Source organism: Panicum virgatum, chromosome 9N, assembly GCF_016808335.1.
Source record: "Panicum virgatum strain AP13 chromosome 9N, P.virgatum_v5, whole genome shotgun sequence".
NCBI classification, from domain to species: Eukaryota; Viridiplantae; Streptophyta; class Magnoliopsida; order Poales; family Poaceae; genus Panicum; species Panicum virgatum.
In genome coordinates, this window is record NC_053153.1 from 28285526 (window position 1) to 28356672 (window position 71147).

Consider the following 71147-nt stretch of genomic DNA (forward strand, 5'->3'; position numbering starts at 1 on the left):
GTAAAAAAAAATTCAAGTTCTAGAGCTCCTAAATTCAACGTTTAAACGATGCACACTAATCAGCCATATCAGTTTAATCAGACTTTTAACTCGTTTAATCATCCATTTAGCCTGTTTAAGTTGCCGTTGAGCCTGATAATTGTCTGAACGATAGGTAATCATTTCTCTACCATTCAGCATTTAGGTGAAAATCTGCAGAGGACTATATCATCATATCCATATATGTATTCACCTTTGTTGTACGGAACCTATGTGACTACTGACTACTTGAGCGTTGTGTAGCGTATTGATTTGCTTTTCTCGTAGGTAACCAGTAAACTTCAGTCGATTATCTACTGGTTCAGAACATCCATTTAGCGGAATTTATACCAATAACCTAGGTCCAGCATATTGTATTTTTACCAAATCCTAGTTTATAACACCGTCAATTTCTGTTCATCATTTGTTCTGTTTGTTTATGGAAGGAAGAAAAGTCACATTGCAAAGTGCCGTGTACTAAGTCATCTGAATTGCCCTTTTCACTGTTTAAGCGATGGACTGATGAAGTGGTGAAGACATGTGAATTGTTACTATTTTGATGCATGTTCTTCCATCTCCTTGTCTTTCTCTGTCAGATGTCTTTACATGTTCTGCTCACAATGGCATCAGATACAGAAAAGGGATAGGCATCCTGTTTAGACTGAACATTGGCCCGTTACCTCTGTTACCATACAAAATTAGTACTAGCGTGTTACTTGTGCCTCTTTGGCTTTCTCCTAATTACGTGCCGTGCAAACGCCCCACCACCACCCTTTGCTGTCCACATCTCTAACACAGTGATCATGCTTTATTCTTACCTCAACTAGTAGCCTCTGATGGGCTCCGGATTCAGAGCTTTCAACATCACTGAACTACCTCAATCCACTACCGAGTCATTGCGGGACAACGCCAGAGTAACAGTGAACGTGCACATGCAGCGGCTGTTTGCAAATGACAGAAAGAAACCGCACAATGTGTGGCAAGCTGCAGAAGCCAGTCAACAACTCTAGTCTAGTAAGCATGAGACGAGTTGTGTTGTTACCAAATGCAAACTGCAGACTGTACCCAGGATTCCAGGAAAGGCTCCAGAAAAAATATGATGGCAATAGGAAGAATATATGCTAAATCGTTCAGATTTGATCCTATTTGGCAACCTGACGCACAGTGAACAGAACATCACGCTTGATAGCTAAACAGCAAGCTAAGGATGTTTTCAGGTTACACCAATCACAGAGTGACTCAAGTACTCAACCTAAAGGCTACAACCCAATGCAGAACCTGAAGAAAGTCTACCAATGGCACGAGCACGAGCATTTACAGTAGAACAGCTTCTGGATGTAAGAGCTACTGGATAAGGGCTGATAACAGCTGTATATCTTGTCGATCTGGTCTGGTGTCTATAGGACCTCTTTGCCAGTCACCTTCGTAAGGATCACTTTGCCAGTCAGCATGGAGAGGTTAGCCAACACCTCACGTATCCCTCGCCTGCATCCATCAAAGAATAAAAACATCAGTACACATGGAAGTGTCACAATGCGATAGCATTAAGATACTTATTCAAAACAGACTTCTGATTACTAGCACGGAGCCTTCAGCATACTGGTGTCCACACAGTCTGGGCCTCCCACACGAACCCCTCAGAACAGCTACAAATCTCCACCGTTTAACTGAATAAGGAGCAATTAAGGATACTTCCGTCAGCATTAAGCAGGAAAGACAAGGAGCAAGGGGAAAATCCTAATCCTAAGATGCAATTGCAAAAATCATAAATGGGAACAGCTAAAAGGGGAAATATTTGTCATCAGCCATGACGGCAAGGTGCGTCACTACCCTAATCTTAACTTATGAATATAACAAAATGTCACTACTCTCCATCATACATTCTAACAGGTTTGTGTCATTGAATTCGAAATATACCAGGTTGTTCAAGATGATCTGCAATAGTACGGAAAGCACCAGCAACTGTCGGGTGAACTGTTACAAACACAACTCTACTTTGGGCTAGAAGAACTCAGATACCCCAGTTGTTGAGCAAGATCCTCCACATCTTCAGGCCTTCCTTCCAACTCTGACTGCCCTGCCTTGTCTCCAAAATCTTCGATCAATAGGTCTGCCCAAAAGTCATCATTCAGCTCTGAATGGCCATTAGCTTGATCCATTTTTGCACCATCTGTACTACCCTTTCCAAGCTCCTGAATGTTCACAGCTAAATTCTCCAGCTCAGGCATTCCAGGTTCACTGAGCCCATCAAGCACGCCAGAATCAAACTTGAACTGTGAATCAAGCTGTTCGCTCTGACTTGTTTCCCCAGGGCTGTAGAACGGAGTGTTGTCAATCGGTCGCCTTCTTTTCTTTGAGATGGCTTCCTCAAGTTCCTTCCTCTTATCTTGCTGCTGGACCAACTGCTGGAAGAACTCTGGATTCCGCATTGCTCTTGCCAAGAACCCCATCATCTGTACCTGCTTCTGCTCAGCCATGCGTAGCCTCTCTTCCATGGCTCTCACATGATCTTTAGTACTTTGCTGCTCCTGCCTTAGCTTTACTACTTCTGTGATTAAGATGTTCTTGTCGCGCTTCAGCCTGTCAATCTCTTCCTCAAATCCAAACTCACCAACCTCCAGGCAAGAAGCGGAAGCCTGCTGTTGATGTGATTGTGGCACAGCTGATGGTGGCTTCCTTCTCTTTATTGTCTTCAGTAGGTGCCTTTGACCCCTGAGGAAACCTTCATTTGCAAACTCCCATCTATCAGGATCGACCTTTCTGAAGCCCTGCATAATGCAACAAACAAGATGACCATCGTCAGGTCACAGTCACTAGCCAATATGTTAGCTTGGCAAAAACTCTTCTGCAAATTTCATAGATTTCTATAATTTGCAATGAGGGTAGCTGGAATAATGACAATGAGCAGCAGTATACTATAGCATCTGAAGGTGATCAGTAGAGTCTTCTAGAACAAAACAATCTGGTTCTTGTACTTCATCCACAGTATCTTGTTCCATTTAGCTACACAAGAAAGTTCAAGAAACCAAGTCAGGATTATGCTTTTGTTGGGGAGAGTTTATCTCTCCTCTCCTTGCCTCACCTTAAGATGAGGCTCACTGGAGGATGTATTGTTTCAATCATAAACACATTCAAGGAAGTATATTGATTCACACATATGCATCAGTCAACATCAGGGTAAAAACACTGAAGCCCGACTAGTACTGAATACCACACAACACGAAATGCTGTTGGATACGCCCAAAATCTTAGTTTATCTTTGCGGGTGGCTATCTTATTTTTGTTCAGAAATTTAGTATAAATCATCAACAATGGGTTGTGTTGGCTCGTGAATCATGATATGATCTCCTCAAAACTAAACTGCACACGAGCAATGCAGTAGTAGGTGTCATCAGAAATCAGTATCAAACATGCTGAAAAAAGTCTTTTCCATAACACGGAAACACTTTCTAAATCAACACCTAGCTCAACGCCCTACTCTCTATATAACAATGTAGAGGGAACAATGGAAGATTTGCAAGTAACTCAAAGGACGTTTGCTTTATCTAAGTTTATGTAAACATCGCCAATTGCGTGCATTACTGGCTCATTGCTCCTCTGAAACGTTCTAGATTTAGAACCCCTAAAGAAGATTCTGCTGACATTGCAACACTAGCTCAAGCATTCCGGGAAGATAAAGAAACAATTTGGATGTAGACGCCTCTACCTGACGACCTAAGTTTAGAAAATAGTTTGCAACCAACAAATGCCGACAATCAAACGCAGATTACCAAACTAGTACATCAGCATTAGCAGGCCGTGAGCAAGAACAAGAAGCGACCATTCCATAGTGAGGAAAGAAAGGGGGCTTTGGGCTTTGCGGACTCACATAGGTGTTGAGCTGTCGGACGAAGCTGGAGAAGTTGCTGTGCTTGAAGAGGCGCGGGAGCAGCGCGTCGGCGAAGACGTGCGGGTCCCAGACGACGAAGCTGTTGCCGGCGCGGCTCCAGGAGACGACCGCGTCGGTGGCCGGGTCCTCCACCAGGTCGAACGTCTTGGTCAGGAACGGCGGGGGGCCGACCTCGTGCAGCCCCTCCATCGGGCGCGGCGCGTCCCCGCCGCGCACGCCGTCCTGCAGCGGCTGCTGCTCCAGGAGCTCCTCCTTCACAATGCCCGCGGCCGCCGCCGACGGCTCCATGGCCGCAGCCGCCGCCCGAGGACTCGGCCCGCGGAAACCAAGAACCCCCGATTGAGCTGCCTCCCCTCCGGTCGAGAACGAACCACCCGATTGCGGCCAGAACCCGGCTCCTGCGGCCAAGAACGAACTCGATTCGCGCGATCGGGAGCTGGAATCGCCCGGACAAGTGGCGGATCGCGGAGGGAATCTGTTGGGATACTTGCTGCTGTGGCTGCTGGGTGGAAATGGAAGCGAAGGCGAGGAGAGGAGATATTTCTGCGCTGTGAAAAGGTCGCGGGAGAAGAGCGGCGGGCGGGCAGTGGCCGGACCACTAAATATCCCCGCCGCACGGGCGCGTCGAGACACGTCGCGAGCCTTGTGGAAGGTTCTAGACCACGCGTCCGGCGACCGCCCGGCCGCGGAGGGCTCGGAAGCTTCTGGAGACGATGCGGGGCAGCCGGGGGCGGTTGGGGCCGTGGGCGTGGGGGGCGACCGGGCGAGGAGAGCCGGCACGGGGACGCGGGTCGCGCGTGACCGGAGGGCCCAATGGCCAGACCACAGCACGATCTGACCCTTGGCCGTGTTTGGTCAGCGGTAAAAAAGTTTTCATGAAAACTTTTCGCCTTTTGATCATTAATTAGAGGTATTAAATGAGGTCTAATTGCAAAACCACGTACACAAATATGGTAATGTAGCACGTACTGTAACTAACGAGGTCTTTGACCGTATGATTAGAGGATGATTAGGTTCGGTTACTGTAGCATCACTGTAGCAATTATGGTGAAACTTAGCTCAATAGATTCATTTCGAAAAGTTACTCACATCTGTGAAAAAATTTCACAAATAAATTTCGTTTAATATTTCATACATGCATTCGTCTTTTTGCGAAAAAAAATTTGCAAGGAAAACCAAACACGGCCAAGAGCACATTCTGATGGCCCAAGTCACCAAGATTCCTCCAGGGCCCGGCAGATATTTCTGATCTTACGATTTCTTTTCACCGCGTTCGGCAGGCTGGAGCTGGAGTGGTGTGAGAGAAAAATACTGTTACCTGGCTGGTGGCTGGAGCTGGAGTGGTGTGAGAGAGAATTACTGTAGCACTGGAGGCCTACCCACCAGCCGAACACGGTGTTTATTTATTGCAGGTTTGCAGGGAGTGGGACATTTGGGACGCAAATAAACTTGAGCAGCGTTTAGTTTGCAAATTTTTTTATAGTATTCGTCACGTCAAATTTTCGAACACATGCATAGAACATTAAATACAGTTAAAAAATAATTAATTACACAGTCTAACTAATTTCTACGAGATAAATCTAATAATGTTAATTAGATTGGACATTAATTGTCAAGTAACAACGAAACGTGCTATGGTATCCAAACCTAAATTTTTTCACCAACAACACCCCCGATTGATTCCCACGCCGTCACGCCTCGGTGGACGGTGGTTGCTTTCGCCACTGTAGTAAAGAAGCAAATGCTTTTGGGCGTGGCAGTAAAAAAATATTGTAAATTATATATTAGGAGTACTTAGTACTGAAGCTTATCATTGACCAAATTTATTGTCTGCTTGAACAAATCTACAGTACAGTTTGAGGGAAAGTTTGTACTGTGTAATAAGGCCAATCTCAATAGAAATTTTATGAGCATTAAATTTATTAATATAGCAGAATTATTATAAAGAGAGAAGAATCAGTGTCATGAATATGAGAGAAGTGTTATCACCATAGCACTGATAACATAGACAATAATATTTCCACTAAGACTGGCCACGTATCTTTGTGCGGGCGAGTCCAAAACACCTAATAACATGACAAAGGTCGAGTGAATTGATTCGAAGTTGATGGCTGTAGCAGGTCAGGAAGTAGGCTGCACAAAAATTGACGGGGTTTGACCACGTTGCCGACATATATTGCTGTATTCGTTTGGCTGTGGCTGGTGCTGATTTTTTATGAAAGAGTAGTACTACTGACTGATAGCTGGTGGCTGATGCTGATTTAGTACGAGAGAACAGTATTGTTGGTTAGCTAACAAGCCAAACATAAGACAAAAGCGATAGGTGTGCCCCACTGCCCCAGGCCGATCCACCTAGAATGAGCCCCGGAACCGCCCAATCCCAATTCGCACCTAACTTCGAACCGGGCCAGACCAATCCACCTAGAATGAGCCCCGAAACGGCCCAATCCAGCGGAAACGAACGAGACCTAAACCAACTCTCACATTATACAGGTTCAGCGAAATCAGAACACAGGAATTTCAGAAGTTAACAGGGACGAGGAAAAGTTTACACAATCCAAACAGAAGGCATTTCCCAGAGGAAGCTTTTGATCTTCCAGCATCACGCACCTTCATCTATAGCGGCACCCGTTTCTATTTATTCAAGATATGGACAGCAATATAATGTAGGGGTCAGGCCAGCTGAACCGATACACACAGTTGACAGGAACCATGTTCACAGATTCACTTAAAACTGACCAGAACACACTACATAAGTAAGGACATGCAACATCTTATTCAGATTGTACATAGTACGCATCGGAACAGCCCAACAGGTAGGTTCAAAGTGGCCTCAGCGAGCTTCAATAGCTTGATCTCCACCTTCTGCCTTGACAAGCTTGTCCAGATACTCCTTCCTGCAATTGTTACGACGACTCCATAAAGAACAGGTCAATGGGAAAGATCCGAGATAGAGCCATGATGATAATCAAACTCGGATTTACCTCTCTGGCAGATGATCATGGGGACGGTTGTACGGCGTCCAAATAGGATCACCAACGAAGAGCCGCATTGCCTGCAAAAACATGCTTGTGATCAACAGAACAGAGTAGCATGGTTCCTGGTAACAGGATTCTGAAGCTAATCATCCAACATGCGAAATATATTGTAACTCTTACAAAATTTTACAGAAGATCATCGAAAGGTTTGTAGACTCAGCTAAATAGTGAACACTTGTACTGAACAACAACAACAACAAAAACAACATAGACTTTTGTCCCAAGCGAGTTGGGGTAGGCTAGAGATGAAACCCAAAAGACACAAAGGTCACAGTTCAGGCACGTTGATAGCTAGTCTCCAAGCGCTCCTATCCAAAGCTATCTCCTCAGAGATATCCCAATCTTTAAGGTCTCTCTTAACCGACTCGTCCCAAGATATGCACTTGTACTGAGCAACAGCACAAATATGCACAAACTACTTGGTATGGTAACTTCTCAGGAAGACAGGAACATATATGAACTATTGAACTCATTAATAGGAACCTAAGTCGAAGAACCCTGCGTCACTCCCTTTCTGTGGCTGCTAGGACATAGACCATTGAGTTATCTAGTTCGACCATTATCTTATTTAGCATCAAACACTAAAACCCACACCAGTTATTCCTAGATTCATATGTTGGGCATCATCATTTGTTCAAAGAGAATTATCTCCAGATAAATCAAGCAAGTTATCTAAAAACTCCTGTCTTCTCCTTCACTTCCCCACAGACCACGTTCTATCCCTGTGCATCACTTCTCAGTTCTCCAGCAACACCACTTCCATCATGACTCCTGGCCACCCTTGCATACCAGACCGAGACTCACCCACCAATCACAACTAAAGATGTTAAGTGAACAAAAACAGGGCACTAACACAAGTGTCATCAGAACTACCTTGATGTAGTTGTCAGTGTCCAATGTGAAGCGGTGATACATCCCTGCAGGCAGAACAATCATGCCTCCCTTCTTCACTGCTACACGGATCCACTGATCATTTTCATCCCTCACATCAAAGTATCCTAGAAAACATAAGAATACAACACGTAACTATATAGATAAGGATGTCCTTTCATTTCTGTGCACGTACCGAAGATATCTGGTTTCTTAAATGCTCACATGGTGACACAAACAAACACAACAAGATACGTACCACTCCCTTCAAGGCAATAGCGTATTTCTTCATCAGTATGCAGGTGCTCTTCAAAGAAATTCTTAATCTTAGTCTCATAATTTGGCAGCTTCTCCGGGCATACATCACAAATGTCCTGCAAATAGTAAAGCAATATATGCCTTCCTTATATTTCACTTTACTAAACACTAGATAGTACTAGGCTAAAACATAAGACAATGAATCTTAATTGCAGGTCCAAGGGTACAAACAGACCATGTAAGAGTAACCTCTGGCTTCACGAATTTTCTTGAGGTTCTCATCATTCTCCCAGTTATCAGGGTTTAGGCGCCAGCTGACGATTCCTAGTTCTAGATATAAAACATGCAAATGTTTTAGCTTCTACAAAAAGGAAATTCAATGTTTGCCACTTGTACAGTATACTAGAGTTCAAGCACAAGCAACAAATGTGCAAACCTGAAAGCTTCTCCAGAGGAATGAATTCTTTGGGTTCACGGTGATGAGGAAGTCTCTGGTCTTCTTGACTGTCATCCATGTACCATGCTTCAATAACCTCCTGCTTGCCATCCTATTGAAAGAAATAAAAGGATTAAACCTACTACAAGTGCAATTATCAAAGACAAGTATGAGTACAGATAATAAATAAAGGGGATAAGAATGTGTAACATGATATAAGGGTAGTTACAGTTTTAATTTAATAAACACATAGCAGCATAATCTTTGAAAATGCAACGAAATACTCCCTCCTGTCTATGTAAGGTGTGTCTTAAATAGGGTGAAACCAAAGTTTTATAAATTTTGATCAACAATTAGTAAAACCATATGCATGTTTACTGAATAAAAATTGCACCAATTGACCTGCATTCAAAGTACTTCCAATATGGTGTTAATTTTGTAGCAATTCATAGTATCTTTTAAGAGAAAGTAATGGTCGAAATTTAATTTGGAAGACATTTTCCTTACCAAAATATGCCTTCCATTGATGAATACCAAAGCAGGTTTCATAGGAGCAACAGTATAACAGAAACTGTTTTCTCCGTATTGCAAATTCCTATTTTGCTTGAAGTATAGTAATATATATGCATTATCTAAATTGATCTACTTTGGAAAATAAAAAATGCGGTGTGAAGTAACAGATCTCTAAACCAATGTCTTCTGTATGTGTGCAGTTGTATAAGCTCTTTTTGGTGTACATTAGGAGAAAGAAAGGCAGAGCCTTTTCATTCCAACTTATAAAAATGAAAGAACCTAAAATGCCAGCTTTCTAAAATGTACTAAATCTGATGGTCCTTCCATTATAAGTATATTGCAGAGTGCAGACTTGCAGTCAATTACAGTAAGTTTACAAGGAACTGCACATACAAATTTTATTGTTAGTATTCAGATAAATTCAAAAGGATATTATAGGACTTCCCAGTTGTCATTGCTGATCTTTCTTTACACAGTTTCAACAACTGTTCACTGATTTAAATGGACATCAGATAATTTTCTCTTCCGAGGGACAGAATAACAGATAGTAAGTTATCTTAGCCCTGCATATTTGTGTCTGGAAAGAAATCCAAGATTTCAGGCTATGTAGTTTTGCATTAAACAGTTAAATGGGCACACGGGCTTCTTTTCCCTCCTAAGGGCTGCAGAACAGAAGGAATAACAACAGGTGGGTAGTAAGACAAAAGAAAAAAAAAAACCTCCTGTTCGCTTAATCAGTTGTTTAAGACTAAACCAAAGAGGTCAATTGATAGCATTCTTGAGGAGTCCTCGAAGCCTCCAACCATTAAGGCCACAGTGGACAAAACAAATGCTAGCGAAACAGCTACAGAAAGACCAAACCCACGAGCGATTGTGATAGTTAGAAATCTCTCTGATAAACAAAGACTAATCCATTCACAGTTTCGATGTTTCAGACAACTAGAAGAATAACCTAGCACTTGACCAGAAATCAACCGAATTGACTGCAAACCCCTTAAAATTCTACTTGGGGCTAGAAGCCTAGAACTCCCACAGGATGAAGCATCTAGCCCATCGATTTGCTGTTCATCACAACATGGAGAGCTATTTCTGAACAGTGAACACTAACCCCGGCAAGGTCTCCACCAAATCCGTTGATCTCGTACAGATTGCAACCTCCCACTCGCATCACACAACCTACCGGCGGCCGTCACCCCAGATGTATCGAAGGGATCTCTCTTCAAACCTCGTCGCCCGGGTCCCTGGAAAGTCTCGTCCTTCGCTTGAGTACGCTGAGCCTCCCTCAAGGAAAATCAAATCAGACAAAAGAAAACCATTTCGCAGCAGACAAGCGATCCTCCATCCGATTGTCGCGGCCAGAACAACGAAACATACGGAACACATCCAACCGGGACAGGGAAAATGAAATCGAACTTTCTAGATTATTAGACTGAGCATCCATCCTCCTCCCGTAACCGCGTGGGACGAAGAACAAGGGGACGGGAAGGGATTGCGCCGTCTGAATACCTGGAACTCGGTCTCCATGCTGGGTAGATAGAAGAACTCCTTGATGCGCGCGCGCTCCCGCTTTGGGTTTCCTCGTCGAATCTACTTCCTCGAGTAGAAGCGCAGCGAGATTTTTTGTACGGTGGCTTGGGCCCTTGGGGTAGACGTCTGACGGCAGCAGAGCGTTCCGTTTCAACTCACGCCGCCACCGTGGAACTGGAATGGAAGCGAAGCGACGGACGGAACCGGAACGGGAGAAGAGAACCGAGGTGCTAGGCCGTGTTTAGATGCTGACAAAACGCAAAATTTCTGTAAATCACTTGTATAGTGTATTAAATATAATTAAAAAATAAATCGTATTAAATAAATAGATTATAAATCGCGAGACGAAATGAGTCTAATTAAAACGTGATTAGATACTAAATTGTTACAGTAAAATATGCTTTAATGATGAATTAATTAGGTTCATTAGATTCGTCTCATAGTTTACAGACGAAATCTGTAGTTAATTTTGTAATTAGTTTATATTTAATATTTCAAATGTTGAAGATTTTTTTATAAAAATGCAAAATGTAAAGTAATAAACACACTCCAGTGGGCCCCTGTCTTGCCTTGGTGGGACCGTGGGAGGCACGATGCACGCGGTCCGCGCGCCAGGCAAAGATCCGCGCCGCGCTCGGTGCACTGAACCTGGACGCCCCTCTTGGCCTTGTCTGCAGCGATGAGAACGGACCGGAACGGACGAAAAAATTCTTCAACCGTTTTCGTATCCATATTTTATTATGAGAAATGAGAGCGGAGTAACTAAGAACGGGAGTGAAAACGAAATATACCGATTACGAAAATAAACGAGAACTGAAAAATTTACCGTAATACATTATTATTTAATCTCTGTTCACCTTATATGAATATAACACTATAAACTCCTCTATGCACGCTATTTTTCAAAAAAATATAATTAAGACTTTATGTTTCCTATATTTAAACGTGAAGTGCACCGATTGATGTTGTGGAACAAGAGAAGATATATGGTGTGCCTAATAAATCTTTCTGGATTTTAAAATTAATTAATACGGAATCATCCCGATTAAAACAAAATCTCCCAAATACGGACGGAATATATTTCTTTCTGCTTCTCGTCCCATTTTCGTATTTGTCCGTAAATATAGAAATAGACCAAAAAAAATGAAAATACGGACGGGGCGTACATTTTGCCCATCCGTTTTCACAATTTCCTTGGCCTTGTTTGGTTTGGCGCTAGAATCCTAGCGTTAGAAGAGAATCTTTTCCGCATGAAGAACTGAATGAAGTCTATTTGCAAAACCTTTTCAGGGATGGGTGCAATTTTTCGCGACGAATCTAATGACGGTAATTAATCGATGATTTGTTATAGTGATGCTACAGTAATCATCCTTTAAACGCGCGTTTCAAAGGCCTCATTAGATTCTTCAAGGTCACTAACGCGGGGTTCTGAAGTTGATTTTGTAAAGTGTTTTTATTTGATACGGTAATTAGTGGTCAAACTGTCACTGTTTACTAACACGCTGCAAACCAAACGGGCCCTTGTCTGACTTGTGCCGGTTCCGCGGTCGGTGCACTGAACCTGGACGCCCCTCTTCTCTTGCCTATGTCTTGTTTTCTTTAATTTCTTGCAGGTTCGCCAACTAGGCAAGTTGTTCTTGATTCAATTTGCTTTTTATTATGGAAACAATGCTAGTGTCGGATCTTTGGAACATATCTAGTGGAAACCACACATTCGTAAAAAACTCATGCAAATCATGATAAAAAGGTTGTCTAAGTTTATCAAAAAAATCACACATATAGATGATATAATGATACATAATCTTGTAAAATATTTTGTCCAAACTCGACTTCGTTTGTGAGATACAAAAATAACAATTTTCAAGCCAGAAAGCTGTCCAGATAATTTGTTTTTGTTATTTTTATATCACGCAAACAGAGTCGAGTTTGGACAAGATATTTTACAAGATTGTGTATATCATATCATCCACATGTGTGATTTTTTGATGAATTTAGATGAATTTTTTGTCGTGGTTTGCACGGGTTTTCATCAAAGTTATGGTTTCCATCGTATACGTTCCCTCGGATCTTGGGATTAACTGAAGGCTAGACTAGATAGTTTTTTTTTCTCGAACACGCAGAAGAGTTGTGTATCAATATATTAAGACTAAAGAAGGGTAAAGCATCCGGAAGACAGGTCTTTTTAAGGAGAAAAAACCTTTACAAAAATCGCTCACACAATATAACTAATTACCCTTTTACAAGACCGAAAAGAACTTGAGCAGGCAAAAACCTCCTTCCACCTAACAATCAGTAGGTATTAGGGCGAGCAGGTAAGTAATTCCTTTAGCCCCAGCCATATCCTACATGTGCAGCTCATCTCTAATACCAGACAGAAGTCCATTCAGGTTAGGTTGAAACCCATCAAAGACAAAACGATTTCAATGATTCCAGAGCAACCAAGCCATTAAGATTATGATTGAATTGAGCCCTTGCTTAACTTGACCATTCACCATGCTGCTCATCTTGTGCCACCAATCATCAAAATTAGACATCCTCAATATGTGGCACAAGCACTTGCAGATCAAGTCTGGCGCTAAAAAACACAAGATAGTAACAGATGATCTATTGTCTCCTCCTCTTGATCACACAAAGCACATTGCTCCGGATGTGGCAATCTCTCCTAGCAAGCCGATCGGCCGTCCAGCACTTGTTATGAGTCTAGATAGTTCCCTCCCGTGCGAACATATTCGAGGAAGCACTTTCCTGTTCTTCTAGAAAGCTCGTTTGCAAGAAGGAAGTTGCTGCTTAGTTATGCAAGAATGGGCAGTTTTGATGGATCTCATGTACAAAATCACCCCTGGTACCCTGCTCGGAATAGTAGTTACATCCTGTCTGGATCCATTAGTTGATAGTAGTTACTTCCTCCGTCCTGTAAAATTTGCAATTGTAGGACCGGAGAGGATACCAACGAAACATGAAAATTTACCACAATACCCCTATAATAAGTTGATTTGACATTTTCATAATCATGATTGCACAAGCACATAATCTTGCAGTAGAAATTGCACCGGTACAATTTGTTGTAGCTTTTTTAGATACATAATTTTTGTTGTGTATCTAGACGTAGTGTACATCTAGGTGTATAGCAAAAAATATATATTTAGAAAAATCAAAATAAAATGTAGTTTGAGACGGAGGTAGTAATTATTACCTGACTTGGTCCAGAGAGTGAGATAGTCATTATCTTGAGGTCTAGTTAACAAATAGCTAGTCTATTATCTACACCTATTTGGACCCAAAAGAGACAATTATTAATAGCTACTATCAATAGGGATGTAAACAGAACAGATCTCATATATTAGTACTAGGCAATTTATGCCCGTGTGTTGCTACAGACAGAGTTGGTATAAGTATCAGATACATATAGTTGTCCATTCGTTAATTTGTAGGGATCTACGTGATCAAGTTATGGACGGAGCGCTGGTTCGACTCGCATACGGAATTGACTAAGACCCACATATCAATGACACATGACGAACAAAACCAAAATATTAGGTGGAACAAACCAAAAATTTAAGTGAAAACCTTACTTGCTTTAGAAATATAGGTATAGATATAGATACTAGTATTAAAAATATTAGGCAATTATGCCCGTGTGTTGCTACAGACAAAGTTGGTATAAATACGTATTGGTGTCCGTGCGTTAATTTATAAGGATCTATGTGATCGAGTCGTGGACGGAGGGGGTTGGTCCGATTTGCATACGGGATGGACTAAACCCCGCCTCTCAATAATATGAGACGGATCAAACCAAAAATTTAGGTGGAAACATTACTCGCTTTAGAAATAGCAAATATGCCCGTGCGTTGCAACGGGAGGAGAAAAAAAATCTTTGCACTCCTCTAGCAACATTAACTGTTGATTTTTGAACTGTAATAACTGTTCCAAAATTACTAGGAGGTTTAATGGTGATTTTCTAGCAACATTGTTATGTCAACATAATATATTCAAGGGCATGGTTGAATTTTAGTGCAATCTATCAAAAAGGAACATATTTTCTCTGAAGGAACACAATTTTATCACACCCTAAATTATCTGGCACAGTATCAGTAGAAAGTATGGTAAATGGTATTAGCCTGTATCAAACGCAAATGGTATTGTTTGATTATGAATAGACCATGACTTAGAAGCCATCACCTCTGAATTATCTGCCATAGTATCACCTCTTTTGTTTGCTAGGGCTCTGTATCCAAGCTAACGGGAATATTTGTGCTACCATTTCAACTTTGCCGTCCAATGAGGATTGCCGAGCAACTTAACTACACAGTGCCATGTGCTTCCATGCTGTGAGGACAGTTTCAGTTTAGTGATGATGTCTATGTTGTTCAATTTCATAAATGTTGACAAGATTTCAGCACGAGAAGCAGTATCATTTTCTTTAACAAGAAATTAAGACTTGATGCTTCCTCCATCACTACGGGAGACAGGAACTTTGCCGTGTGCCTGCACATGGCAAAGCCCGGTTTGCACACGGCAAAGGATTTGCCGTGTGTAGCACACGACAACCAAGCATCGGCAAAGGGACTTTTTGCCGTGGGTTTTTCGTCGGGCACACGGCAAAGCCTTTGCCGTGTGCAAAACTCGACGCTCGGCAAAAAAAAGAGAGCTGACGGCGGCTGGCGGTTGCACGGACTTTGCCGTGTGTCACGACTGTTGACACACGGCAAAGAGAGAACCTTTGCCGTGTGCCAGAGGCCAAAGCACACGGCAAAGAGTCATCCTTTGCCGTGTGCCATGGTTATTGCACACGGCAAATGCCTTTTCTAGGCCGGCCTGGTATGCCTTCTTTGTTGTGTGCTATGGTCTTTGCACACGGCAAAGTTTGGAAATTTTTTCTGTTTTTTTTTGTTTTATCACGTATATGGTACCCAAATTATTTTAGCAATACATATATATCAAAGTGGTCATTTCAAATAGCACAATCAGTATTTCAAAGTGGTCATTTCAAATAGCACAATCAGTATTACAGGCAATGTATATAGTCAAGTAACACGCAAATAAAAATAAAGTCTGCTATCGTCCATCCACAACCATAAGTCAACCACAATAGTGCACACAAGTTTGTGAATTGGTCCATACAAATCAATACAGTAAAGGTAGCATAGAGACACAAATAAGAACTACTCAAGGGGCCGGCGGCGGCGGCGGCACTTGCGGCCACGAGTGCTGCTACGCGTACTGTTGTAGGTAAGCCACCCAATGAGGAGTGGCCACACCGGAGGCTGAGTAATCGGGGGAGGCGATGCTTGCGTCGGTGGAGGTGATATGTCAGGATTGACTGGCTCGTCATTGGATGCCGCCGATTGATTCTGCACATAAGTGAAGATATTGCATTTTGGAGCATGTATTCTATGAGAAATTAAATTGCGAGCATAATCCTAAGTTCAGAGTGGTAGTTGGTTGTATTCTAAGTCATTCAATGTGCTAAGTCACTATGACAAATGAAAAAGCGTTGATTGTTAAGTTTCTCACCGGAGTAAGCTGAACTGGCATAGGTGGCACTGAAGTCGGAATAATTGCTGGCGGCGAAAGACCTAACGCTGAGCCAACAGTTCGCATGTAGCCAAGAGCCGCATCCAACGAAGCCTGCAAGTGGTCATGCTCGGCCTGCCACCTCGCCTCCTGGGCCTCCTGCCGTGCTTTCAAATCTGCTTCCATCTGGGCCTGCAAATTTTGATTCCAGTGTTACAATACAAAATAATGCTTACGTAAAAATCAAGGAACGCAAGATGTAACAGAAATAACCTTGAGTGCCGCCATCCGAACATCTGTATTGTCTGGGCGGGAGCATATCGCCGGGCTGGAGCTGGTGTTTCTGGCTCGAATCTGCGATAGACTGGGAGTGGTGGCCGGATTGATTGAGCTGTCGGCTATGTAGTATCGGGCATGCTTCTTGCCTCCTCCCACCCTCATGACGACTTCTGCATCAATAGGCGCCGTGTACGGATCGAAATCCGGCCCATTGACCTCCCTTGCCATCGATGTGTAGTCACTGAGGCGGCTGTGGACGCTCTGGTTGCTGTATGCTTCAGGCGGGTCCTTCGGGTTGAAGGTGACATCTGACGTCGCCCTCCCCTTGTGGGCCAAAGCGTACGTCTGGAGCTGGGATAAAGGCTGGCCACCATGTGACGCCGACTGCGAAAAAGATCAATGTGATTAGAAATTTAGAAGAATCGAACCCTAGAGTAAAATAATAAATTCACGTACCCATCTAGACGAAAACTCGCCGAGGTGACGGTTGCCCTGATGGTGCGGTGCACCTGGCATCCTCAAACGCCGCTCCCGGGCAGCTTCGTGGGCCTCAATCCAGGCTTGCGAGCACCATTGGTCGACTATCATTTCCCATCACTGATAATAAATTTGTTCGTAACATTTAGTATAAACCTATACGACTACTTCTCAACTCTACGGATCTTCGCTGGAGATGTTTCGATTTATAACTACTGTACGACGAAACTTGTGCAAAACATTTCAATTTTTTACCACAGTATCCACACATGAAATGATGACACCACGACAAATTTCATAATTTTCGGAATGTGTTTGCTTTTATTACAATTTAAATCTAACTTGGCAACACGTTCTGGACCATGATTTGTTACGAAGATATTCAAAATTTACTTACGTTTCTGGGATACAACCACAAAATGAACACGCTAATATGTCTATTAATTTTATATCCTATATACTCCATTAATCAAAAGACTTCCAGTTCAATCATCAGAAATTCGAATACTGAAATTAAATGTCTAAATATAGCAAAAATATCGAGAAATTTACCAAAATTTAACATGGAGCAGCATGTACTGTATGCTTATACAAGAAAATGTGTGGAGGCTAAACTCTGTTTTTTTAAAAAATACTTTGCCGTGTGCCTAGGGAAAAACACACGGCGAACTCAAATTTTGCCGTGTGCTGCACCTAGGTACACGGCAAAATGTGACGGGCGGTAAACGGCGGCACTGGAAGCCACATTTGCCGTGTGTCTAACGTTAGGTACACAGCAAAGATGTCCATTTTATCGTGTGCCTTGCGTTTGCCGTGTGATGGTTCTCGGGCCACACGGCAAAACATGGGTAGACCGTGTGCTAGATCTTTGCCGTGTGCCTTTTCTTTTGGCACACGGCAAACCTATTCTTTGCCGTGTACCCGTGGTTTCGCCCACGGCAAAGGTTGTGGCATAGGCAAACTAACGTTTTCCTGTAGTGATGCTCCCCAATTTCTAAAGCAACTTCTCTAGCCTCTTGCATCATATTCATATTACAGAAGCCCCAAATAAAGTGTAGGTATAAAGATCGAGTTGCAAACCATTTTTGATCGTCTTGGCACTGACTGACAATGTATCCTGGAAATTAACTGCCATACATGAAATCCAAGAAGTAACATGCTCAAATCTCACAGAGGCTCAACCAAAATTCAGGTCATTGAAAGGCAAACGAACTCCCACGAGCTGCAAGTTCAGCATAAGCTAGTTGTGCCTGCATCTTGGCACAACGCCGTCACCTTCACCCACAGGGATTGCCGTTAGACCAGAGACGAGCCATGGATGAGCCTCACCCAGGCACCCAGTGCCGTTGGACGAGGTGTTGTCCGCCGACGAGCCCATACGCGCATCAAGAGTGATGCAGGCTGTCGGCTAGGGTTGCCATTGGCGAGACACGGAGCAGCCGATATACAGAGGCCTAGCCTGGACCTGGAGAGAGTTGAGCGTGTGGACGTGTGGTGGCCGGTGAGTGCGTGTGTCGCTATCATGGCACCGGATGCGGAGCATGTCGTAGCCTGGCCGCCGCACGACATCTCGTGGATGACAGAGCCCCTGCGGCCTGCGCGGGTGTTCGGGATCTCAGGGAGGACGGGGAGGAGAGATTTTCCACTTTTCTGAAGCTCGTTTTTTTGAGAATTAGAATTCTAAGATAAGCTAGCTGCCTGGAGAATCGAATGTCTGAATAAGTTGGGTGTTTGGCAATTCTGATTATTTTGAGTCGATTCTCTAAGTTGAGTAGTAAAATGTCTAAAATGCCCTTGAGGTTGATGACATCTCATTTTTTACTGAATACGAGTAGAATTCAATAATTCTTATATTTTCTGAGTATTTTGACTACATAATTATATTACTGTTAGATCAAATAGATTAACATCACAAATATAACAATACTTGTTCCAGCACAATTTGTTGAACAACAGAAATTTGGTGTCTCCCTCGTCCTCCTGCCGGCCCACTGCTGCAGCTGGACTGGCATGGAGACGTGGAGTGGAGATCCATCCACCCCGCACTTGCCACGATCTCTTCCTTCCCGTGTCGGTAACCGCCCCGCGATTGCTTGGACTGATTGCTCTATGGGGGTCGGCTTTCCTCGCAGTCTAATCCAAATCGGCTGTCAGTCATGAGCCGGCGGTGCTGCTCCTGGATGGCAAACAAGTGCGGCGATTGGTAGGGAGGGCGGCGACTGCTCTGTGGTTCCTCGCAGATCCGGCAGCCAGGGACCACGGGCCGCGCGTTTCCAGGCACCGGCGTGTGGTTCTGGGCGGAGGGAGGAAGGCCGCAGGACCAAGGCCGTCTTCAGGAATTTGGGGCCCGGTGCCAAATATAATTTGGGGCTCTATTTGTAAAAAAATATTTGGTATAATACTACTAATTAAGATTGAGCGGATGATTATATTCCTTATCTCTTCTTATACATTTTAGAACAACTTTCACTAGTGCAAAAATGATTTGTAGGAATATCTTTTTTTTCCTAAAGGCGGTCAAAATGTAACCCGCTCCCACAAAAGGAGCGGGGCTACTATAGCACCTGTCCCGCCCATAGAAAAGTATTTTTAGGGCGGGTGACGCCATTACTCGCTCCTGAAATAGAGCTATTTTTAGGGATGGGTGACGCCTCCACGCACCCCTTAAAGCTTTCGAATTAATCTAACCACTAATTAAACCACTAGGGCGGGTATAATTATTGGATTATAGAACAAATAAAATATTTAAGCTATTGTTGATTAATCTAACCACTAATTAAACCTATGAGATGCTTTCATTTTTAATCTTTGAAAAGGAGCAACGATATAAGTGATTACTTACACCTTGGTTCGAGTATTTTATTATTGACTTATCAACCGATTTTTATCAAAGCACCAATAAGTTGGACGGCTAATCTTCAAAATACCTGAGTATCTGACAGACAGACTGTGCTGAGTGTCATGGACGGACATACAGACCTATACCTGTATCTACACTTGGAGGCCCCACCTATTTAGGGGCCCTGTGAGAGCGCCCACCTTGCACACCCTCTTCAACGGGCATGCAGGACAGACCGCAGAGCGGCGCAGGAGAGGGCCAGGGGCCCTTGGGTCCGTGCAGGAGGGGCGGGTCTCCCCGAGGGCGGCGAGCGGCGCAAGAGGGGGGCAGCCGCGGTAGAGGGCCGCGGCGTCAGGAGGGGGCCGGCGGCGGTAAGGGGCGGTGGCGAGCAGAGGAGCAGAGGGGGGTCGGGGCTCGGAGGACGGGGGAACGAGAGGAGGACGGGGAACGAGAGGTGTATCGGGGGTAGGGGAGAAAATCCGCTCGCTTCTCCCATGCGCGAGTCTCGCGACACATTGGGAAGAATCGGTCTTCACGTTGTATCCGGATTTCCAGAGACAGGCCCATTGAAGAGGGTGTGCAAGGTGGGCGCTCCCACAGGGCCCCTAAATAGGTGGGGCCTCCAAGCGTAGATACTGGTATAGGTCTGTATGTCCGTCCATGACACTCAGCACGGTCTGTCCGTCAGATACTCAGGTATTTTGAAGATTAGCCGTCCAACTTATTGGTGCTTTGATAAAAATCGGTTGATAAGTCAATAATGAAATACTCAAACCAAGGTGTAAGTAATCACTTATATCGTTGCTCCTTTTCAAAGATTAAAAATGAAAACATCTCATAGGTTTAATCAGTGGTTAGAATAATCAATAATAGCTTAAATATTTTATTTGTTCTATAATCCGATAATTATACCCGCCCTAGTGGTTTAATTAGTGGTTAGATTAATTCGAAAGCTTTAAGGGGCGCGTGGAGGCGTCATAGCTCTATTTTAGGAGCAAGTAATGGCGTCACCCGCCCTAAAAATACTTTTCTAGGGGCGGGCCAGGTGCTATAGTAGGCCCGCTCCTTTTGTGGGAGCGGGTTACATTTTGACCGCCTTTAGAAAAAAAAAGATATTCCTACAAATCATTTTTGCAGTAGTGAAAATTGTTCTAAAATATATAAGAAGAGATAAAGAATACAATCATCCGCTCAATCTTAATTAGTAGTATTAGACTAAATATTTTTTACAAATAGGGCCCCAAATTATATTTCGCATTGGGGCCCCAAATTCCTGAAGACGGCCCTGTCCAGAGAAGCAGCGGTTCAGATAAGCGAAAAATAAGCGAGGCATTTGGGTGGGATTTTCGCTTATTTCCATCCGGAATCGGCTTATGATCGGAAACAAACAGGGCTATAGCTGCATCAACAAGAGCCTGAGGTTGGCCGATCCGATAGGGGAAGGAGAAGACGTGGTGGTACACAACAGGGAGAGCTCGAGAGGCATGCGGATTCGATCGCGGACGCGGAAAGGTATTGGAGACGGAGCCTCACGGACGGAAGAGGTGCATGGGTTTGGTCGTGGGTAGGGAGAGAGGACAGCCTGAGCGGAGCTCGCTAGTTTTGGTCCGTATGGTCGATTTCCCGACCGTATTTTTTTTAATAACTTTTTTATCGTTTTGTGATAAAAAAATTTTGAAAAACTTTTCAAGGAAATAAATCGAGAGGCGACAAAAAAATTGACGAGAAAAATTTGGAAGAAAAAATTTAAAAAAACAAACTTAAAAATATAGATGAGAAAACTTTTACATTCAAAACAAAAAAAGCTCTGATAGATTTTTTTTTCATCCAAAACAAAAGAAAGACTTGAGTAAAAAAATTTTGCATTCAAAATTAAAAAAATCGGATGAAAAAAATTTGTAAAGAATTTTTTGCAACAAAAAATAAAAGAAAAATAACAATTACCTGAAGCAGCGGTGCATCCCGGCCGGCGGCGCGGGACGAAAGGAGCCAGCGCACGCACTCCGATGCGAAATCTGAGGCGGAAGCTAGGGCGCGGTCTTTTTTTTTTGAGCATAAGCTAGGGCGCGGTCAAGCCTTCGATTCAGTGCCCCTGTACCCATCAGGCACAGGCAGGCTTCAATTCTCATCCCGCCTGCTGCAGATGCAATCCTGATTTCTGCAGTTCTGCTGCACTCCTTCGTCCGCGCGGAGCATCCCGCCGCCGGCGCGCCTCCCAGCCGCTGCCGGCGAGCCGGCTCCACCCCGCCGCGCCATCCAGGCCCGCTAGATCTGGGAGGAGAGGGAAGAGAGCGAAAAGAGAAGAGAAAGAAAGAAAGAAATGGGAAAGAGGGAGCAGAGAGGGTGAGTGAAACAATCGACCGTGAGTTTACTAAGTTACAGTCAACTGTAAATTTAGCATTGGGCCGCGGAGCCCACCAATGAGAGAAATGTGACGTACAAAGTCAATGGATCGCAAAATCAGTCCATTTTTTATTATATATATATATATAAAGATAAAGATATGGATTAGAAAGATATCATCTCGCCTTGCTAATTAAACCTCGACGCAATTGCCCCGCCCAGCTCCCTCTCGCACGCGTCCGTGGAACTGCCGTGCTCCCAGGTCGCCCCGTTTGGTCCCGCGGCTCGCTCCATCCATCGCTCGATGCATAGTTATGGTGCTTGCCTCCCAACCCTGCCAGTAGAGAGAAGAGGGGGAGGAAAAAATAACTGTGTAGGATCAATTAAACTTATTTAAACGAATTGAACGTAACTCCGTGGTTGCGGCGTTCCTTGTAGTGGAACCTGATTGTCTAAATTAAAATCTTCAACTTAATACGGGTGTTTATGTTTTTTTAAAACTTATTCTAGAATTCCATGATATTGTTATTGAAGTGGTAAGTAATGTACCTGTCACAATAAAGTGTCCGTGCCTCTGTGGTAACTTAACCAATTTCGAAATATACAGATGGTCTATTCTTTCTAAAAGGATGACCGTGGCGGGGTGACGGTCTCGCTGCTATAGAATAGGTCTTTGTTCCAGGCCATTTGTCCCAATTGCTTTTGGGCCCGGGATAATAGATGGCTTTAGTCCCGGGTCCAACGGCTAGCCAGGCCAACGGGGGACAGGGACCTTTTGTCCTGGTTGGAGGCACCAACCGGGACAAAATGACCCCCTTTTGTCTCTGTTGGTGGCTCCAACTGGGACAAAAGACTCTGGACATTTAGTCCCGGGTGGTAACACCAACCGGGACAAAAGGACCCCTTTTGTCCCGGTTGGTGGCTCCAACCCGGACAAAAGGGTTCTTCACGTATTAGTTTAACAGGAATGCATTCATTCTAAAGTCACATTTGGTGTGTAGGTGGGGTGGTAAAGAAATTACACGCGAGGCAAGACATCTCGAGTTCTGGGTTGCACATAATATTTTTTTACGTTACACATAGACTTTAGTCCCGGTTATTTCACCCGGGACTAAAGGGTCCGGGCCTTTTGTCCCGGTTTTATTGTCCCGGTTTCAAAACTAGGATGAAAGGGGGATTTGGAATCGGGACAAAAGCTTATTTCTGTAGGAGTGTCTATTCTTTCTAAAAGGATGAGCGTGGCAGAGTGACGCCAGGGGCAGGGCAGCAGCACGGCCAGGCGCGGTGGCAGACGCGAGGTTGGTGCTCGGCCACCGATAGCCAAAACCGTACAGGGACACAGAGACCATGCATGAGTTTTAAAGCGTACCCAAAACAAGTTTGTGATCGGTAGGCTGTATAAGAGCATACCCAGGCTTGCGTAATGCAGGCTGGGATGTTTGGTAGCCTGAATAGGCCATGTACACTTGCACAACGAAAAACACAAAAGATGTGATTGGTTGCCTGGCTAGTTCTAGCCTGGTTAGAAAACTAAGTCAGGTTATAGATGGCTAAATGGGCTGGGTCAAATGGGCCGCACTAGGCACGACACAAAAAAAACCTTACTCTAACCCAGCCCAGCCCACGACCAATAAGGTCAGGGTCGACCCGACACGATGCATAGGGTAGTGCCTGGGCCTGGACTCCGACCCATAGTGCTGACCTGGACACGACACGACTAACGGGCCTAACCCGATCAGGCAGGACTAATTTTGTGTCTGGAACAATTTGGCCCATTAATAGCCCATATCCCCCCCTCAACCCTAAAACCCCAATCCCTATCTCTCCCTCACTTCCATCCACTCAGCCGCCACACTCAACTCTCTCGATCCCCCTCTCTCTCGTGCACACCAGGGCTTGCAAGCGGCGGCGGCCGGCGCAGGGGAGGGCCGGAGGCGGTCGGCGGGCGCAAAGCCGCGGGCTGCGGACGGCCGGCGAGCAGCGCCCGGCGTGCGCGCGATGGGCCTGTGAGCTGCGGCGGCACGCGCGGGATGGGGCGGCCGGCATGCGCAGGCTGGGGCGAACGCAAGCTGGGACGCCCCGGCGAGCAGCGGCAGCACGCGCAGGTGGCGGCCGGCGAGCAGCGGCAGCACGCGCAGGTGGCGGCAGGCGAGCGGCGGCGACGCGTGCAGGCTGCGGCTGGCGAGCCGTGGCGGAGGCGTGCTGGATGGGCCGGCGGGTTGGCATGTTGATGGGTTAGATGGGCCGGCCCGACATGGTCCAGCGACCTTCAGGTCGTCCCTGGGCCGCTGGCTCGGCCCATGAACCAGCACGACACGACACGGTTAACTTAGCGTGCCTAAGTGGGCCGTGCCTAAAGCGGGTTAGTGTCGTGTTGGGCTGGGCCACCCATTTGGCCATCTATAAGCCAGGCTAGAGTTGGCCAGGCTTAACCAGTACAATTCGTGTGTGTTTGGTTGGGTGGCTAGCAGTAGGCCTGTGTTGTCCGGTTTGTATTTGGTTGGCTGTAGATGTTGGTAGGGTGACCTTGCATTGAATGTTAGTGAAATTACCACCTCTATTTCTCTGCTCTTCTCTCCCACTCCAGTGACTTGGTCGGCGCCGCGCCTCCACCTCCCTCCTCCCAAGCAACATCCACGCCGCGCGGCCCCCTCCTTCCTCCCTCCTCCCTCCGGCGGCGCCGGCGGCTGGATCCGCGCCCTCCCGAGCTCCCTCCCTCGGCACCTCCGCCGCGCGGATCGGAGCTTGCGCGGCGGTGGGATCTGACGTGAGGAGCGGTGGGCGGCACAACGAGCTCGGCGTGATTCGAGCTCGGCGGTGTGGAGGAGGCCCAGAGCTCGGCCGGCGAGGCGACTGGGTGCTTGTAGAGCTCCGCCGCGGCCCTTCCCTCCCTCGATTCGACGCGGTGGCGCCCTCTGGCCGGCCCAGGCACTCGCCACTGTGTGCAAGGGCGCCCGCACGGGAGCGGGGGCGGCGGCGCGTCGATCCGCCGGCCGCGGTGCGAAGCTGCGGGACAGGATCCGCACGGGGCCTCGCCGCGCGTCCTTGCCGTGCCCTTCCTCGTCACGCATTCAGCTCATCGCTCTCCCCTCGCCCTCTGCCGTGCGTCCTCGCCGCGCCCCCTCGCCGGATCCTTCCTCCCGCGGCGGGGATCAGTCCCTCTCTCCCTCCGTCCGGGGCTCTGGCGGGCGGCGCGGCCTCGTCCGGCGAGCTCCGGCGGGCGGTGCGAGACAGAGGGAGGTGGGCAGAACGAGTTGCATGCACTATGCCAGCTTATGCAACCTGCATAAGCTGGAAACACCCAAATTGGGTATTCCCCACAATGCAGGCTGGAGGGGGCTTTTTGCACTAGCTTAGCCAGGCTTAGGAGGTAATGCAGACTTCCAAACATCCATAGACTGCATTGTGGAAGTCTGGCTAAGGGGATAGCCACCCATCCAATCACCCCCAAATGGCTCGTATCCTGTTGTGCAGGCTGCACATCGCTCCAGCTGGTCAAGTTTTAGCTCCATCCTAGCTACAACAGTGCGCTGCACATCGCTCCAGCTGGTCAAGTTTTAGCTCCATCCTAGCTACAACAGTGCATCCCATGGAGCAATGCAGCCATCCAAATAAAATCTTATGCGGGCCAAGACAAGATATATAGCTAAACAAACAAATCTACAAAGTACTCCCTCCGTTTCAAATTATAAGTCATTTCAAAAATCTTGGAGACTCAAATTATCTTAAAGTTTGACCAAAATTATAGAGAAAAACACAAAAATTTATAACACTAAATAGGTATATTGTGAGAATATAACTAATAAAGAATCTAATGATACTTAATTATTATCGTAAATGTTATTATCTTGTTGTATAAATTTTGTCAAATTTGAAATTTTTTAACTCTCCAAGATTCTTAGAATAATCGGATGGAGTATTAGGAACGGAGGGAGTATTACGTAAGCCTAAATTTGGCTGTCCCTTGCATAACTCACCAGAAATAGACCAAATAATCAATCGCACCTATATAGCATCGGTGGAGACTAATCCAACGCCACTGTCCACAAGTTGGTACTAACATCTTCCCAGCTGACACAGACGGCTAGAGAGTGACCAGAGCGAGAGAAACAAGGATGCCAACATGGCAGTGTCAACACTGGACCAGAGCGTGCAGACTGAGGAAAAACACGATTTACCAACTTGTAGTATCTAAACAATTACCAACACAGAGACAAACAAGGCTAACTACTGGCCGAATATCTAAAGCTATGTTTAGACTAAAACCTAGAGCAGAAACATCACACCTTTGTCTAGCAGTTTTCAACAGAAATCAATTGCCAAAATGGCAATGTCAAACAGTTCTTAAGACTTTCAAATTGAGTTGCAAAGGTTGAAAACATGGTTTTTAAGTCTTCGCCTAGGCGTTCAGGCGCTGAAAAAAACCTAGACGTCCTGGACGCCATGACAAAAGTCAGCAAAATGAGAGAACATTGGAGGGAGGAGAGAGAGGAAGAACTGGAGGAGGACCAGGCAAGGCTAACAACCCATTTCTGCTTCCATCCCATTCGGTTCAAGCTCTTGAAGGGCAGCAGTAGGAAATCTCGCATAGGGATCTAGAAGGGGAGTGGCGGCAATAGTGAGAAAGGGGAGAGGATATCTAGAAGGGTGCGGCAGCAGCAGTGAGGCTGGGGAGGGGAGATCTAGAAGGGGCGGCAGCCACAGTGACGAAACAGAGGGAAGATCTGGAAGGAGCGGCTCCAACAGTGGACATGGAGAATAGGGTCGGGAGGGAGATGAGGCACCTGGAGGTTGGAGAGGAGCAGTATTATGAGGAAGGAGCGCATATAGAGGAGCAGGGTCAAACCTAGATAGTTCACCATAGTTAGGGAGGGCTTTTATGGGCCATATGTTGAGTTGGGCCTTTTTTATTCCTTGTCCTTCTTTTATTTTTTCATTTTCCTTTTTATCCCTAAACATGCTCCTGCTTTAAAGTTTTTAATGATCATATGATGTCGCCTTCCCATGCCTTATGGACGCCTAGGTGTCGCCTAGGCAACTTGAATGAGTGGCTCCCCACAGCTCGCCTTGCCGCTTTAAAAACCATGATTGAAAAGAACATCTAATTCACTTTTTTGAGCTTTTAAACACACTAGCAAGCAACACCTATCTGCACTAATCAAAGTTGCATTATGATCTACAAAGTTTGTGCTTTAATTTTTATACAGGCCTTAAATACGAGTTATATATTATTTTTGTTTTTATAAAAATAGATTTTCCACCCTAATCAATATAAAACAAGTCAGAGTGGTAAGAAGAGTGGATGCGGTATCAAGCCTTCTGTGGTCGGATACATCGGGGGAGATTGTTGCTGATCTGTTGGAGCATCTCTCCCAATAAATCTAAAAACCAGTATTGGTTGCCACCAATACCATCCTATAGGGGATGAGTAAGCTGAGATAGATAGATATACCAAAATTATCACCAGTAACTCAGAAAGCACATTTTTTTGTAATGGAAAACACCAGAACACAGTTTAAAGCAACTCCAATAGCTTGGTTTTTAGTAGCCAAATTCCATTGCTTAGCCATTTTGTAAAATAGAAAACTCCTATAAAAAAAGAAGAGGTCCACAACAGCCTTTGCTGTTTTAAGACAGATAACGAGTGCCTATGGCCTCTGAAAATCAAGGGATAGCCACCTTTCTAATTTACAAAGTCAGATAGCACACATTTGTTGAAGCCTACTTTTTTGCTATACAAATTCTAAAATACTGGAACACAACTTCTAAGAGTACATTTCTAAATTGATAGAATGGTATTTAGTGTATATCAGATATGATACTAAGGCTACACATTTCTCCATATGTTTATAAGATGCATTTACACTCCATATATAGGATATTTTCATTTCGATAAAGACAATATGCCAAGAATAGAAACAAAACCATGGCTTATACAGAGGCAACAAATAAGGTGAAACAGAATATTGATTCCCAATCCCATGAAGCAAACACGCTACTAAATCACACTACTACCACTGACACTGAGACAATTGAGTGAAATGCACCCAGAATATCAGACTTACAATCAGATAGTGTTAGACCCAGCAGGTTATTTATGGCCTGTTTGGATGGACTAGAACTAACAAATATCCCTATTATGTATGCGGAGTAATGGATTAACAACTAGTGCATGACTAGTGGACTAATGTTTGGATCATTAGAGACAAAATTTGTCAACTAGTTGTTAGTCCTAGGGATCAAACAGGACCTTATTCATATGCTAAATTTGCACGGAAGCACTAATTTTTACTCACAACACAATTCGGTAGCTCAAAGCTATTAAAGTTTGATATGAGGTTTTATATTAAAAAAGGCTTACTAAAAGAAAGGAAGGCAAGAACAGCAAATGGGGTATGCCAGGAGCAGCACTGATGGAAAAATATGCTGATTGAAATTGTGTGCTAAACACAACGAGTACAAATAGGGAAAAGGCCTAATGAAAACAATCAAGTAGAGAAAATATGTTCAGAGTACTTTATTCTGCATGCTGATCATATGTTCAGGAAGATGGGGAAAAGCATAAAAAACATGACACAATAGTTGCAGGTTACTCATCATATTGTTGTTGCTTATTGGATACTGCTCTACCAGACTTTGCACAGCTAAGGAATACAAAATCAAAATTATGTGCTTACACAGAGAGGCAGACATATCAGCTTACTGAAATCTCTATGCAGCATCATTTGATTACCAGATATGCTTGCAAGTTATTACAAATAAAAGACACAAGGTTAAAAAGGCATGACGTAACCAAAATAAAGTGTGTGTGTTCATGACTCATGCGAAAAGAGAAAATAAATACCACACTCGGTATAGTTTCAAGTTATTACTAATCTGCAGAGCTCTTATTACTAGACAGTTGTCCATCCTGCTGAGATGAAACAGCTTGCCAGCACAGACTAATACCGTTGTTTCTCAATAATGTGACTCAGAATTATCATCACAAAGCACCGTCACAGTTGACAAGCCATCAAACAATGGTTTTTCATCCATACCACCAGTATTACCTTTCATCAAGAAGAAGTCATGGCGGACAAGGCTCTCTTTCAACCTATGCCTGGTAAGCCTCAGAGAAGGGCTCCATTTATACCGAGCCAACAAACTGCCATTGGCACCAGAAATGTGATGCAGATATTCGATGCCTGGCTCCCCTCTGTCAGAAAGGACGAGCACATCTCCTTCTGGGTCCAGTACCGGCAGCATAGAGAAAAACACGTCCAATTTGATCCGGCTGCTCAACGACCAGGACCAGCTCTGGTGATCCTTTAGCACCCAGAGATCAGTCGTGCTGCTGCCGAGGTAGTGGTACAATCCAAGAGCGCCGTTGTTCATCTCAAACAACTCAAGAAAGGGGCCAGCGACGGGCGACAGCAAATGCTGGAAGGACTCGGACATGGTGTCGAACACCAACATGTTGTTGGCCTTCCACTTGTCGTCGCCGGCGTTGCCGCCGGGCAGCTTCAACGGGTGCCAGTAGATCCTGCCGCCTGCCAGGACGGGCGGGTCAATCAACCCCAACATCGACACCACCATCGCCACATCCCCGGACGCCCACGGCCCGGGAGGCTCTCCGACGCACCTGAGCTCGCCGGACCCGAGGGTGTGCACGTGGTACACGGCGTGGCCGTCCTCGGCTCTCTTGAAGCAGCACAGCACTCGGTGCGACCCGGATGGGCGGTGAGGGTAAAGCGCGCAGATGCAGGCGGCGCCGTGGAGCAGCGTCAGGGGGGCGCGCTGGCGGGTCGCCGGGTTGCAGATCTCGAGGCCGCCGTACTCATGGAGGATGATGAGGCCGTCGCAGGAAGCGAGCACGTGGTGGTCGTTCTCGAAGGCAGCGATCGGGCCCGTCCTCCGCGCGACAGGATGCCGCTCGCCGGTGCGGTGGTCCAGGGCGTCGATCCTTCTCTCATTCGTGTCCGTGTCCCAGGTGGTGACGAGCGGGAGCGAGGGCTGGCGACGGTGGTGGGCGAGGAGGAACTTGGCGTCGGAGGTGAGTCGGCGGCGCCAGGAGCGGCAGACGGCGCGGCACCGGAGGAGGGGCTTCACCGGCAGACGCGTCAGGATCTCCCAGATAACGAGATCCTCGGGGAGCCGGGGGCCGCCGCGGCCGCCGCCGGCCGCCATGGGAGTAGTCGGGATTGGATCTGGGAAAATGGATAGGTAGTCGACACAGGACAGGGATACCGAGTTATTTTTCCCACTAGAAAATTCCCAAATTTAGATTTTACCACTAAAAAGGTAAAAATAAGTTAGATAGTATAATGTGCTATTATTTTGTTTTATTTATGTTTCCACACAACATGTAAATGATACGTTTATTTTCTGAATCACGGTATTAATTAGCAAAAAAACATAAATATTATTGTTATTTGTTAGGAAATTACTCGCTCAGTCCTAAGAGCAAGTACAATAATAGAGCAAAGTGTTTGGCTATTAGCAAAGTTGTAAGAGCCAAGCTACTCTTATTTGTTTATAAAAACCTTTTATTATTAATTCATCCAGATTTCACCTTTCACTTTGCTAGTCATCCTCACTTTGTATAGTCCACCCACCCACATATGTTTCCATAGGCAGCCTGATGCTTGTATGAGAGCTAAGCTCTCCTCTCTCTCCTCTCTTCTCTCCTCCACATTGGTATTTGCTTAGCTATAAACCAATTAGTATATTTGCTCTAAAGATAAAAATCACCCAGAATTTTGAGTCAAGTTCGAGTCAATTTATGGAAAATATAAATAATATTTGTATTCCTAAATAAATGTATTGTAAATATATTTAATAATTAGTCTACTAATTATACACCATTAATATTAATAATTTATTATATATATTTGATCAAAGTTAAAATGTTTTTATATAAGAAATAAGAATGATATTTCTTGTTTCTACAGAGGAAGTATACTAAATAATAAAGATGTGAAGAGTATTGAAGAGAGAATCTAGAATAGAAATATTGAAACAGCCAAAAACAAACACCTTTCATGTGAGTAAGTTTGAGGTAAGAGCATCTTCAAGAGTATACTATTTTTAATTCCTGAAAAAATGGTGTTTTTTTGACTTCCAACAAAGTTTTGTTCGAAAAAAGTATTTCCAACAGTATTCAATAAACAGTTCCTAAAATCAATAAGTTTTCCAAGCTACCAAAATATATCGGGAACATTAAAGAATGACTTCTCCAATAGTTTCTAAAAAAATCACTTTAATATATATATATATATATATATATATATATATATATATATATATAAACACACACACGGCAGCGCTATTCTATACCCTAGGTGTAGAATGCCATTCTACACCCAACCCAACCAATATAGCCTCCCCATCGTAACTCAACCGCCAGCCCAGCCCAACAAGCCCACCACCTGTAACTAGCCCGTCACCAACCCCCTTCCCCACGCCAAAAAGCAGATACGCGAGCGCGAGCCGCGAGATGCGGGGAGCGCGGCGAGCGGCGAGCGGCGAGCGCGAGCCGTTTCGTGCTAGCTTCTCCGCGGCGCTCGCGTGATCAGTGAGGGACAGCGCGGCGCGCGGCGTGCGGACCCAGCAGGCGCAGCGAAGGGAAGCGGGTGTCGGTGAGCGCGACGCGGGGAGCGGAGCCGGCGCGGCCCGCTCGGAGTGGGCGCGGCCGCGGTGCACGCAGCACAGGCGCGGCGGCGAGCGCAGCGCATAGCGTCGAGCGGAGCCGGAGCTGTTCCTCCCCCCATCCCTCTCGAATCAGGCAGCTGATCCTCCCCCAATCCTTTCTGATCTCTCTGGTTTTGCTTTAATTGGTGGGTAATGTACATCTACCTCAGTAATTCGGTCACTCATCGCCCCTAACCTCTCTACGCCTAGTGATTTTGTTGAAATTTTGGTCAAATCGTGGAGTGCAGATAGGTGGATTGCAAAATTACTGAAACCATACACTGGAATCCGAAAAAAATACTGAAAACCTCTACGCCTAGTGATTCAGTGAGTTGAGGGTTCGGTAGACTAGTATTTGAATCCAAAAAAATAGTTCAGTAATCAGTAGAATCGTATTTGATCCAAAATAGTTCAGTATTCAGTAGACTAGTATTCAGTATTCAGTATTTGATAGTATAGTAGAATCAATACTATCATGGGTCCCAGATATTTGCATTTTGTAAAGCTGTATCAATACTGACCATGTTCAGTAGTAGTTTTCCCAAAAAAAGATTTGGCAGTTTAATATCTCATAGTCCGGATTAGTTTTTTTAGATGGAGTGTGAAACTAGGGTGCAAATGTGGTGATCTTGCATTGTTTTTTTCTTTTTCTTTTGTAGCAGTCTGCTTCGGATATGGAAGGTGGTGATACTGCAATGAATCACTCAAGCCCAGCGATCAGCCTTGTTAGTAGGCGTGTGATGGCATCCCCGGTTTCTGTACCTGTATCAGGAACAGCTCTGCGGCCTTCTCCGGGTTCAGTACCTGCCGGAGCCGCTACCAAGATGGTTTTCCCATCAAGAAAAAACAGGACAATGAAGAATGTGCAAAAATTCAAGCAAGGTTGGGAATGACCTCAAGACGTCAAAGTGTCAAAGCATGATGGGTGCAAAAAGCAAATGGTTTGTGCTAGAACAACGAGGATGGACAGCGTGCCTTTTTAATTTATGCGCATTGTGCTCCAGCATAACTACAAGCTCGTCCCTGTAATGTGCATGCCGTGAAGGATCCAGCTATGATGAATCCATTTACGTTATGCGCGTTCTACAATGTGTCGATGAACGCAATGTTAGATTACTGAATATTTTTATTACTAGGGCTCTAGATTATTGAATCCAAGACATATGCATAGGTATTACTGGATCACGAAAAAAATATATGGATTTGCTGCATAAATTTTTAAAAGAATTACTAGGCTTCAATATATGGAATAACGGAATCTCTGTATTACAGAATCTATGTACGCATAGGCATTACTGGATGTACGTAAAAATTATTGATGATTAATTAATACTGGATCTGCATGAGAAAATATTGAATATCTGAAAGGTACACATTTATTGATTACAAAAAATGATTTATGAAAAATAAGATGTTAGTGAATCTGAAAAGATCACTGGATGTACATAATACTGAATAACTGGGTTACTGAATACAAGCATCTGATGAATATTTATTACTAAGTCCCTCAGTTCTGAATCTAAACACCTGAGCTATTTGCAACAATTTCTGCTCTTCAAGGAATCCTGAACACATCCAATGTACAAACAAGTTCTGAATAACTGAATCTCTGGATTACTGAATCCATCAAATGGGGAAAAATATAGGAAGAAAGTCCCAAGTCACAAAAAAATATGTGAAAAAAATAATGGATATACATAAAAAAATACTGAATAACTAGATCTCCCTATTACTGAATCCAAGCATGTACATGATGTGTTACTGGAAAAACAATTTACCAAGCAGCCTCCAAAACACAAAAAGTTACAAAAAACACATGAATCATCTCTCTCTCTGCTTGAAACCCACTCCCTTGTGAAGTCCAGTATTATCATTGTCGTATGCACGAAACGATGAGTTGAAAAAGGGGGCATGCCCACATGAACCTGCCACCGGTAAAATCTGAATAAGATCAGTTCTAAATAACTAGATCTCCGGATTACTGAATCCATCCAGTATACAAAGAGAAAATACTGGATATTTATTACTGTCTCTCAGTTACTGAATCTAGTTACTGAATATTTATCACATAAAAAATACTAAAATGATTGAATCTCCCTATTACTGAATCCAAGCATGTATATGGTGTGTTGCTGGAAAAATAATTCACCAAAAATCTGAGAAAAGTACTGGACTACTAAATTCATGGATATACATATAGTGGGGTGGTGACAAGGCATATGTATACATATTACTTATGATTAACTATCTCATGTAGCCTCCAAAAACACAAAAAGTCTAAAAAAAGAAATGAAGCATCTTCTCTCTTCACTTTGAACCCTCTACTTTGCGAAGTTCAGTACTATCACTGCCGTATGCATCAGGCGATATGAGTCAAAAAAAGGGGTGACATGTCCACATAAACCTGCCACCGGTCAAACTTGGAAAAAGATAATTGAGAAAAAAGAGCAACGCTAGCAGAATATTGAATTACTGGGTTATCGAATAGAACATGCTGAACAAGATCTTCTTCATGGAAACCCGCTCGATTTAGATCGGGAAAATCGTACAGATTTTAGAAACCATGTGCTATGGCTCGAATCCATAGTCAATCCTATTTTCGATAGGACCGGTTGACAATTGAATCCAATTTTTCCCATTATTTGACTGTCCATAATAGTGCGGAAAGAAAGCCCGGAGGAAGAGTGGCCTTGAGTTTCTCGCCCCTTTGCCTTAGGATTCGTTAATTCTCTACATAGTGTTACTGGGTTATAGAGAATTACTGAAAATACGCAAGTATTGCTAGGGTATTGAGGGATTACTGATATTTGTAAGTATTACTGGATTACTGGATGCACATGATATTGAATAACTAGATTACAAAGATGACCCGGATGCACATAATACTGAGAACCAATAGGCAATGCATGTGACAAAAATGCACGAGCTCAGTAGTTTAGTTTTTTTAGTTACAATAGTTTTAATTATTGAGCTCTATACAATCTCATGTAGTTCGATAGTCTAGTATTTCATTATTTGATCCAGTAGTTCAGTAATGGCTACTTAACTACTAGACTACCTGCTCGGTTACTAGGTGCTCAGTAGTCGGTGCTATTTTCTGGCGCCCTCAGCACTTAACTACTGTTACATAGCATATGTGCTCCTTTTTTGATCGATTGCTTGCTGCTTGCTGCTTTATGCTAGGTAAATTATCCTTGAGGATTGTACTCCATACAGCCAATGCAAGATATAGTGTATGTGCAGGTGTGCATTTCTCATCAGTTCAGTCACTCACAAAATAAGTGAGTGCTAATTTTTTCATTTGAATGCCATACAAACATGTTATCCTGTTTCGTGCTTCTATGGTTGAGGCCAATTCTATTTTTTCTGAGCAAAAATTGAAAAATAAGTGAAAAATTTCAATTCAATGTTCCGTATCTCTGAAAGTGAATATTTTAGATTGGGCAAAGGAAACAGTGGCCCTCTTTTTTTCATGATTTTAGCAGTTTGCGTTGGGAAAGGTTCTCAAAAGCAGTGCATTGTGTCTTGAGACACTACTAGAGAAACAGTCATCGCAAACGGGATATCACCGCCGGTTCAACATGAACCGACGGTGATGAGGTATCACCGCCGGTTCTAGAGCAGTTGGCCGTAGTGGCCGTGGGACCCGGCGGTGATACTGCCTATCACCGCCGGTTCGTGTTACGAACCGTTGGTGATGACTTGCGAAGACATCACCGCCGGTTTATAACACGGACCGGCGGTGATGCCTCGCATCACCGCCGGTCCGTGTTATAAACCGGCGGTGATGAGCATGTACAGTACAAATCTCCAGCCCCTTATTCCTCCCACCACTTTTCTTCTCCAACCCGACGGCCACCTCTCTCCTCCATTGTTCCCTGCCTCCAAACTCTTCCGTCCCCCCTCGCCCCGTGTCCCGAAGACCGGCGCGCCGCCGCCCCCATCCGGCCGCCGTCCGCCCTTCCCTGCTTGCACCGGCCGCCGTCCCGTGCAGAGGAGCCGCCGTCCCCGTGTCCTAGCTCCGCCCTCGACGCGAGGAGCTGCCGCGCCACCTTCGCGAGGAGCTGTCGTGCCACCGCCGCGAGGAGATCCGGCCGCCGTCGAGCCGTCGTGAGGAGATCCGGCCGCCGTCGAGACGCCCGCCATCCCTGCTTGAACCGGCTGCCGTCCGTGCACCCAAGGAGCTGTCGTCCCCGCTCCTGGCGCCATCCCCATCCCCAACCCCTGGTGACCTCTCTGTTTTCTAATTATGTTACAATGGATTTTCTAATTATGTACAGTTAACTGAAGGAGAGTGAAATTTTCTGAAGTACTGTTCCCATACTGTTTGAAAAATCCACCCGTATAGAAGCTTTGTATTTGCCGCCTAGCCTGTCAAATGTGCTAGGTGCCCTATCGCTCTAACTGAAGAAACTGCCTGTGAAATTTATTGATGAAAACAATGGATTTTCTTAAACAATTAAAATGCTAATGAGTGGAATGATCTCAATTAAACTGATTAACAACATAGCACTGGTTTGTTTCTGTTCTGAACATTGGTTGTCCAAAATATTAAGATCCTATTGTGGCAGTAACAAACCAACAATCCGACAGTTCTGCATTTTCGTTCTAATGAGTACTTGTATCTTGCAAGTGGTACATACTGTAAATATCACTTGTTAATTCAGGTCAATAATCTTTGTGTACTCTATCGTGTAGTTATGCATCAGATGAGCAACTGTTTTCTCTGGTAGCATGACTTAGTACCCCCTTTTTATTTCAGGAAAAGCTGTATCTAAATTCTGCGCAAAACATTTGCATAAACAAGTCCTCATAAATGATGCAAATTCATCGGGTGATCTACCCGCTTCTGTCCATAAAGCTTTCTTAAGGTAAATTTCAGGCTTCTTGTTTAGAAATGAAGTCAGTTTTGGAAAATGGGCATCACATATTTCATGGTACAAAAGCTTCTCCGGTGCTTATTAATGGAACTAATCAAAATCGGGCTTGGTGCTTTCAGTGTTCATCACCCAAACTGATTGGTAAGCCCTTAATATCATTGCCTTATTGACTGAGATAGAAATAGAATACCTTTCAAGTAGCTATCCTGAAAACAATAAGAACAAGACAAATTGATTCACTGAAGATTTTTGCTTCTCAGACTTGGATCCAAGGTTAAACATGAGTAGATAATATTCCATATTTTCAGCTGGCTAAAGTGCTGAAAAATCTGATGAGCTTAGGTCATTCTTTGACAGACTTAATAACTGCACTAGAGAAAATTTTTGTACTTTCATTTCAAAATTTAATGCACTGTTATATTCCAATACAAAGTCCTTCCATATAATAAAACTAATATATTTTTGTAGCATGGATGTTACTTGCATTAATCGCTGGACTTGGACCTATGCCGGTTCACTGGATTGCCTTGCCGTCTGCAATAATAATTTGGTGTGGATTGGAATACTTAACAATATCTCCCTTTACAACATTATAATACAATCCTTTCCAAGTTTTTTAGCCAGTCCTTGTACCAATCGCTTAAGGCTGCCATTTCTTCAAGAAACTTTTTCTATTCCTTGTAACAATCACTTAAGGCTGCCATTGAAACTTGAGATCTGTTTACCCACTTAGAATAAGCATGTTGCTTCCATTGTTATTATTGTTTAAAACTTGGCATAGTTCTGTCGTTTCATTATCTGCGTGCCAACAATTTTACAGTGAACTTAAAAGCTGATCCACTTGGAGTGCATCAATTTGGACGCATTCAACTCTGCTGTTAAGGTGAGCTTTCAATGCCTTCATACATTCCAAAATAATGCTGTTTGTGCATCTAGACATTTACTATGACACTACATATGTTGCATTACAGCTCATCCTTGTTGCACATCGTTCTATTACAAGCTAAGTCAGTTCGACTGTCCTGTCAACCACAACACACCAAAAGTGGAGCGAATTCAGTAGTGGAAGGCACTGGTTGGTCAATTCACGTTTATTAGAAGCTCAAATAAGGCTAAGTAGGATCAGCATGATCACCATAAGAAAATTCTATGTTTTAATCTTGATGTATGAACTCTTTTATTTAATTTCAATGTATTTCTTATGGTTGAATTCTGCTACTATAATTATATATTATATAGCTATATAATTGGTGCAATATTAATATATTAATATATTTTTTTGATGGGAAAAAGATCTTCACCAACGGTTCTATACACGAACCGGCGGTGATGATACCTCATCACCAACGGTTGTGCTAACATCAGCAACGGTTTTCGAACCGGCGGTGATGAGACCCTCCATCACCGCCGGTTCGAAAACCGTTGGTGATAGCCCCTCTCATCACCATCGACATAAATCCAACGCCCCCCGAACCGTTGGTGATGCCCATTTCGAACCGGCGGTGATGGGGGGCGCTGGAGTAGTGAGATTAGTAAATAGGAAAGATGAATGACGCTTCCGACTAGAAGCATTTTAACAAATTTTAATAGGTATTTAAATATACTATACAGCTAGCATCTTAAGTGGTCACATCAAGCTTTTTGTGTTCTTTCGTTGGAAGAGGAAAGTGAATGCGGAAGTTGTGTTTCCAAGATTGTTGGATGTAGATTTTTTATGCTTCCATGTTTCACTTTTGCTTACCATCTTTTTGTGTCAGTAGCTGGTTGTGCAGTGCGACAACTCTTTGGTTATGTGCTGTTCAGTTTCTATAGGGGATACATCTTATCTTGATCTCTCTAATTCGCAGCCCATATAAGGTAATCAGCAGTAGGCCTATGAGTTTTCATTTTTATGCTATAGTAGAAATTAAGTGTTTGTGAGATTCCATGTGGCTTAGTTCATTTGGTTCTACAGTGAAGTAATTATGAGTTTAATAATTGAAGTCTATTGTTTTTACTGAGGTCTTGTTTAGATGCAAAATTCAAAATTCTAAAACTATCACATCGAATGTGTGCGGCACATGCATGGAGTATTAAATCTAGACGAAATAAAAAAAACTAATTGCAAAGTTTGCTTGTAAATTACGAGACGAATCTAATTAGCATAATTAGGTCATGATTAGACACTAAATTGCTATAGTAACATGTGCTAATGATGGATTACTTGTTCTTAATAAATTCGTCTCGTAGTTTACAGATGTGTTCTGTAATTAGTTTTGTGATTAGTCTATGTTTAATACTTCAAATGCGAAAATATTCCCTTTCAAAAAGTTTACACGTGCATCTAAACAAGGCATGAGTACCTAGGCAAGTTTGCATGCTTCATGTAGCATGATGTCAGTAATTCAGTGGCTTTTTCTTTTTTTCTTTAGTGCATGCATGGATTACAGTACTAGCTAGTTATATCTTGATAGGGGCTGGTTGCGGGCAGAATGGAGGTTTTGCTTCATACATTCCTGCATTGACTCCTAGAAAATCGTAGTCAAATTCTAGGGGAAGCTCATTTAAATACATAACCCTGCACCTCCTATTTTTTCATCTACAATTCAGTAAGCAAAATAGTGTTACTCAGCAGGCAAATAGGGGAGTATAGCTGTCAATTAGGTGATATGTAGCTAGCAAACAACAAATGCATTCAAGACTAGCTAGCATTTGATCACAAAATAGGCAGGGGGTAAAATTGTGTAATTAATTTGGCAAACTAGTGTGATTCGCAGTACAAAAATAAGCAAATTAACAGGCAATTTTTCTCAGCATATTCATGCACTTAGGGGGGGGGGGGGCAACTGCAGTTCGGTAGTGAAATCTTACAATACTTTTAGGCTCGATTTAATTTCCCACACAAAATTTTTCACCCATCATCAAAGAGAATCTTATATGCATGAAGTATTAAATGTAGATGAAAAAATAACTTATTACACTAATGGGCTGTAAATTACGAGATGAATTTAATGAGCCTACTTAATCCATGATTTGCAACAGTGAGACTACAGTAATCGTCTACTAATCATGGTTTAGTTACTTTCTAATTATCCTCATTAGATTTGTCTCGCGATTTCTAGGCGAGATCTGTAATTAGTTATATAATTAGTCTACATTTACCACTCCTAAATGATAAGATTCTCTTCGCAAAAAAATTTCGCCAATTTTTTTCACCAACTAAACACCCCCTTACCACATCTATGTTTTCTCTTATGTGGTTGTCACTACATGGAACCTTTTTACTGTAACATTTTTGTAGGTGACCAAAATTAGCAAAATACAGTAGAGTCAAGCAGATCAACAAGGTCAGCTAGAGAGGAGTTACCTTGTGCAGTTAGTTTGGGGGAGTTCATATTTCTATTTGCTTGGCAAGATAGTGCAATTTCTTCAGTATGAAGTATCTTATAAGTAGTTCAAGTAAATCAGCTGGATTATCATTCATCTAATAGACATATGCAATGCACTAAATTGCTAGAATGTAGTCTATGCGTCACGGCATGTGTTGTCTTTCTGATTGCTTCTTATTGTTGTGCAACTAAATGAATTTCCTCTAAACAGATTAGTGGAATAAAGCATGCAATTAATTGAATTTCCTCTAGGCAGATTAGTCCAACATAGCAAGCAATTAAATGGTTTTTCATAGGCAAATTTGTGCAATACAGCAAGTAAAACAATGAATCTGTTACCTATTGTATATCTTTTATTAATATATGATATATAATATTTACTGTTTCTATTTTTGTCATGGTGCAGGAGATAGTAGAGATCAGTAAATATTGCATTGCAAAAAATGACACAAGTAAACACTAAACAGTACATTGTATGAGCACTTTTTTCAACTAAGTTGTTTTTGTTTCATGGATTTGCTCAGTGCAGTCAGCTTGGAGGTTTATATTTTGTTCTCTTGGTTGGATAGTGCCGTCCAACCTCCCTCCTAGTATGCAGTTATAGTAGTTCAACAGCAGTTTCTACATAGTTGCCCTCAGGCATGTTTGTAAAGTGGATTCAAGAACATAAACAAGGATCTGTAGTGTGCTTTTTGCGGTGATTTTTGTGGAACATGTGAAACTTTCCCTACTATGGAAAATCTACTGGAACATATTCTGGTGATTTAGAGCTATATTTGCACAATATAGTACTAGATCTGAGTAATTTACTTGTAATATTGTCTGATGTTGTCAGTTTTTGCTTTTTCTCTATCACTTTTGATTTGCCCTGGGTTTTCACTTTTCTGTTGTTGTCGCCTAGTCAAAATCACCAGTAGTTCACAGGCTATTTCACACAGTCTCGTCATGGGGACCGCACAGTTTGGCGCCGCTTTATTTTTGCGTGTACGGAACCAGGAGCTGCTAGAAAAGGAAGTTGAGAAACTGCCCACATGCAACGGTTTGCTAAAATGGTAAGGCCGTGCTGTACTGCGGGTCGTAATATAGTAGTCCCTACAATATATTGTAGTTCAGTATCAGTAGTAGGCGACTCCATACCATGGAAATAAACAAATCAACGGTGGTAGCCGCTAGCCGAAGGTGAGAGAGGTGACCGAGATTAGGAATCCAGCTACCACCCACCTTAACCACGGAAACAGTAGAAGAACAACATCGCATCGTAACCAATTGGATCCTGTACATAAGCCCGAGCTCGAAGCTCGAACACGGTCACTTCGGCCGCCGCCTCGGGCTCCCGCCACGGTGCTGCGTGAGGATGGCGGCGAGAAGTTCTCGACATCTCCCTCTGATGAATTTTTAGACTCCCGAGAAAACTTATGAAAAAGAACAAGTCCCAGTAGGGGGCTCACGCCCCTCGTGTTACCTATTCTTCGTGAGTTTCGATACTTGGATTCTCAGCGTGTGCCATATACGACCGCAAGCCGCAAGCAAAATGGAGGGGGGGGGGGGGGGGGGGTAGCTATTTTGGGTCCAAAGCTCCGAAGGAGGAACCTTCCGAAGAGATAATCCTCGAGTTTGAGGATCGTCAATACAATTTTGTTTATATTACTGACTCTACCTATAATAAAGAGTTAAGCAAAGAAGTTAGCCTCTTATCGGATTACTTTTCGACCAAAGACATTATGCCCCACTTTATTGAAAGCGTAACAAGCATATTACAATGGCCGATGACTGGCTACGAGAACCAGCAACGCCTTATGGGACGACCAGAGGATCCAGGGCAGATAGGAAAGTAAGTCTTTAAGTGTTCCCCATTCTACCATCTCTTTTTCTGTCAAGGATCTTATGAATTGCACTGTCCATTCCCGCTCAACATGAGCCTACTATCTCTGTACAAAAATTAAACAAAAGTTGAAATTGTGTCTTCGAGGAAGCCGCCGAATCAGCGGTGTGGGTTGTGGGCGGACCAGCGGGCGGCGGTGGCGCCCCCTGCCGTAGTGGGGAGGAGGCTTGGAGGTCGGAGGCGGGGGGAGCTCGTTCACATGGGGATAAGGTCGTTGACGAGGTGTGTGTGTGTGGGGGGGGGGGGGGGGGGGGGGGGGGGGGTCGTAGGCGACGCCGATGATAATAAGGTTGGTGGCGGGGGTGGAGGGGTCAGTCCTCACCAATATAATCATATACGCTCGCTTCAGATTCTTTATCGGTTGCAGCAGCCAACCAACCATTCTTATCTGTTCAACAGGAGCAGCTGCTGCTGCTGGTTGGCTGGCTGCAGCTGTTGTCGCAGCCCAAGCACCTAGTTTTTGCATCGATATACCGTGCTCCTCTTAGGGGGAAAAAAAGAATTTTGGATGCCCAATGTCTCCAAGCACATTGAAGACGAACTTTGGATCCAAACATTGGCCATCCAACATTTGTCCAGCCAAAAAGAATCGCCAGATAAGAACCCGCTAGGTAGGGAAGCTGTCACTCGTTCGTTAATCCTTGTGTTTTTGAAACAACAATGCAAACTGGCATCGTGCTTTACCACGAAAGCTGTCTCAATACCAGCATTATTCAGTCCTCGATGCCATGAGATTTCCATTGCCTGACAGACATTAGTACCACACACAAGGTCAGGTAAGATACATCATACATATACAGAATTGCTGGCAGCTGCTGCTGCTGCAATCATAAACATCCAAGGGTATCTGTATCAAGCAGGCACAAGAGAAAATACTACATCGTACGTTCCCACACGATGCAGATGCAGTGTGTATCTTCTACGTGTACAAACTAGTGCAGAATGATGTTCCATAACAACACAGCAAAGTTTCGCATCTGACTGACCATATATACCTTGCGTATGTTTGTATCTTGCTGAACGAACGGCAACGACAGGTTCAGTGTGCTGCTAGAGCAAATCCATTGTTCCCCATCACATTCTTCACGTACTCTTGCCTTGAGGGGTGGCCCTCCTGAGGCCTGTTCAGCGCAGTCCAGACTGGTTCCCCGATGAAAAGCCTCATGAGCTGCAAATTTAAAGGCGTTAGAATGCGTCGAACAGAGTTCAGTGAATATTTGGCCATTAAAATACTAACTAGGTGATCAACAATTACTTCTACCAACTGAAAATTTATTGGCACTCGAGGAACCTTTTCAGCATTCAAATATTCTCAAATAGTTACTTGGCCTGAAACCTTTTGCTACCACTACAAATGACCTGTAAGTTCAATGCATAGCTGTGCCATAAAGTGTGGATCAAATTAGCAGCTCCTATTATGATTCTAAAATCACGTTGATACCTTCACATAATTTGTGCTGTCCAGGGTGAACCGATGATAAATTCCAGCAGGCAGGATGATCATGTCTCCTTCCTTTATCCAAATCCTAATCCACTTGTCATCCCTGTCACGGACATCAAAGTACCCACTACCTTCCAAGCAGTAGCGGATCTCTTCGTCAGCGTGCATGTGCTCAGTGAAGAAGTTCTTCAGCTTCTCCTCATAGTTTTCCAGTTTGTCAGGACATATCTCAATAAGGTCCTTCAGGAAGCAACACATATTCTGGTCAGTATATCATACAATAGAAAACAAAAACACAGGGTGGGAGATTCAGAAAGTTGCTGAAATTCATGGGAGATTAGCGCAAACCATGTAACTGTATCCTCTTTCTTTGCGGATTTTTGCAAGCTCTTCTTCGCTTTCAGACTTCTTAGGATCCAACTGCCAATAAAGCACACCAATATCTGCAAAAAGCCAAAAATAAAAGGTACTTAAGTCAGCGTAACGAAGCAGGTACGGGACAAAGAGCTTATGGTTGGCTGCGCCAGTCGGTTCAGTCAAATTGGGATGTTATCACTACATAATCAGGAAATCAGGAGCCAAATGGTCACTTTGCGCATTTTCGGAATCTAATTTGTTAACAAGCGCTCACCAATTCCAGTATGTTTTTGTGGTTATGGCTCCAAAAGAATATTCATCCAGCAAAGTAGACAAAAAAGTACTCTGAAAAAGCTTCCTTGATATTTCTATCCAGCAATTGCTTAACACATTCAGACAAATGACCCAATTGCAGAATAGCAATGAGATGGTGCTTTCAACCACAATTTCAAGGAAACACTGTTACCGAATAGTATCACGTAGCATCGACCACACAACACAATCAATTTTCAGGTTGACTTGAGAACAATTAAGTCCACTGAAATCTAAATCACATACTGCACACGCCCCTCTTCATACCGGCCTTGTTTGGAAACTAGTGAATTGAAGTGGCATGGGAGGGATTGGAGAGAAAATTAGTTCATTTTAGACTCCCCTTCGTTCCCCTCCAATCCTCTTCTATCCAATCCAGCCCCCACCAACAAATTGGAGCAACTTATAGCAACAGAAGCCTATGCCAAAGAGCTCAACAATTGAAGCAATCAAGAAAAGACATGGGCACCTTACCTTCAAGCTTGGAGAGGGGAAGGGACTCCTTGGGCCCTTGGAGGTCCTCGCCCTTCTCCCCCACAATCCACGCCTAATACTCCAAGAACCAACAGCACAAAACGAATCAGGTCAACGAATAACAGCATCAATCACAGAACGAACGCATCGAGACTCCTAGACAAGATCCTGCCCGTACCTGCGGAGCCATGCCGAGTGGAACGGGAACCGCGGAGCTGGGAGCTGGGAGCTACCTCGCTTGGCTGTCGGTTTGTGGGCGCCGCCCTGTGCGCGTGTAAATCAAGGAGGACGGATGGCTACCAGTGGGTTCCAGAACCCAAGATTGTCGTGTAGCTGCGTGAGCGTGTGATTGTGGTGGAGCTTGCAGATAGAAAGAGAGCCACAGTAATCTCTTGACTCCTGAGAATCACTTCCGGCGACAAGAGCTTGCGGTTGCGGGCGATTCAAGAACACGAGTGTGATTTTTTGAGGGAAGACGGCAGTTTGATAATAGAAGCAGAAGAAATCATGGCCGATTTCCCCCTTTTGTATCAAAGTGTGTGTCTCAGTGGTCAACTGTTATATATTATTATATTATTGACCATAAAATTATTTTTACAGAAGGCCCATAGACCGCGGGCCCGTGTGGTTGCAGGGGCCGTTTAGTTCCTAAAAATTTTTAGGGCAAAATTTTTTAAAACTGTTTGGCTACTAATTAGGAGTACTAAATATAAATTAATTATAAAACTAATTATATGGATGGACGGAAAATCGCGAGACGAATCTACTAAGGCTAATTAATCTATCATTAGAGGTTGGTTACTGTAACGCAACATTGTCTAATCATTACATAATTAGGTTTATTAGATTCGTCTAGCGATTTCACCCGAGGTTTATGAAATAGATTTTGTCAGTTATCCATATTTAATACTCTAAATTAGTGGTCAAATGTTACAAGTTACTATAGTACGTGAAATTTTTTGGAAACTAAACAGGCTATTACAGGACGATGGAGGCCGTGCTGCACTGGCGTAGCTAATGGGCTGCACGGGTATGGCTTGGCATACCCTAAGCCCAGCCCAACAAGCAGATTATGAAAAAAAATCCCTTCCAGGTTACAGCCAGAACCAGTACGTCCGCTCCCCTCGCGAGGCCGCGCGAGCGCTCGGCTAGCGGCGGCGCTCTGTGCCTCGGCTGCTCGGCTCCGGCCTCCGCCGGCCCCGTCCCCGACTCCCCGGCGCCGCGGCGCACCCCATCCCCGGCAGCACTGCTACATCCTCCAGGCCCCGCATCGCCTATTCGCCTCGGGCCCTCGCCCCTCGGCTCCCGCAGCTCGCACAGTCGCAGGGCGCAGCGGCGTAGCCACTGGCTCCAAGCCGGCCACGCCCGGTGCGGAGGCGCCCAATCCTAGTCAAATCTCGACCTAGATTCTTGGTGAGAGTTTTTTCCCTCCATTCTCTTCTCAATTTTCCCCAAATCCTTAACACTAACTTTTCTTTACATGTATTATGCGTTTTGGTTGTTGTAGGATTTGTGAAGTATGAAGAGGGATGGAGACATTGCTTCTATGTTCCGAAAGCATGCTGCAAAAAAAACGTGCATCAGTTTATCTCCTGTGGTGGAAGAGCAAAATCAAGAGCAAGAGCATCAGGAAGAGAGAGTAATTGAAGAAGTTGTTGGTCCTACTCCTACACCACCTCCATCTGTAGAACCAGTTGAGGATACAACACATAATGCGGATTGGATACAAATTCATTTTATGGTTGGAGCATTTGAGTCCTTTGATTTTGTGTTCAGTTTACACTTAATGTTTGTTATTCTTGGATATACAAATGAATTATCTGAGTGTTTGCAAAGAAGAGAACAAGATATTATTCATGAAATCCAACTTGTTGGTGTGGCAAAAAATAGAATGCAACATTTGAGGTCTGAAGGATGGAATCAATTCCTTCAAAAGGTCACTTTGTTTTGCAACAAGCATGGTGTCGAAGTTCCTACTATGGAGGGTAATTATGTGCCTTTTGGAAGATCACGACGGTTTGTCCAAAATCAAACAAATGATGATCATTTCAGAAGAGAGGTATACATTGGGGTCATTGATAAAATTAGTCAAGAACTTGATAGTCGGTTTGATGAGGTTAATATGGAGTTGCTTTCTTGTATGTCTGCCCTCAACCCTTCTAATTCATTTGCATCATTTGATGCACAACGCTGACTTGCTGAATTCTACCCCCAAAGACATTTTTGGCTCTGATTTGGTTAGGCTAGAATTGCAACTTGATACTTATATTGATGTCATGAGACATGATGATAGATTCAGTGGTCTGGAAAACCTTGTTGATCTCTCGGTTAAGCTAGTGGAAACAAATAGGCACAATGTTTATGATTTGGTTTACTTGCTTCTCAAAATGGTATTCTTCTACCGGTGGCGACGGCAAGTGTTGAGAGGGAATTTTCTGGTATGGATTTTGTCAAAACCAAACGAAGAAATAAAATGAGTGATACTCTCTTGGATGATTGTCTTGTCACGTTCATGGAAAGAGATATTTTGAAAGATGTGGATGAAGATGATGTAATAAGACTTTCATGGCCATTAGAAACCGTAGGCTAAAAAAATAGTGTTGTAATCCTATTTAAGCTTGTATCGTTTATATTCCAAACTATTAGTGTGTTGTTTTAAACTATTTGGATTGTAATTTAAGACTTATTATGCTATTTTGTAGTTGTGTACCAAATTGCTAGGTAGTTTTAATGAAATTTTACCAAATGTCTAAATGGATTTTACCGGTTTGCAAATAAATATTTTGGCTCGGCATACCCTAAACAAAAATCCTAGCTACGCCATTGCCGTGCGGGTTGGGTGCGGTTGTGCTGGTCTGCCACCCACTGGCAGTGGCCCAATTTATCGCGTATTTGTCTTGGATTAGGCCCATCACATAAACAGAAACCGAACCTTGAAACAAGAAAAGTGCCACTTTGCTCTGACATTTCCTTCTCAAACGAAAGCAAGTGATTTTTTATCAAAAAAAAGAAAAGAAAGCAAGTGATTTTTGTAAGTAGTGCCGTTTGGTCCCTCGCACATTGCACTCGTTTTCGTTGGATGAAACTACAATTTATTTCGATCATATTTGGATCTTTCCCAACTAATAATTAGCTAGCTAATTGATAATAATTTCTATTAGCTGACTAAGTATTAGCTAGCTAACCATTAGCCGGGCATGTCTGGATCCGTTAGACCATGCTAGTATTTTTGGGGCCGCCCAAGCACCCACGAACCGCCGCATGGGCTCCTGCAGGATACGGTTCCGGTTGCCACGTTTTCATTGGGTACCGGTTTCCACAATTCCACTGAATATTTTCCCGTAGATAGAGAGCTGAGGTGAGGCGGGGAACAAACCAGCCTGCCATATATATGAAACTAGGAACAATTTTATGTGTGCAGGTGATTAAAAAATTAAAACTTTAAACTTGAGATGCATTTTTCTCAAATTATGCACGAGTCCATTTTTATTCAGATTGAGCCACCATGTTGTTAAGAAGAAATGCAATATAACAAGATGCATTAGTGGTATATATACTTATTTTCCTTATTTATGAAAAAAATCAACATTCGGAATATACTACAATGAAGTTTCAAATTTACATATTCAACATTTTGGATATATTGTTTTAACATTTCCAAGTAAAATGTTGAACTAGTCTTAGGTTTCATGGATCGCTGTAGTATATATGTATAATTGCACAAAATCACAATCCAATAAAAATGATTAGTTACAGAAATTAATAAAAAAGTATTAAGATACCTTACTCATAGTTATTGTTAGGCAATGCGATGCAATCAACTATTTCCCATGCATCATAAGGTCCCTCTTTGGCTAGCTGCATTCTTCCCACCTGAAGGACCAATCTTTTACGTGTCTCACGAGAGACTGATGTAAGGAATCATGTGAGCCAATTGCCCATGCATGGTTATTTGCAATTGAACCTTGTACATCATTGAACCTTGTACGTATGTATACGTCAAAACAGTTCTGCTACTGCTAGGACTTGGACTATAATGATATATATGATCATAAATATATATTTTCTGTAATTTTTTAATCATATTGGTGGCACACACAGTTCAATTTAAACATACTTTTTAAATTACTTATAACATTAAGTATTAAGAATGTATGTAGGCGGGCCGGAAAACCGACCGTGGGCCATTTTCAATTCAAGCCTGATTCTTACTAGTCATTAATGTGCCCATCGACGATTGAGATCCCATTGCCATGCACGTTCTTCTTCCCCACCAACCAATCACTTGTTCATCGTCCAAATCCCTAATCTTACTCGGGGATGGCGGCGGCGGCGGCGGAGGTAGCGGATCCTAGTTGACATCTCGGTTCTCCTCCTTTCGTTGCCCCCGCAAGTCCGCTAGGCCGCCCATCCGGCGTGCGAGGCGGAGGCATGCAGGGCCGAGGCCTCCGTCGGCAGTTCCAATCCGACCACTCCCTCATCCGGAAGTATGTTTTCTCACCCCAACCATCAATTGGTTGACATAACTACAGTTTCATCGGTTAATTTCAATTTTCATCTAATACATGTCGAATTTGTGTTTACTAGCTTTCTGATTTATTTAGGAACTTTGAATATTGATGGATAGAAGTTGGATAACTAATTGGAGAAACTTCACACCTTCCTAGACCCATGGAGTAGAGGAATTCATGGATTTTGTCAAACAATGAGTTCCTGAGAGCAACTCCAGCCGGGCCCTTAAATGGGACTCTATCTCTTGTTTTAGTCTCTCAGTAGAAAAAACATCTCCAACCGGGCCCCTATACGAGCCCCCATTTTGGGGAGGCCACTAAATTTTGGTCCAGAGTCCCTAGAACTGGAGGCCCTCTAAATTTAGTCACCCTGCTGGAGTTTGAAGCCCCTAAATTTTTATAGGCTGGCTCCTAAAAGCAATATAGGGGCTCAAATTTAGTCTCTCCGCTGGAGTTGCTCTGAGCGCATACATATACTTTGCCCATGCACCTGATTTCTAATCAAAGTGAATTGTCTCAGGCTGTTGTCCATGAGACATGACCACATTTTTCTGTTTGGAATGTCAGCTACATATACAAGGTTGACTCAACACAGGAAATCTACAAATGCTGGGAACGTTAAGTTTCCAGAGCAGGTGCATCCCCATGAGTATGATTCTGTGTTTAGATTTCAAGAGGACGAATCTATCAAGCAAGCAATCTCTTCCTTCTTGTTTTTAAATGAATTGCATAAAAACATCAATTTTAGAGTCATACTGTCACAGTAGTTTCTTTTTTACAATTACTGAACCTTGTCGCTTGCACCACCTTTTATCACTGGATGGGACGGAGTGAAATTCTCCTCCTCGACCATACCTCAATCGAAATACCACAAAATTTGCGAAATTGATTGGAACTATTTGTTAGCCACCCAACCGATCGATAGCCAACTATTTGAAATGGATTAAATACTTAAATTCTGGTAATATTAAGATGAGGAGTTGTTGCTTGTTATGTTGCCACACAGTTGTCCTGCCCGCCATATAGGTTTCTTTTTTTAATATAATCAACAATTCTTCCACATAATTCATTTAAAAAATTCTTTGCAATTATCGCACCTCAACTAGCTATAAAATTAGCATAATAACTGGCCTCTTCATCAATGATCGAAAAGTTCACATGTCCCCGAAATCATGTTAGAGGATGATTTGCGAGCCATCTAAGATGATTTTTGCTATAGTAGTTTTATTTGGTTGCATTGCACACACTCAAAAAGAATTAAAACGTTATGAAGGTACCCACTACTAATAAGCACAATACTATATTTACCAAAGTATTGCACACTACTGATAAAAGCCATTTTTTTAATAAATAGAGCTCATAGAGCCTTTTTATTAGATTTCAAGTAGAGGAAAGCAAGAAGCAACCATTAATTGCAACATTAAGGTTACAACAATACCATAGCTAGGTAGGATAGAATACTTCAAGGTTTTGCATCGCCGTTCCCCGAACCACTACCTGCACCACCACCGCTTCCACCATTTTGACCATAGCCTTTACCTCCACCAGCGCTATTAGCATTTGCATTCACAATCGTGCCGATAAAAAATGGATGAGACTTACTGAATCCATGGCCACTGCCACCACCGACTCCGTAACCACTGGATCCAAAGTAGCCTCCACCTTTCCCAGCACCCCAGCCGCCGCCACTACCGCCTGCACTTGAAGATCCACCATATGGGTCTGAACCAGCCAAGCTGGTGCCGGAGCCCAAGCCAGATCCAGCACCGTGTCCAGAACCACCGTATTGTCCACCGCCTCCACCTTTACCCCCACCTCCACCGCTTCCATGGGCAGAACCCCCGTAGTCACCGCTCACACCGGATCCAACACCACTGCCGGACCCTGAACCGGCACCATCCGCAGATCCACCGCCCTCTCCCCCCCCCCAGTCCCGGACCCTTCCGAGCTAGAGTACCTGGCTACCCTCGCTGCCTCGCCTAAGCCAATGCCTACGAGGACAAGGAACCCTATAGCTGCAAGCTTCATGCCGGCCATTTCGAGGTTGCTACTATACTTGTGCACTAATAAGCGTGAAGTGTTGCGTAGGTACTTATAGTTGTAGTTATGTGTTTCACTCACTCACTCACTCACCCCCGATCGTCGGTGTTTGGTTAAGAGGCACGCTGTCAAGTGGGTTGGTAGATGATAAAGAAAATCAACTAGCGCAGCGAGTTGACTTTGCAGCTTGTTGATCGATGCGCGTTTGAGTAATGAAGAGGTGACTTTGCAGCTTATTAGGGGATCGAAAGGGTCGAATTAGAGATATAGTGCCACATGCACTCCCACGCCAATCAAGCAAGGCTCGAGAAGTGAAGTCAAGCTGCAGACAGCAGCGTAAGTTGTCAAGGCAACGGCGACCTAGAAGTTTGCGGTTGACTGATGACGTCGTGGGCGCGCGCGAAGGTATCTGTGTGTGGATTGGTTGATGGATGAGTAGCTGATACGCACAGCATCTGATAGAAGTCTATGCACAGATATATATTCAACTACGTACACATGCAGCAAGTGCCAAGTGGCCGTACGTCCTGTACTTTTTGGTCTGAATATACTAGCTACTCCTCCCTCCTCTAAATTGTAGGTCGTTTCAGCAAATCTAATTGCTATGCATCTTAGTAAACTTTATGTTTAAATACGTAGTAAAAATTGTATATCTAGATTTGCTAAAATGATCTACATTTTGAAACGAGGGAGTAGTCAGACCATCTCCAAGAGTGTCCAAAACATATTTCTAAAAATCATTTTTTGGGAATGAACAAGAAAACACCACCTCCAACGGATACCAAAACCTGTTCCCAAATTTGAAAAGCGAGACAATTTTCTCGGGACAGCCTCTTGCTGTGACTGTGAAAAAAGACTAACAAGGGCTGGCGATGACTGCACATAGTGCTACTCCTCTATAGAACCTACGTCCCTTACTTTTCACTTCATGTTGATTTGCTCGGTGAAAAATTTGGACGTGGCGGAGGGTTTCCTCCATGCAATCCCCAAACTTATTTAATCAAAATATATTTGTAGCTAAGAACTATAACCAGGGCGATGGATCAACGTAAAAATGACGCTTCAGATTTCACAGGATGAGGTGGCGCATCCTGAACTTTTTTGGAACGAAAAAATAGGGCCACTGCTGGAGAAATGGTTTTTTACCTAAAAGCTTTTGGCAAAGTCCCAATCCAACATTACTGCAAGTAGAATTATTGCGTACTCTTGGATATGCTCTTATTAGGGGATCGAAAGAGTCAAATTAGAGATATAGTGCCACACATGCACTCCCACGCTAATAGGGATGAAAACAGGATGGGAAAATCCAATCCCGACTGGCAGTATATCCCGTATAAACAGACTATGAACCATTTTGACAGGAAAAATCAAGAATAGTAAAAAACCGGGAAAATCAGTAACAGGGGAGGGACCATTTTCACGATTACCTTATTTGATCTGGGAGTTCTGTTCCCGTATTTTATGGACCTATACCTTATATTCAGCCCGCTTACGTATTGAGCCCAAACCAGCCCCGCGCTCCCTCTCAGCCCGACCTCCCAACGCCCCTGGAGGCTACAACAAAACTCCCACGAACACGACCCGACGGCCACACCACAATGGCTCCAAACCCTAGCTTCCAGTCCCAAGCGATCTTCGATGCCGTCTCTGCCTCTCCTACGCACCAATCAAGCGAGGCTCGAGAAGTGAAGTCAAGCTGCAGACACAGCAGCGCAAGTTGTCAAGTCAGTGGTGACATAGAAGTTTGCGGTTGACTGATGACCTCGTGGGGCGCGCGTGAAGGAATCTGTTTGTGGATTGGTTGATGGATGAGTAGCTGATACGCACAGCATGTGATAGAAGTCTACGCACAAATACTCCCTCCATTTTTATTTATATTGACTGATCTTGATCAAGTCTATGGAAAAATGTAGCAACAACTATACCATCTAACATATGCACTAGCTATCAACATATACTTTATGGTGGATTCAGTGAAACAATTTTGGTATTATTATATTATTATTTCTTTGTATAAGTTTAATTAGTCAAAGTGTGCCATGTTTGATCTAGGAAAAACCTAATACAACATGTAAATAAAAAAAAGAGTGGAGTATTCAACTCCGTACACATGCAGCAAGTAAGTGCCAAGTGGCCGTACCTCCTGTACTGTCTGGCTTAACTCTTGCTTAACTCTCTCCTCTTTTGCCTTGGCGCCAAACTGTCTGGCTTGCGCATCATATATTCATATGCATAGTATATGCTACTTGACCATGTACATGCATGTGATGTGTGCCAGGTTCACAATAGTTCTTGGTCATTATTGCTGCACTGTCAACTTAGCCTTCTACTTTTCTCTCCACCATGATCAACTGTTACGAGTTGTGCTTTACTACTCTGTCTCTGCGTACATGAACAATGAACTGGTAATATATGATCCATATCCAAGTTTGAGCCATTGGATTCTCTTAACCTTTCAACACCACTCACGAACACAAATAATAGTAATGAATGCGAAATTCTAGGTCGTTGCTGCATTGTCAACTCCATCCGCCCACTTCTCAACTTGAGGGGGCATCCAAGATCTTCCAAGTTGAAGTTTACTTTTATTTGGCGATCCATCACAATGGTGAAGGTGCGATGCCGTAGCTCGCTCAGGCTAGCTCTGAACTCTGGGTACTATAAGTACCAGTGAGTACTTGGCATGCATTCAAATCAGCATTCTTTTCACTGCACTCAAAATGGCCCTTAGCAAACTTGTAGCTCTTGGGCTTCTTGCCCTCTTAAGCGTTGGACTGTCCAGTGCTGCATGGGTAGCAAGGTACTCCACTGCTGAAGGGAAAGGAAAGGGACAGGGAGAGGGTATTGCATCCGGGAGTGGTTCTGCTTCAGGATCCGGGGATGGCTTTGGGTCCAGTGACACTAGTGACACCGGTGGCAGGGAGGGTATAAGTAGGGCCCATGCTAGAGCCGGAGGCGGAGGTAGCGGCAATGGAGGTAGTGGAAATGGCGGGGATGCATCTGGTTCTGGTTCGGGCTCCGGCTCTAGCTCAAGTTACAGTAGGGGTGTAGGAAGAGAGTGGCTTGCTGGTGGATATGCCAATGCCGGAGGTTCAGGTGGCGGGGCCGGTGCTGGACAAGGCGACGGAAGTTCCGGTTCTACCGGCCATGGGTATGGATCTGGATCAGGCGCCGGCAATGGCACCCGATATGATGATCGAGGTTATTATGGGGGGCACTCGGAGGCGGTTGGTGGTGGTGATGGCGATGCTGGAGGTAATGGGCAAAATGGTGGATATGGCAATGGTGAAGGTAGCGGACAAGGGTTTGGAAATAGCGGCTACGGATCATCATCCCCCTAAAACCCAATGCTTTCGGATTGGATTGACATAAACTTAAAGCCTATTCACAGTTGGTCATTCAACTTGTTGTCCCAATATAATGTATCTTCTATGTATTCTAAATTAGTCTTTTTAATGCATAAGGAGCAAGAAATAAACGGCATTGATGTTCTTTATGAATGGTGTTCGTGTGCATAATATGGGGACAGACCACACATGCATATTACAAAGTCACATATCTCTCGTTGATGTAATTTCTCTGTTGTTCCAGGCTTCCAGAGCACAAATTCTGCATGGACTAATATGTGAGGATTTACTTTATCAACCATCCGGCATTTTACATATACAGAATACCACGAATATTTTATCTTAATAATAAAGCAATGCTAAAAGAACTAAAGAAGTCGCCTCCTTCGGTCTCAAGGCTTACCACGTTGGCTGTTGAAAAGGTAGAAAAACACAGACTGTTGACCCATATTTTTTAGAATATGGAAAAAGTTCCGGCCTCGATCATTCACAAGTGAATGTCTACAGCCACTCAAACACACAACTCAACAAATAAGAATGCAGTACGCAGACTGCTGGCATACGCCACTAAAGACACTATAAGTTTGGAACAAACCAGCCAAATGAAAGCTAGTTACTAAGCCTCAATCCTGTTGACCGATATTACTCGCCAAGATTATAACAGTTGAGATCTCGAGTAGATCTAAAAACTACAATTCATTGCTATTGTTATTAGGGAAAGACAAAGATACAATATATTAGGATCTAAAAACAGATTGTGTGGTAGATTTCCCTTCAATAATTTATTTATATATAAATTGTATTGCATATTGCATTGCTGCCTTCAAAAGAAAGGTAAAAAAGTCATTAATGATTCTGTATAGGAATAGAGAAACATAAAAAATTGCTTGCTTTGCTTGAGAACATCTCAAAATACACTATATCTTATTCTAATTGCACTCAATTTATCTTTACAATTTTTTTGATGGGTACACAATTTATCTTTACACATGTTTGCTACGAAATCCATAAATCTTCTAACTGCGTGGAGACTGAAGTTTTGAGCCCATCCGGCCCAAAGGCTCATCTGGAACTTGGTACCGTCCAACATTATTATGAGCGCAACACAATTCAAACGGCGAGGCTATACGTCGCGCGTGCGCGGATGTGTATGCTGCCAATTCAGCCTATTAGAATTTTCCCCCGCTTTAAGCTTGCTAGGATGAATACATTTGCTTAGGCGATGTAAGATAAATGGAGACAGATTCAGTGACTTACCTTGGGTAAGTCACAACTGGCGGCCCTATATCAGCCATTCAAAATTGATCAAATGGCTGCAGATGTTTTAACACCTTGGATTACAGATTCAGATGCATAGAAGGTCATTCAGACATTCAGGCTTGCAGCTTGCCATTCACACATTGAGAAGAAATAACAGAGGCTTCACACATTCAGCAATAATACATTCAATACTTAGACACGAAATTAAAATAAGAGTACTTGACAATGAGTTTAAACCAATACATGACACTGAATTTATACAGTACTTGACATTGAATTCAGACATTAATAGTAGTCTGTAGCAAGTGCTACTAGTGAACAAACATTATAACTGTAGGCCATTTTCACTTTACAATTTGGCCACAAAAGACTATAGTTGGGCTAGAAAAGACTATAGTTAGCACTGTCCAAAATACTATCCACCAACTCCATCTCCCTCTTAGATACTAGAACAAATCTTGGTTGAGAAGATCGTCAGTAGCACCTATTGGAGCCATCAAGAAGTGTGTAAAACTTGAAATGACATTGTACTCTCGAGACTCCACATTTGCTCCTTTCTTCCTGCCACCATTTTTCACTTCTACTAGGGGCTGCACATCATCATTTTTCTTTGCTTTCAGCAGCAGATGTAACTAATTAGTTGAGATAAAAGGGAAGAAATATGCGAGATGTTCAGATTGCATTTTGGCATACCTTTGCTCCTTTTTTTGTTGGTACAGTAGATTTAGTTGCCTTGCGCTTCCTCCCCTTGCGTAACTTATCAAGCCAAGATCTATGCCGTCTTGAATTCTTTGACTGGACATCTCTTTTCTTCAACTTTGCACCACTCAGCAAGACATCCATTTGTTGCACATTTGGGTCAACAATTTGTTGATCCTTACATGATTTTTCCACACCACTAGTAGATAAGTTGAGTTTCTCCTCGAGCTATGTACTAAGGCAATCAAGGGCATTTTCTAACATCACACAACACTCTGTTGAGTTGGCTGCTTTATCAGCCAAGTTGTGAAATTTATGATTTAGAAACTTGTACCGAAGTTGAGCTTCCCGTTTTGGATTTTCTATCACATTTCTTCCTTGCCTATCTTGTATACTTCCATTGCGTGCTTCTCTAGTCCATCTCTTTGAGATATAATGTGTTGGTAATATCTTGATATTCATCAAATCAAGAACTTTCAGACCATGTGCACACAATATTCTAGTTCTATTGAACATTCCACAACTACATGAGACAGGTTGGTTCAAAGGATCACCAATCACTATGTGCTCCTCCTCAAAACTCAAATCACCATGCAACCTTCCAATAGCAATAGCATGCCGCCATGGATCTTTCATATTCACCTTGGAAAGCTTCAAAAATTACAGGAGTGTACACTTGACTTGCTTGAACCAACATTGGTGCACACATTTGTCTTCTTGGTAACTTCTTCCATGATTCAAATTCAGAGTTCAATTCTTTACCACTTTTTTCTTCCACTGTCCTCTCAAAATGCTTCAAAAATCTAACAATGTCAAAATCTGATTTCAAATGGTACTTTAATGCATTGTTGAAGCTCTCACTTAGTTGTGTACTTCTCACTCCCAAACTGAAGACATCTCTCATATAGCATTCAACCCACTTTTCTTTCTCCTTGTAGATACTATCTAACCAAGTTTGTTTATGCACTTTAGATCTCATGATGTCAAACACTTCTTGAAATTCTGCCTTGTCCTCATAACCATACATACGTGCACTAAAGTCTTTGAGAATATGGGATTCTTCGTCTTCCTCTTCGACTTCCTCTTGAACTTCCTTTTCACCTTCCTCTTCCTCGTTGCCCTTAATTGGAGATAGATGCTTGACAGCATTCTACATTATGTGGAAGGTACACAATCTATGATATGACTCTGTAAATACTTTCTTAACCGCTTTTCCCATTGCTGCATCTTGATCTGTGTAAATAGTTCTAGGTTGCTTTCCATTATGTGTAGCTAGAAATGTCTCAAAGAGCCAAATAAATGGTGCTTTAGTTTCATCAAACAGAAGTGCAGCACCAAAAATAGTAGTTTCTCGAAACTGATTCAGCGCAAGAAAAACACAAAATGGCCTATATTCCTTGTTTGTGCCAAAAGTAGTGTCAAATGTGACAACATCACCAAAGAATGCATAATCAATGATCATTTTAGCATCAACCCAGAATATGTTGGTTATATGCTCCTCACAATGAAGCTACAAAGCATACTGAAATGATGGATTCTCTGCAATTTTGTCATGAAAATACTTTAACATACTTCCAGCCTGCCCGAAAGCCAACTCCCTTTGCCGCTTTTTTTGTAAATAATTTTTGCGATCACGACAAGTATAGCCAAGGTTAAGTGGTCCACCAACTTGACGACTAGCCAACTCATGTGCAACCTTTGGCCTAATTCCATAATCATTAGCGGTTTCAATTTCAAAAGCCTGTAATTTTGAAATTTTCCTTTGTGATGCCATCAAGTGATAGGTCTCGGGCAACTGAAGCAGGTGATTATTGTTAGGTTATGTAGTTCTAGATCCACACAAGATCATGTTCTGTGCACATAAATCGACATAGGGGACTTGTTCTTGTCATAGATACATGAATACATCACGAGTTTCTTGCCTAAAACTAGTACACGAATGTGTGTGTGTGTGTGTGTGAGAGAGAGAGAGAGAGAGAGAGAGAGAGAGAGGTAGAGGTTGACCAAATCCAGTCGCGGCCGGAGGTGGTGCAGAGGAAGACAGCGATGGCCTTCGGGACTCCACCTACGTTGCCCTTGTCGGCCCTTGAAGAGGACGGCATGATGGCGAAGAGCGATGGTGGTGGAACTTCCCATCGGCACCAATGCCTCCTTGCGATCGGACGGGGTTAGGGCTATCGGTGGGGTTTCTGTGGCGGGTGCAATCTTCTGACACCGAAACACTAGACCCCACCTCCCGTTTATGGTGCTATGAGACGGGGGCCCACCAGCCACAACGGGTTGGGCGCCCCCGATTAGGGCGCGTCAAGGGTCTGGCCCGATCATTGGATCAGGCCTAGAGATCAATTCCAACATTCTCCCCCTTGATCTCTTGTTTCTTATTCTTGTTCTTTTTCTGAGCTCGGTCCATCCCTTCACAGATTAGTGTATAGAGCGTGCCTCGTCTTGACAGTTATTACCGTCAGATTAATAGCCACAATCACCTTTCCATTCTGAAACGGAGTCTTATTCTTGGGCCCTCTTTGTCCCGGAATCATAGGCTTTCCCTTAAACCCATGCCAGCTAAGTGTTCTCTGAACACATTGGGTGGTAGGCTTTTTGTTAGCAGATCCGCTAACATCTTATTTGTTCTGACATGTTCTAGACAAATCATTTGATCCTGGACTTCCTCCTTAACAACATAAAACTTAATGTCGATGTGTTTGGCAGCACCACTCGACTTGTTGTTATGAGCACAAAATACTGCTGGCTCATTGTCGCAGTATAATTTCAGTGATTTTTCTACACTGTCGACCACTTTCTATCCGGGTACTAATTTCTCAAGCCATGTGACCTACCCTGAGGCCTCATAATATGCTAAAAACTCAGCATACATCATGGATGATGCTGTGACTAACTGCTTGGAGCTTTTCCACGATATCGCTCCCTTTGCAAGAGTGAAGATATATCCACACGTGGATTTTCTATCATCCGCATCTCCTGCAAAGTCTGATTCTAAATATCCTTCTATTTCTAAAGGTTCTGATTTTCTGTATGTCAGCATGAGGCCTGTTGTACCCCTCACATAGCGCAATGCTTTCTTCACCATTTCCCAGTACTCTATGCCTAGATTACTCTAGTATCTGCCAAGTACCCCGGTAACAAAACTCAATTCAGGGCGTGTGCACACTTGTGCATACTGTAAGCTTCCGACAGCTGAAGTATAAGGCACTGCCTTCATTTGTTCGAGCTCGTACTTGTTCTTGGGACACTGATGTTTCCCGAAACTATCGCCCTTGACTATTGGAGCAGGTGTGGGCTTGCTCATATGCATACGTTATTTCTTTAATATCTTTTCTAGGTATGCCTTCTGTGATAATGCTAACACCCCATTTCTTCAGTCTCGATGAATCTCAATTCCTAAAATGAATGAAGCTTCACCGAGATCTTTCATATCAAACTTCGAGGACAAGAATTTCTTTGTCTCCAGTAGTAGATCAACACTACTGCTAGCTTGCAGAATGTCATCCACATGCAGGATGAGGAAAATGAATTTCCCGTTCTTGAACTTTGCATAAATGTAATTGTCCTCTTAATTTTCTTTAAACCCAAACTTTCTTATTGTTTCATCAAATTTCAAACACCACTGCCTTGAGGCTTGCTTCAATCCAAAAACCGATTTCTTTAGGCGGCACCCTAAGTTTTCTTTGCCTTCCATGACAAAACTTTTCGGTTGTGCCCTGTAGACATTTTCATATAAATCCCCATTCAGGAATGCCGTCTTCACATCCATCTGATGTAATTCTAGATCATAATGCTCCACTAAGGCCATTATTGTTATGAAAGAATCTTTATATGAGACCGGGGAAAATGTCTCATTGTAATCTATCCCTTCTTTACGTGAAGCCTTTCGCCACAAGTCGCGCTTTATATCTTTCTACGTTCCCTTTGGAGTTACTTTCATCTTGTAGACCCATTTGTAGCCTAATGTTTTGGCTCCTTTAGGAATTTCTTCTAAGTCCCAAACTTTATTGGCACTCATTGATTTCATTTCATCTTCCATGGCTGCAGTCCACTTAGATGAATTCACGCTTCTCATGGCTTCTTCAAGAAAGGTGGGATCACCCTCCATTTGAATTTCTTCGCTATTATAGACTTCATAGTCGTTAGAAATAGCTGGTTTTCTGATTCTTTGTGGCCCACTCAGGGCCACTGCGACTGGTATTTCTTGCACAGGAGGCTGCGGCTGCTCCCCCTCATCCGTGGCAACGGGTTCTATTGGATCCTGAGGAACAGGGTCCTCATTTTCATTTGCTGCCACGTCAGGAGAACCGACAACAGGCGTTGGCATTACAGTTTCCTGCTCTATTGGTGCCGCAACCACAGGCAACGAGAAATAAGGCTCTTGAGTCATCGGAGTGGGAACGAATACCCGCTTCTCTTCAAGATTAATTTTTCTGGCTACCATGCTCCCCCTGATCATCTGATCTTCTAAGAAGGCAGCATGTCTTATTTCTATAAACTTCGTGTGTCTGTCGGGACAGTAGAAGCGATATCCCTTAGACTTTTCTGGATAGCCAATAAAATGGCAACTGACTATCTTGGGATCTAATTTTCCAATGTTTGGATTAAATACCTTAGCCTCAGCTGGATATCCCCACACATGAAAGTGATTAAGCGAGGGTCTCTTCCTGTTCATAATTCATACAGTGTTTTGGGCACCGACTTACTTGGCACACGATTAAGAATATAAATGGCGGTTTTTAACGCCTCCATCCACAAATTAATCGGTAGTGTGGAGCAGCTCATCATGCTTCTTACCATATCCATCAGGGTACGATTTTTTTCTGCTACTCCGCTCTGCTAAGGCTCGCTCGGTGTCGAATACTGGACAACTATACCATTTTCCATAAGGAACCTCGCAAAAGGTCCAGGAACTTGGCCATAAGGGGTGTGTTGATCGTAGTACTCCCCCCACGGTCGGATCTTACTATCTTGATCTTTAAATCAAGTTGGTTTTCTACTTCTACTTTAAATATCTTGAATTTATCCAACGCTTCCGATTGTTCTTTAATTGGATAAATGTAGCCGTAACGTGAATAATCATCTGTAAATGTTATGAATGAATCATAGCCATCCATAGCAGTGACAAGAAAGAGTCCACATATATCTGTGTGGATTATTTCTAAAATTCCCGCACTATGTTTGGTATCTTTCTTTATTTTCTTCGTAAATTTTCCTTTAATGCAATCGATACAATGTTCTAATTCTGAAAATTCTAATGGTGGAAGAATTGATGCTTCCACTAAGCGTTCTATTCTCCCCCTCAAAGTATGGCCTAAATGACAGTGCCATAATTTCGACAAGATTGCATCAATTTGTTTGCGTTTCTTTATAACATTCTCATATGAGGAGGAATTCTTATTCTCAAAACATACAACATTCATATTCTCGGGTACTGAAAACAAGTATAACTTGTCTTGTCGGAAGGCAAGACCAACACATTCTTTATTAAATTGTATCTCACACTTGCCATCACCAAAATGACAATCAACAAAGCCATCATCTAATCTCAATACTCTTATTAAGTTTCTTTGGACATTCTATTGAGCTTCTTTAGAAAAGCCATTCTCCTTATGATTTGTACTAGGTGGGAAAAGTTTTTTATTGTTCTGATAGTTCTTTTTTTCTGCTGAACATGGAAGATAAGCTCACCTCCATTGGCGGCCCTGAGTCTATCCTCTTCTTGAATGCACATGGTAAACAGCTTCACAACGTTCCAATTTTATGGTTGAGTGTTATAATTGACATGAAAAATCAAAAAGTCCTTGGGAATAGACTTGAACACCAGCTAAACAATGAAGGGATCTGGAAAAGGCATGTTCATTGTATTAAGCTTGTTTGCCATATGGCTCATTTCTAGAATGTGTTCACTTATTCCACCACCAGTATTTTTCTTATTCATAAGCTGCTCAGTCAAAGTGGCAGCATAAGCCTTGGAAGAGTCAGTGAACTAACTCTTCACCATTGCTAGATACTCAGTAGCGGTGGCACATTCCGGGATTGCCATTCTTATACCATCTGAAATGGAACCTCTGATAATCATCAGGCACTTGCGGTTTGAAATATTCCAGCGTGCTACTAATTGTCCTATTTGGTCCAAGCAATGTCATGGGCTTTCTCTCGAATAGCCCATGCATCATCTGCTTCATTCTGAGCCATCACGGGATTTTTTGGTGCTTCTGGTGTTGGCATTATGATGGCCAAATCTATATTAGCCATCGACAGAGCAATTTGTAACTTCTGAAAACCATTTCCTATAGTTCTGGCCATTTAATTTTGGAATGGCATTTACATATGACATAGCATTGGATCCCAAAATTCGGAAATTTCAGTACACATTCAAGATAACAATAATGACATGTTTAAATTTAACTTTGGTCAAAATTCAAACATACAATATTCTGTGCATTAAGTCTAAAACACCTTTGGGCAGAGATAGAGAAAATGCATCAAAATTTCTAGACAAAATTATAATATTGCAATATCAACTTTGGTCAGAAATTACAATATTATTCACAAAATTCTGTATTCAAGTCAAAATTCTATATACCTCTGTATTAATTATTCTATTGGTTCAAATTAACACAGAGAGAAATTCGCAATTCTTCGCAGCGGAAACATGTAAAAATTCTAAATATTCATAAGCATATTTCTGTGTTCTTGGTTCTAAAAGAATTTACACTTTGGTGCAAATTTAAATTCTAGGCAAATTCTATCAAAAACATATATATAAAAGGCTTCTGAATATAGAAAAATAAGGTAATTCTAATCGGGTTTCGGCCCAGAAGCCAAATCGGCCCGAGGCCTGCTAGGCGCCATGCGCCTCCCCACACTTGGGCCTTTGGCCGAACAGCTGGCGGCCGTCACGTGCCCTCTTGGGCCGAAAGAGGCCCGTTCGGTGGCCGGCAGATCATGGCCGTTCCTCTGATCCAACGGTCGTGCGCCTTTCTTGGCGAATCAAGAGCCGGTGAACGGGTTGCCCCAAAACCGTAGCTCCAATTTTCGTTGCCCCCTTCTTTCTCGGACGAGCGGACGGCGGCTGTCGCCGGCGCGCGTGAGCGCGGTCGCGCCGCCGTCGGGCCGGCGACCTGCGTTGCTTGGTTGCGGCTTGGCCCGTGGCTCTGTCTTCTTTCTTTTTCTAGTTCTTGACTGGCGTCAGTCTGATTGGCTCGCCGGAGGAGGCTCCGCGCCGCCACAGGCACCTGACCGGCCGCGCGCACACCCGTGGGGCGCACTGCCGTCAAGCAACCCTTATGGCGGTGTATCGAGCGCGCGTGCGCAGAGGTCGAGGAGCTGCGGCTTGGGGTTCTGTTCGCACGGCCGCGGTGGTGCGCCAGCACGCCGGCGCATCGATGTTCTTCTTCCGCGCGACAGCAAGGCCGACGGAGGCGGGGCGCAGAGGCCAGGTAGGTACCCGCCACACTTTCTTCGCGCTAGGGTTAGGGTTACCGGGAATTCTTGCTTTGATTTGCATCGGTTTCAATTCTTTCTCCTTCTAAATTCTATCCCAAGTCTGATCTACACCCCAGATCGGCGTCTGATACCATTGTTTGATTCTGTAGTTCTAGGTCCACACAAGATCGTGTTCTGTGCGCATAGATCGAACATAGGGGACTTGTTCTTGTCATAGATACATGAATACATCACGAGTTACTTGCCTAAAACTAGTACACGAATGAGAGAGAGAGAGGTAGAGGTTGACCAGATCCACTCGCGGCCAGAGGTGGTGCAGAGGAAGACGTCGATGGCCATCGATGACTCCACCTGCGTTGCCCTTTACGGCCCTTGGAGAGGATGGCGTGATGGCGAAGAGCGATGCTAGTGGAACTTCCCATCAGCACCAGCGCCCCCTTGCGATCGGACGGGGTTAGGGCTATCGGTGGGGTTTCTGTGGCGGCTACAATCTTTTGACACCGAAACACTGGACCACACCTCCCTTTTATGGCGCTGTGCGACGGGGGGCCCACCTGCCACAACAGGCTGGGCGCCTACGATCGGGGCACATCAAGGGTCTGGCCCGATCGTTGGATCGGGCCAAGAGATCAATTCCAACACAACCTCAATAATTTCATAATTTCCTTCCCCTCGACCAATGTAAGAGTCATTCGAGCTTTGCAATCAGTTCTGGTTTCACCTCTGAAACACTTTGTCACACGATCTGTTAGCTTTTTTCTTCGATGACCCTCATTGGCACAAACAAACAGGCATGAAGTCACCTTGGCATCAAATTTGCTAAAGCTTGTGTATCTTTTCCTCACATCGAAACCTGTACTACCCTGTAAGCCACCCAAAACAGCCAAGCCTCTTTTGGACTTTTGAACCTCAAGCCAACTTGCAGAATCTTGTTGTTAGATAAATGTGCCATAGCCAAATTCTGTCACAAAGAAGAAATTGCATTGAAATTCTCTACAAATTGACATCTCTATTTAAATAATGTGCTTAAATAATTGCAGCACGTTATGAAATCTGGTTTGCACTCACGCACGGTGAACAAGCAGTCAAGCAAAGAAAGCACGTGATGATATTCACTTGGGCTCGCAAGAGCGTCAACGGCAGCCTTGGGCCTTCTTGTCTCCCTCCTCCACGGCGTCGATGCGGGCCCCAGTGGTGGCACCCCTCCCTGTCTTCCACTTCGTCGGGGGCAGAGGCCGGATCCTCTTTCCAGTGCGGCCGCCTCAGCAGGAGCTCGTCGGAGGCTTGCCGCAGCAGAAGCGTACGGGGCGCCGGGAGAGGAGCGCCGGCGGTGGGAGTGGGAGCCGGAACCGGAGCCAGAGGGCCAGCTGGTCGCAGGGCCGACGCACGGATGGCGCCGCGGCCACTGCGCCAATGGCTCGGAGCGCACAACGCAGTGTGGGAGGGGCGGCGCAGCACAGGAGGAAGCGGACTCCGCGCGCTAAGCCCCCCTCCGTTCCCGCGGCAGAGATAAGCAGCCTGTTCGGTTGCTTGTAAATGGCTGGGCTAGTGGCTGGATGTACAGTTCTTGCTGGGATGTGCTGCTCCGTCTGGAAAAAATGGCTGGTGGGCTGATGCCATCATCTGAACTTTGGTAGGGGCTTCAAGACACAACAGCTGGTTCACCAGCCGAGGCTGCCGAACGGCTGCCCAGCCAGCCCCAGCCAATTAGGGCGTGTTTGGTTCCCTTCTGGGTAGGGCCTGGCTCGGCTCTCGGGAGGCAGGCTCTCACGGGCCAGCAGCGAGCGAGCCAGGCTCCGGAGAAACGAGGTCCAGTTTCGTTTCTCGGGAGCCAGGCTGAGTGCCGATTTCTGCACGGGAAGACACGAGTCAGATGGAGATGCAAGCAACCAATCTCCCATCAGTTGCATGCGCCGAGCCTAGCTGGCGTTGTTGCAGTCAACCAATCACTCATCGGGTGCATGCGCCGAGCCTGGTCAGGCCGCATACAAGCAAGCAAACACGCCTTTAGCTCATCCGAACGGTGCCAAGATTGGGAGCAATCTGAGTTTTCTCTGGATAAAAAAGGGCAAGTCCCCTCCCTTCCATTGGATCAGTTTTGGACGCTAGATACGTTGCCGCCAGTCATACCGTGCCTTGTCACTGAATCCGCCTCCAAGATAAATTTATTGTTCAATCTAACCGCTCCCCAATTCAAACACACCCACGCAAGTATCGATGCTGCCGCCCGTGGCGGTAGTGATTCCTCTGCAGTAATGTAGAGACCCTACTTCTATAAAATTAGTCTCAGTGTACAGTTTTATGACACAGTTATCTAGACTGGAAACTAAGTAACTGTGCAGATAGATTTCATAGTGATGAAACTCTATTCACATCTCATGAAATTCTATCACTCTTTTCTTATCATGTTAACAAAATTGATAATATTTAATGGCACAAAACTTCCCATAAAATCTCCATTGAGACTACCAATCGTATTAACTTGAGGACCATTGAGACAGACAATCCTATTAACTTGCGGACCGTACTGCCTAGAGATCCCCGCGTCAGTGGGGTGAGTCCCTCCGCACTGCAGAGGCAGCTCATCCGCTCGTGGCTCCGTGCATTAAGGATGGATCTGGATGACTCAGCATCCGAATTATCCATCGTATCTGTTTAAAATATAAATATAGATATTTATATTCGTATTTGATTTTAATATGGATGTCATATAAATGCATCCGAATCCGACTTTGAGAACTTTTCTCTATCCGATTCCATATTCGTATTCGAGGAATATCCGATCACATCTGTATCCGTCCGTATCCGCAAAGAAAAAGTGACTAGTGAGACAATCTTAAACTTATCTTTATACCTAATTACTTAATGATGTACACTATTTAAATTATTTAGAAAGCTAGATAACTAATAATATATTTATTAAAATTAGTAATGATATAAAAATTAATTTTAACTATTTAATATATTTATTTCATGATTAAAATTATTTTATACGAGTCAAATTAATTAATTATTTAATGATAAAATCTTTTCTATATATCTTAATTATTAAGTATTTAAGTATTTATTTATTTTACCTTTAAAATTAGTATTATATATTTAATATAAAAGCTATACACAGATAATTATATTCTTTTTTTATTAGCTATCTTCTAATCCTTTACTCCCTACTTTTATAATGATTTTAATCTACTATAAAATTTTTGACAAAATAAACTGATACTCGTGAGCATGTTTCAAATCGAGAAGGTATCTGGATTCGAATCAGGATTCGAACTGTCCGTTTTGTATTCGTATCCGATGAGATCCACATTCGCATTCATATCCGGATTAAAATGTGGTAAAAGATGACACTCGAATCCGATTTTATCCGTATCCGATCCGAATCTATCTTTACTGCATCCATGGCGGTGCAGGTCCCTGCACGAGCAATGACGCGTGTGGCGTGTGCTAGGGACGATTGTTGCGCCACCTGCCATTGGCAAAATAGGAGAATATTTTTTTTGGGAGTGCCTAGTTATCTGGTGGTAGATTTTATATGGTTAAATCTATCAGATTTTTTATACATACAACCTAGTGGGCCGGGCAGTTGTAGCACAAATCCTAAAACATGATCAAACATATAGAAATCTGATAGATTTAGTACCAAAAATATCCGTCAAATGATAGCAAGTCTTTTTTTGGGGGTGGGCACAATAGGAGAGTAGAGTCTACCCAGTACATCATCCTCCGTGTCCGTTTTCTACAAAAATCTATGCATGTCCATTTCATCTTATCAACCTGCTGTAATTTCGACGTGTCAAATATCTGCCGTCACAATCCTGCAGATGACAATGACAGTTGACAGATCCTGCAAGCTATTCTGCCGGCGCCACCACCTCCTCGTCGAGAAACTCCACGACGGACAGCGCCACGGGCGCCTGCTCCGGGCGCGCCCTGATGCCGTCCATCGCCGCGCCGTCCCCACGAACCCACTTGTCCAGGAACGCGACGGCGGCGCCGCCCACGAATCGCCGCATGGGCGCCCTGGCCCCGCCGCTCCTGCAGATCGCGCGCGTCAGCATCCCCCTGGCGCCCGCCGTGTCGTCGTCCATCATGTCCGTGTGCCCGTAGTCCTCGGCCACGAGGTGGCAGGACCCGGCGCCGCGGCGCGGTCCAGCTCGCCGTAGAACGCGGCGTGGCTGACGCCCCGGGGCGCGCACGGCGGGAGCAGCGGTCCCCGGGGCATCTCGCCGAGCCCCGTACCGATGACCATGGCCGGCGCCGGCACGCGGAGGGAGGCGCTCCTGCCCGTGAGGAGCGGCGGCGGCGTCTGCCGGCCCACGCCCATGCCGTCCACGGGGTCCACGGCCACGAGCGCGGCGAGCGGGAGGGCGAGCTTGGCGTGGCCCAGCGCCAGCGCGAAGGCCACCTTGCCGCCGCGGCTGTGGCCGGCGACCGACACCTTGGTGACGTCCGCGTGGACGCCGGGCGGCAGCGTGGAGGAGAGGCCGCCGGGGATCCAGCCGATGACGGCCGCCGCCGCGTTGATCTCCTCGGTGGTGTCGGGCCCGGATATCGTGTACAACTGCATGCGGATATTGTTGCGTACGCAATAATCGTGTCATGGTAAAGCAGCAGAAGATTGAACTGCTGAACTGAAGCAAACAGCTGCTTGTATCTTGCCTGAGGTGCAACGACGATGTAGCCATGGGAGGCGACGTGCTGAAACAGCTGCGAGTAGAAGGAGTTGACGACGAGGTAGCCGTGGAGGAAGACGAGCACCGGGTACTCCCCGGCTTCGCGCGGCGCGGCGACGAGCAGAGGCTTGGGCGGCAGCGCGCCCGCGGGGGGCGGGGACGACGGCGCGCCGGGCCCGCACCTCGACGGCGCCCGGGCCTCGTCGACCCGGGCGAGGCTGACGCCGTGGCGCCCGAGGTCGAACACGCCGCCCGCCTCCGACCCCATGAGCAGCAGCAGGCAGTGTGCAAGGAACACGAGCGCTGACGACGCGGTGGTCATGTCAATGGCGCGCTCGGAGTGAGTCCAAATAAGCCTAGAGAAGGCCCCTCAGGAAGTGAAGGTAGTAATCGAGGCATGATGGGAGTCGTGGCTGCTTGGTGACCGACCGTGCCTGCGGGGAGCTCGCCGCTCCTTCCTTATCCTTGGCGGGCACTTTACTTGGTGGGTTGTGTAGTCAGTGGGAACACAGTGACAGTGCCAGTCGCTTCGTTTGTTCATTTGGGGGATTTCGTTTGTCTCGGACACGCCCATGTCGGCATGTCGCCATCGTTGAAACACTCGTTTTAACATGGCAGAAAAAAAAAACAAAAACAAAATCGGCCCGGTCCGAAAAGAAAGCGGCCCAGTGTGAACGCGGATCATTCTTGATATATCATTGATTTCTAGTTCTTGAGAAACATTAATTTTGTTACATTAACGTTGCTCTGTTTTCTAACACTTTCATCTTTGCTCCTTGATGCACATTTTTTTAACTCTCTCCTTGATGTGCTTCTTATTAGCTCTTTTTTTTTGACGGACCTAACTTGTAGTACAAGTTATAGCGCTTCTTATTTGCTCTTGCAGTGGTAGTGGAAGCCCTCGTGCTTCTTGCACTCGCCCGGCCCGTAGTTCACGGCGACGCAGGCTGCACATACACCATCATCAGGCACAGATAGGTTTGACATCGCTGGAGGAATTCTGGCGGTAGCCACAGGCAGATCGACGGCGCGGCGCTCTCGGGGACGTTGCAGGCGGAGGAGGCCACCATCGTGATCGGCAGGGTGGCAGTCGCACTTGCACGACGGCCTCCAGGGGATCCAGCCCATCCGCTGCACGCAGCTGCCCCTGCCGCAGTCCGCCTCGTCGTCGCAATCTGATCCCCTCCTCCCGCGCCATCGCGCACCATCGTGCTGGTGGTGTTCGTCGTCATCATCCTCGGCGCCGGTGATCAGCGGCGGCGATCAGCAAGCCGTTTTCCTTGTCCAAGTCTATATAGATCACGCGACCCCAATGCTGGTTTACAATCGCTGGACCCAAACCATCTCATGGTTGACCAAATGTGATGGGCCCCACACCTCAGGAGGAGAGCGGCGTGGCGGGCCGGCGGTGGGGAGGTGAAAGATATCTAGGTTCCTAAGTGGATTTTAATGTTTGATAACAAAACTCATGTGTGTTTAATATTGTATACTAGCATATGTGCATGTGCTAACGCTAAACAGGTAAAACAAATGATGAAGCATGTCCCACAAAAAGAAAATGAAATGCAGTGTTTAATTTGCAATTGACTCGAACAATAGTATTTAATTTTGAATTTGGGTATAGGAACGCCAAACTATCAAGAGGGACTTTGATCTGCAGGCGTTGATATGGAACTAGTGCTCAGAGAACCTATACACATATTTGTGAGACACAAAAACCACTTCAAAATGTTTCCTTGTGAGTGTGGTGCAAAAGAGCTCTCTCACTCACTCCCCCCTTCCATTCCTGAGTAATTTCTTGAGGGATTCAAGTGAGAGTGGTGCAAAAGAGAAGATCCATGCTAGTAAGCATTCATTTCTACTCTTGAGCACTAAGCCTTCGTCGAGTCGATGGATTCGAGTTTGTTACTCTTGGAGCCTTGTGCTCCTAGCTGGCTAGACGTGCTCGTGAGTGCTCAGCAAGATTTGCGAGGTCCACATGAAGTTTGTAATCTTTATTCCTCTCGGAGGAACCCATAGTAAGTGACCCTGTGCTTGAGCGTTGGTCTCGCCCTTGGGTGAGAAGCATTGGGGTTCTTGAGCACCGTCTCTTGAACTCTTCCTCAACGGAGATGTAGCACCTTTGGGTGTGAACTTTGGGAAACAAATCGTTGTCCATTTGTATTTTCTTTATTTGAGTTCTTGGCTATTTGCTTGTTAGACTAACTTTTTAGGGTTTGAGCTCGATCTACTTTAATACAAATTTCTAGAGTGAACCATCTGGTGGAAAGCACTTAGAAGGAACCCCTGGTGCTTGCAAATTTACTCCATCTATATATTTTCTGTGAAATTACTTCAGTTTCAGTTCTCAGTGGAAATTACTTTTTAAACTAAGTTTTTAGGGTTTGAGCTCAATCTACTTTAGTTTCATGTGAAATTACTTTTTAGGGTGTGGATCCGAGGGGAAGTGCGGCACCGTAGAGTCCACGGCCGAGGAGGCCATGGCCATGATCCTGCATGTACGGAAGGCGAAGTCCACGCTCGATATCGAGACCCACCAGCAGCGCCGCACCGCGGATGAGTGATCCAACTTCTACGGGGCTGATTGATTGTCTGGATCTTAGCTGAGACAGGCTCTCAACATGCTTGCAACCAGCGCATGTTTGGCTGGCTATAGTAGTCATCGTGTTTGTCTCATGTCGTGCAAGATTCCCTTCTCAACCAGGCTGTATAGGTGTGGGCAAAATCTTCGTTTCCTCCGGGTCAGGCTGCTGCGAGCATACATGATGCATG

The 71147-nt window shown here is 44.3% G+C and overlaps 4 protein-coding genes, 2 long non-coding RNA genes and 1 pseudogene across 11 annotated transcripts; 2 read left to right on the forward strand and 5 right to left on the reverse strand.

The window, feature by feature from the left end:
• Nucleotides 1-1102: 1102 nt before the first annotated feature.
• Nucleotides 1103-10771, reverse strand: LOC120688935. The gene is made up of 12 exons (XM_039971280.1): nt 10529-10771; nt 8510-8621; nt 8309-8403; nt 8075-8189; nt 7819-7943; nt 6892-6962; nt 6750-6804; nt 6647-6655; nt 3887-4747; nt 1936-2786; nt 1598-1685; nt 1103-1503 (listed from the first exon to the last, which is right to left on the reverse strand). The coding sequence occupies exons 1-10, from the start codon at nt 10544-10546 to the stop codon at nt 2010-2012; spliced, it is 2238 nt and encodes a 745-aa protein (XP_039827214.1). The 5' UTR covers nt 10547-10771; the 3' UTR covers nt 1103-1503; nt 1598-1685; nt 1936-2009.
• Nucleotides 10772-28572: 17801 nt separating this feature from the next.
• LOC120692562 lies at nt 28573-30206 on the reverse strand. Its single transcript, XM_039975887.1, has one exon. It carries the CDS (start codon nt 30165-30167, stop codon nt 28959-28961), a length of 1209 nt encoding a protein of 402 aa, XP_039831821.1. The 5' UTR covers nt 30168-30206; the 3' UTR covers nt 28573-28958.
• Nucleotides 30207-35482: 5276 nt separating this feature from the next.
• LOC120690281 lies at nt 35483-37836 on the forward strand. 3 transcript variants are annotated; one of them, XR_005681694.1, is made up of 4 exons: nt 35483-35897; nt 36433-36691; nt 37019-37433; nt 37522-37836. It is a non-coding gene; the product is annotated as an uncharacterized LOC120690281 (long non-coding RNA). The 3 variants fall into 3 exon arrangements; XR_005681693.1 differs by having other exon boundaries at nt 36433-36541; nt 36617-37433; XR_005681692.1 differs by having other exon boundaries at nt 35484-35897; nt 36433-37433.
• Nucleotides 37837-42397: 4561 nt separating this feature from the next.
• On the reverse strand, nt 42398-44915 carry LOC120690280 (1,2-dihydroxy-3-keto-5-methylthiopentene dioxygenase 4-like). 3 transcript variants are annotated; one of them, XM_039972873.1, is made up of 6 exons: nt 44563-44914; nt 44385-44457; nt 43590-43684; nt 43242-43481; nt 42796-42968; nt 42398-42544 (listed from the first exon to the last, which is right to left on the reverse strand). In XM_039972873.1, the coding sequence occupies exons 1-5, from the start codon at nt 44572-44574 to the stop codon at nt 42840-42842; spliced, it is 549 nt and encodes a 182-aa protein (XP_039828807.1). In that variant the 5' UTR covers nt 44575-44914; the 3' UTR covers nt 42398-42544; nt 42796-42839. The 3 variants fall into 3 exon arrangements, with proteins under 3 accessions (XP_039828807.1, XP_039828808.1, XP_039828806.1); XM_039972874.1 differs by having other exon boundaries at nt 42513-42968; nt 43314-43481; nt 44563-44915; XM_039972872.1 differs by having other exon boundaries at nt 42513-42968; nt 44563-44913.
• Nucleotides 44916-53643: 8728 nt separating this feature from the next.
• On the forward strand, nt 53644-54431 carry LOC120692341 (glycine-rich cell wall structural protein 2-like). The gene has a single exon (XM_039975609.1). It carries the CDS (start codon nt 53656-53658, stop codon nt 54274-54276), a length of 621 nt encoding a protein of 206 aa, XP_039831543.1. The 5' UTR covers nt 53644-53655; the 3' UTR covers nt 54277-54431.
• A 9440-nt stretch (nt 54432-63871) lies between these two features.
• On the reverse strand, nt 63872-65363 carry LOC120692214. 2 transcript variants are annotated; one of them, XR_005682532.1, is made up of 2 exons: nt 64769-65363; nt 63872-64657 (listed from the first exon to the last, which is right to left on the reverse strand). It is a non-coding gene; the product is annotated as an uncharacterized LOC120692214 (long non-coding RNA). The 2 variants fall into 2 exon arrangements; XR_005682531.1 differs by having other exon boundaries at nt 64765-65363.
• Nucleotides 65364-67307: 1944 nt separating this feature from the next.
• Nucleotides 67308-68805, reverse strand: LOC120692749 (annotated as a pseudogene).
• Nucleotides 68806-71147: the final 2342 nt, after the last annotated feature.

What these genes read in the sequence shown, in the direction of transcription:
- LOC120688935 (XM_039971280.1), bottom strand. An exon ending in TCCTCTGGAGAAGCTTTCAG is followed by an intron (nt 8,404 to 8,509) that starts GTTTGCACATTT and finishes TTTTATATCTAG; the next exon opens with AACTAGGAATCGTCAGCTGG. An exon ending in CATGATCATCTGCCAGAGAG is followed by an intron (nt 6,805 to 6,891) that starts GTAAATCCGAGT and finishes TAACAATTGCAG; the next exon opens with GAAGGAGTATCTGGACAAGC.
- LOC120692562 (XM_039975887.1), bottom strand. Translation starts at nt 30,167, where the DNA reads ATGGCGGCCGGCGGCGGCCGCGGCGGCCCCCGGCTCCCCGAGGATCTC.
- LOC120690280 (XM_039972873.1), bottom strand. An exon ending in AAAGAGGATACAGTTACATG is followed by an intron (nt 43,482 to 43,589) that starts GTTTGCGCTAAT and finishes TGCTTCCTGAAG; the next exon opens with GACCTTATTGAGATATGTCC. An exon ending in ACAGCACAAATTATGTGAAG is followed by an intron (nt 42,969 to 43,241) that starts GTATCAACGTGA and finishes TTAAATTTGCAG; the next exon opens with CTCATGAGGCTTTTCATCGG.
- LOC120692341 (XM_039975609.1), top strand. Translation starts at nt 53,656, where the DNA reads ATGGCCCTTAGCAAACTTGTAGCTCTTGGGCTTCTTGCCCTCTTAAGC.